This window comes from Trachinotus anak, unplaced genomic scaffold, assembly GCF_046630095.1.
Source record: "Trachinotus anak isolate AG129_WGS33_773 ecotype Australia unplaced genomic scaffold, CSIRO_AGI_Tana_v1 ptg000015l, whole genome shotgun sequence".
In the NCBI taxonomy this organism is placed as follows: domain Eukaryota; kingdom Metazoa; phylum Chordata; class Actinopteri; order Carangiformes; family Carangidae; genus Trachinotus; species Trachinotus anak.
The window spans coordinates 5784337-5855715 of record NW_027273866.1 but is presented as its reverse complement, the minus strand read 5'-3'; the positions used below and the strand labels follow the sequence as shown (position 1 = coordinate 5855715).

The window sequence follows — 71379 nt, the reverse complement described above, 5'->3', positions numbered from 1 at the left end:
TCAGACTTAGGTTAACACTGTTGGGAGAGGACCTTCTGCTAAATGGTAAAAATGCAATTCAGATAAACACAATATAATGTCGATTAAACCTGATCCAGAGCCTCTGCTGGAAGTGCCATTTTTGTTTGAAAGTCCATTACACAACTTCAAAAAACACAAGACTCAAATTGATCTCAAAGAACTCCTGTCAACAGATGATAAATGGTGATAAATGACCAGAAAGAGAGGCAAAATGACCACAGAGACACAAAATGACTACAAAGAGACTCAAAATTACCACAAGAAGAGACAAAATAACCATTAAGAGGACCAGAACCACCAGAAGGTGCACAACTCAAACAGACTCCTTTCAGTCTGGCTCATGCTGTTTTGTAGGAGGGGTGGAGGTCATTTTACATGTCTGTGCGTGGAGGCCCTTTGTTTCATAATTCATCCGTGCAGTAACAGAATATCAAAGAACTGACTGTAGGGAGCATTTCAACTCTGACAAATTGCTTGTTTGGAGACTTTTTAAAACGGTTGCTCTAAACTTTCTTTTACTATGTCAACACTTCATCTGGCAAATTTGGGCTCGACAGGTGCAGAGCTGGAGCTAGTTGATTATTCTTACTTTCACACAGAGTCAGAATTATAACGTCTCTACAGGGCTGATCCCCGTTTGTTGGTGGGTCTGTCCCACTAATGGAGTGCTACTTCTGGACCTGCCCTGGGACCCTGCTTTTGTTCTGACTCGGGCTCCTTCCTGTGACTCCCCACAAAGCACCTGCACATCACACGGAGGAGAGTGAAAGAGATGGAGAAGAGATGGAGGAGAAGAGGTGATGGTGGTGGTAGAAGGGGTTGTGTTTCTGAATGACTTGTTGATAAAACAGAAAACACTTCTGCTGCCAGGTGCATTGGGTAAAAAACAGAGTGGCTTTTATTGGCAGTGTCAGACTGCCTTTAATTCATAGACAGGAGCGGAGCAGCAAAGAGAGAAAATCACTGACGGGAACAAAGCAGCATCCCCAAAGTAATGGATGCAGAGGTAGATCGAGTCAGGATGATGAATGCACTGAAAAGATGCTGCTCCTCTCTTTCTTTCACACACAAAAACACACACACACAAACACTCTCCACACACTCCTCACATTTTGGTTTTTAGTCTCCAGTCATACTATAAGATGACAAGTATAGTAAACATACTGTAAGATTCAGTGTCTTTCTTTGACAGCTGGTGATATTGGATGTGAATTTTAATCTTGCAGGAATATGTTTTCTGCTCTATAAATAGACACATGTATTTGATTCAGACAGTCTACCTATGCAGGACGTCTGTCTGTCCATGTGTCTGTTTGTCGCCATCCTTTGCCTGTTTGTCTGTGTGCTTTGTCTTTGTGTGCTCATGTGCTTGTGAGCCTATGTATGTGTGTCATTTGATTCAGCTAAATGCTAACAGGCGCTTGCAGATTAAGAAAACTGTATTGGAACGATACTCCATGACAGACTTTAGCGGTATGCTACCAATGGGGTGACACCCCTATTATGCAGGCAAGTGGAGCAAGGCGGAGGGCGGTGTCAGCATGATGAAACCGCTTAGAGGTATACACTTGCCACCCAAAACAGAAATAGAGGTGCCATGTGGGAGATATGCTATGCAAATGTGTTTTCTCAGGCACTGTGGGAGACCAGAAGGTGTAGAAGAGCAAGAATGTTTGACGTTTAAATGGAAACGCCTTTTCTTAAGAGTCCAATGACATCCATCAATATTTTATTTTCAGTATGCCAAAGCAATTAGAAACCATCATCATTTCTGTTGCACTGAATGTTAATATTCAGTGTAATAAATTAAAGTGATACCTGAGGGGGTGGAGCACATATCTTGCTATTTTTTATATTGTCACTCAGTTGTAGCTTTAATTACTTTGTTGCAGATATAATTACACCAGTATTCTCTTAGATTACATCCCTGTCTTCATAAGTAGGCTCTACTCCCGTGTGACCTTGAACTTGATAAATGATTCAGAAAACGGATGGATGGATGGATATTCTCACCAAACATCTATCAAAATCCATCTCCTTTACTGAACATGAAGACAAAAACGGCTGCAATCCTTCTGGTGGGTGTTACAAATTGTTACTGTTAAGTATCAGTGAAATTAGTAATGCCATACTGCTGTTACTATTCTACTTCTTCTCAATTTGTGTTACTGTAGCTCTATTTTTAATATTTTACTTTTCCACTGTCTATTTTTACGTTATTATTAATTTATTGTTTTTACAGCATTAAGGATAGAAGTTGCAAACTTAATCTTGTTGTACTTGTACAGTGACAGTTCTGCAATGACAATAAAGAAAAAGCCCAACAACTATCTTTCAGGAATATACTCTGACTATAGGTTGATAATATAGATAATAGCAATGACAGCAGTAGGGCAGCCTGTCATAAAGAGATTCTTATATCATGAAGGACTTTGAACTGGTATAAGAAGGGCATTATTTATCCATGAGAAATCTGCACCTTAATCGTTCTTCACTAAACAGAATCAATACTTTATCTTGACTGATCAACAGTTAGAGACTATTGTCTGTTAAGATGGAGATATATTTGCTTTTCAACTATGCATTAGTGTAGACAGTCAGCTGCATTGTGAACGTAATCATTCACATACTTGACGAACATGACGACACTCAAAGAGGTCACTGTTTTGTTCATTTTGGTATCACGGCAGAAAACACGACCCCAGCGCTACCGTAGATGGTATGTAAGGCCCCTAAAGCAAGCGCGTTGTGACAATGGCGAGTATATTTCTCTCGTTTTGCCAATGCAAGAAATCAACGATGAGAAACACCACCAATATTTTCAAATGTCTCCCAAGATGTTAATTATGCTTTTTTTCCGTTGGATTATCCTGTTACACACCACAACACACACACTGAGCCTATCAGGCCACATCCCCATACTGCCCTTGCACTTCCCCTATAGCACTGATGTGCATATTGCACCTTACATAGGCATAGCATTAATTTCGGAGGAGGTGCACAACCAACGCTCCAAACAGGAGCAGGATATGCAAGACAGCCATCCTACACTCCTAGTTAAAACAAAACATATCAACGCCTAAATTCCTGAATCCCTCAACTTTCAGGTGACACTGATAAAAAAAACTTTCAGTCTCTAGTGTAAAGTCAAACCAGTTCCAGTAATCATGTTGATGTTGGATGTTCCTCTCAGACAAAGGAGGACTTAACCAGGCCTCCTCATGAAAGATGTAGGAAGAGAAGCCTTACTGTGAAGGCAAATGCCCACCACTTTCAATGCTGCTAAGCCAAGCAGGAAAAGTGGAGGAGATTTAAGCCGATCCCTATAAGAGAAAGCTTTTATATCCCTCAGTTCCAGTAGGTATGTGTGAAACGTTTTCCAAGAGCAGTGGAGTCCAAATCAAATTGTAGGAGGAAAATATTTGCATTAACGGCAGGTCTGAAATAGATTAGTGCACGAACCCTGCCAGGACAAATGATGAGAGGAGAAACAATGGCTACAAGCTTTAGATTTATCACATAACAAAACCATGTTAGTGTATTGTATTATATGGGCTGTAATAAGCAGTGTGTGCCTGAGCATGCATGCGTTCATGCAGTGTAAGTGTATGTGTGTGAATGCATGCGCTCAGGCGTTTGTTTTTTGCGCCGTCCCTCGCAGGCTTCTTGGCACCACTTCACCTCAAATGCTATTAACTCCCTCTGAGCAGAGCTATTCATCATTTGTAAGATTTCCACCGGGTGTTTTCTTTTTATTTTTTAATCAAGGGTTGGATCCCATGCTGAGAGGCTTATTCAGCTGTGAAACAAGGCCCTGTCATCCCCAGCTAACGATAGGCATCCTTAACAGAGTGAACTGCTCGCTGACAAATGAGCTCTGCTTGCACACCAGCAGGACAGGCCACTGACAAATGAACAAAGGGACAGAAATGAGGGAGAAAAACAACGCTTGATAGACAAACACCACCACAGTCCAAAAAGACTAGCTTTACCATTTACCATACACCCGTCTGTTTATGTACAACGTGGTTGCGTAAGAATTTTAGCGGGCCTGAAAATTACTCCTTTGTTGAGTCTCTGCTGCCCTGATTGAGGACAGTAATTAAGCCTGCAACTAATGATTATTTTCATTATTGATTAATTTGTCTCTTATTTTTCTTTTAGTTCATCATGTAGTCCATGTAAATCAGGAATGGTGAATTTCTCATAGCCTAAGGTCTTAAAAATTGCCTTATGAATGATAAACAGTCCGAAACTCAAAAATATGCATTTATATAAATAAAAACATGCAACATTCTCAACCTTCTATCCATCTGCCTAACAACTGTTTAGAAAGTATTAGCAGTGTTTCATGCAGCACCACCAGTAAATGGAAGTTCAGTGGTTTAATTCTCCTATTGTGTCTGGCTCAGACTATAGGAGTTTCATTTGGTTTAACCTCAGTTCATCCCTCCTGACAAACGGAGGAGAAATCTGGCCCTGGATGTTCAGCCCAGATTGTCTGGTAATGTGACGCTTTATGGATCTGTAATCTACAACAGTGTTGCCAAGCAATAGTAAGTCTAGCGCTTGAAGCTAACATCAGATAGCATACTAGTTTCGGTGGATACTAAAAATAAAAAAGTTGTAATGTCACCTTGAGTTCTCACTGAAGAATATACAACCCCTGTTTCCATTTTCTCATGCAGACTCTTTGTCTTATTAATTTTACTAACATTACAACTACAATAAGTAACAGTCTCCATTTTGTTTACATCTGCTTCCCCATGAAATCACGTGAGATGCGATCACATGATCACACCTTCATAATATCCTGTAGTGTGTGTGCCATTATTTTCATATCTTGTAGTGTGTTCATGTTTGAGATTAGAAAGAAGATAATCTGTACAATTTCTCTTTAGTTGTGTGATGCAACCCAATTTCAAAACTGTTAGGATTTTAAAACTCCTGTATCTGAGCTTTAACCAGTTCAATCTCTTTTGAATTTTTTCCAATCTTTTTTGAAGTGTTAATAATCATGTGATTGCTCTGGTGCCCCTTAATCCAGTGTCTCCCTGGTGACATTAGAAGACGTTCGACTGGCCACTGTAAGATACCATAAATCCTTTAATCTATAGCCTCAAACAATATTACACCAACTTCAAGTAATTATGAGAAAATCCAAGATAGTCAGGGGAGTTGTCTGATGTTGAGTCTGAGGAATGAAGAAAAGGTCCAGGCCTCCAGTGAGCAGTGGGAATTAGTTATGTTCTGTGGCATGTTTGTCATGCAAGACTGAAGATCTTAACTACCAGTAAGACAGTGTGAATGATTCACTGAATGAGCGTGTCTCAGTGTGTCACCAGGTTTTGTGGGCTATGAGCTGAGCCATCAGCAGTGGCTTGAAATGTATGACACTTGAGAGAAGAAGGAGTGAAGGTCTCCACCATTCCTCACTGACTAACTGGCTGCTCAAGAATAAATTATCCCAAATCTTTCACATTGTTTAGTGACTCAAAGCATGACAGAATTACGTGAATAAACTACAATTTAACTAAAAATAAGTCTTCTATTCTTTCATATTGGCAGCATAACAAAGAATCCAACTAGGATGTCCCACCAGAAGACAATTAAGATGTGAATTAGCTATCGATGTGCAAGCTGAAGACACAAGCAGATGAAGTATCAAACACTTTTAGATTTAGAAATAGACATTTAGTTTCATAGAAACCTGCGACTTCATGATAGATAATGCTAAATTTGTATCTTTACTCAGAAGAGCGCTGTCCATTACTTCCTGATCGTTGATTGATGGCCAATTCTGCCATTTGGTTATTATTCTCAGACGAGTATTAGCATTGCACTGCCATTATCTTTCCTGAAACAAGACTAGGTATAACCCTAATATATGGCATATGTTTACTGTAGTATGTCAGCAACGCAATAAAAACCCTGTAAAGGGTCTCTGTCCAGTGAAACACAAGTGGGTTTTTGATTTGAAACGTTTGCAGGAAGTCTTGAGTTTGTATTAACGCATAGTGCAGTAACTTTAACATGACAAACAGGAGCAGCTGAAAATGAGCCATTGTACTAAAATACCAGGATGCCCAATTTTACATACTAAATAGAGGGATTTAGAAAGCGTAAAAGGCCCTGGTCACAATTCAAGGAAATACAGCAGTTTAAAACTGCACCAAATCATTAGGGAAGTGCAAGGGCCAATGAAAAAAATCCAACACTTGGCTGGCTGACCAATGGGGTAACTTTATCACTCACTCAGTCACTTACTTAGTCAGGGACAGTGACTGATGTAGCACTGTCCCATTAAGATTTGGAAAGTCTAAAAGAGTCCATTCATGTGTGCAGGGCGCCAGATGACTGTATCAGCTTTTTTTCCCAGAAGTTTTCTTATGTGGATTATGGCTGCTGGCCAGCCAGAGACTGTGTAAACTGATCTTAATGAGTAAATCAAACCACCTTAAAAATATCCATTTGAAAAACATCTCTGTAGTCTGGAATAGTAAAATTAAACATGGTGTAATGGTTAGATTGCAGCTGCTGTAGAAACAGTGCTCCAAAGATATTCGCTGTCTTTTTCATATTTTCAGCATTTAATGCTTTTTTTTTCTACCTCACTTCATGAAATGTTTATTACCTTTGAAACAACAAAGACATTTTATACTTGATATAAGCACGTTTCAAATGGCAAAGTTAAGGAATAAGAAATGCTGTGTACTGTATATACTGTTCTACTGCACTGGATGTCTGTATGCAACATTTAGGGCTGTTTGAAAAGCTGCAAAGTCATTAAAAGTAGCTGAAGTTGTGGTTGGAAGTGCACAGTGTCTACACTACACCTCATAGCTGTGGTCATGTAAAAACTCATATCTACAGATGTAAGCCATAATCCAGTCAGATCTCTGCTGTATACAGTAATGGGCTGTCAGCACCAGTGTAGAATACAGTCAATAACATCTTTATTACTTCAAGCCAAGAATAAAACCTCACTGGTCCATTTCCTGTGTGTCTATATTTTATTTAACAACCAAAAGCATAAAGTAAAGCCTCCTTCTGTGCACATGAAAACATCTACGCCCTCAGGCAACTGAAAACTACCATTTGAATTAGGGTCAAGCTAAAAACAATAAGATTTTATTAGTTTTAAAATCCAGCCACTTTCATTTTGCTGAGGCATTCCTGATCTACAGTATGTGTGTATTTTTATCCATGTGGGCAAAACTATACTATATTACATACATATAGTATATAGCAGTGGTCCCCCAACCACTGTTCTCATTGGCCACACAGCCAACATTGTTATTAACAGCTGCTAACTTACCAGTCTAGAATCATTACTATGTAGTATAGTATGTACAGGTTATACCAATTTTATGTTGAAATATGTAAACTACAGTATTAGAACTACAATTCCCCAAATTCTTGCAAAAACTTGATTACAAAAACAGGGCTTTACTGATAATGTTATACTGATTGCATTGCCTTTCAGGACATCCAGCTTGCCAAAGCAGCCTTATCAGGTTTGTCTGAGTTATGTGCTCAGTTCTCAAGGGAACACGATTTGAAAACTCATTAAGGTTCTCCATTTGGACCTTATCATTGTTTTCACACCACTGGCTCAGACGACAAACTAAGTTCCATCAACAGCCATTTGTCCTGAACACTGAAGTTCCACCCACACACTGATTGTTGTTAGCTATGGATGAGATTCAGCTAGATGCCTAAATATTTATGAGGTACTGGGCTTTTGAGTTTCAACAGTATTGCAGTTTGTAGGCTTTCTTAACTTTTTCCTCGTTGATTTACAAATAAAAGCTTGTTGCCACCTATAATCCCCCGTACTGTCTCCTGTAGTGTCATTTTGACACTTCAAGTCAAGCTGAAATTTGTATTCTCCTCAATCTGTGCATAAGAAAATGACAACTATAATGATACTTTTGTAAGCTTTTGTATTTATGAAATGTGACCCCGACTGCAGACTACTTTTTGTTGAAGTAAAAACCCTACATTCAGAACCCAAGTAAAAGTGTGTAATTATTGGCAGCAAAATGTACTTAAAATATCAAGAGCAAAACTACTTGTGCAGAAAAATGGTCCCTGTCAGTGTTTTACTGTTATATAGTGCAGCTGTGGCTCAAGTAGTAGAGCATGTTGTTCTGACATGTTCGGGATTTAGGAGAGGAGATGCTCTCAGAAGAGATGAATTTTCCAGAGACTCTCGAAGATAGAGAGGGATGTCCCTGCTCTGATAGAATTTGGTAGCTTGTTCCACCATCAGGGAACCACAGATGAGAGCAGTCTGGACTTTGATTGCCTTGTTTGCAGGGATGGTAGTGTTGGGCGACATTCCTTGGAGGAATACAATGACCGAGAATGAGCATAAGCCTTATGATTGAGTTCAAGTAGATGGTGCAGACTCAGAAGTTACCCTGAAGGCAAACATTAGTCACTTGAATTTGATCTGGGCAGTCATGAGTGTTGTATAGAGAAAAGTGGCACAACCATGAGACATATGCAACATGGTCAGAGAAGGGTAACTGGTCATCAAATATGGCACCCAGGTTTCTTATTACCTTGGTTGGGGTAAGGGATGAAGAAACAATTTTGATATTGATATTGTGATGAGGAAACTGATTGGCTAGGATGACTGGGAGTTCAGAGAGGTGTAGTTGAAGATGGCGTTACTTTATCAATACAGATTTGTCAGAGAGACAAGCCACACAGAGACAGTTGGATCGTCTGGTGACAACGGGTAAAGTTGAGTGTTGTCAGCATAGCAGTGATATGAGAAGTCATACAAGTGGATAATTGGACCCAAGGAGGTGGTGTACATTGCAAAGAGGAGGGGTCCCAGTACAGATCCTTGAGGCACTCCAGTGGGGAGAGGATGGGCTAAGGACATTTGCCCTTGCCATGACACAATGAAGGAGCGCCCTGGCTGCCCTTAGGGCTTTTGTCACCAATAACAGGGCTGTTTCTGTGGACTGGCCACTCTTAAAGCCGAACTGATTTGGATCGAGGACTGATTCAGATTGAGGAGATTGTACCAAAGTGTCTTTGGGCAAGGCACTGACCCCCAAGTTGCTCCTGATGGTAGGCGAGTGCCACCACTGGTGTTTGTGTGTGTGCAAAACATTTATAGGCCCCTTGATGTTTTTCATAATTTGAACTATTATATATACCATCAGGTAGTTTAATCTTCAGACGTGCATCATATCCTATAAACTCATCATATGTTTGTGGTGCCACTGTCCTGTGAGAGCAACATATCTCTTAAAAGTCAACTTTTCATGAGCTCAGAAAAATAGCCTCTTTTCAGATTTGTGACAATGCATTTTCCAGCTAATCCAAGAGGGTTTTTAAATTGTTTGTTTATCTGAAGAAGAAGGAGAATTTCCTCAACCCCTAAATCAACACTGATCCTTCAGTTTATCACAAACATTCATTTGGAGATACATAGTTTTCACTAGACAGGAAGGGTATGAAAAACTGTAATCTGAAGTTGCACAAAATGGAATTACTCAAGTATAAGTACCTCAATATTTGTGCTTAAGTGCATACCTGAGGGAGGCAACAAATCCTAATCTAATACACTGCATGGTGTTTCGTCTTTATGCATTTTGTAGATATGCAATAGAATTCAATGCTGCACATGAAAATGAAATAACTTTTCCCCGAAATCATCTGCACTTTGTAGTCACAGTGGTTTGATTTTATCTCTGATAGCCTTTTGCAGGACTCATTTCCAGTGCGTTTTTATATTTTGCTCTACGTGTGTGTATGTAAAGGTGTGTACATGGATGTGTGTGCTGTAGTGTGTGTGCTGTTTACCCTACACTCAACAGGAAATTAACTGACTGCTGATCAGTGGACATTCAGGAAAGGAAAAGATGACTGTCTTATTAAAAATGTGTCAGATGCTGCAGGTAGGGGATTCAGAAACATGTCAGACTGAAATGAACCGACAGCACGGTTTATGCATTTGCCATCATGGCTTTTCGGTTTCAACATTTGGAATAATAGACACATTTTCTCCTTTGTGTATGTGAACATGTTTCTGTATAAAACTGATGTGATCTCCTGTGATCTGATTACCTCGCTGAGCAGGGATGATGTCAACCACCAAGGGGAAAATGAGCTCTGCAGACTCACCTCACTGCTCCTCTCTGTCAAAAATGAGAGTTGGCTTCTGCTGTCAAATGGATAAAATGCTTTCTCGTTAATGTATAGCAACACTGAGCAAAAGCAATCTCTGTTGCTTGATATGGTCAGTGAAAGCAGCTTTCCAGCACCTACAGCTCTACAACATCTATAGTAACTATCTTCTATATTTTCTCCTACAATTCTTTTTTTATCTAACTCTATTACAGAGAATGAATTCTTTGTACAAAACACACTGTGTATTTTAGCCCCATGGGAGGCAATCCTGATAATCTCCTTAAAGCCATTTCACTTGCAAAACTAAAAACATATTTGAAAACACCTCCAATAAAAGCATAAATCTAACTGCTAAACCTAAGATGGGTTCATTACTGCCCCCCGAGGCCTGAACCAACAGCTGGTTAGATCTGTGGTTGTAGTGGGTGTTTTTCTCCCAAAAGCCACAAGGGGCAACAGTGACCACATTTGGCACACAAAAGCAAACTTCGACAAGCGACACAAAGATGAGATTTAAGATTAAACAGTTTTCTACAGAATATCTCAGTTTTACAAGAGAAAAGACTCCAAGGAGGAGCCCGACCATTAAAGAGTGGTACATAGCCGCTTCCCCGACCTTTTCTATAGGATTATCTAGGACTGTCTGTGGGACAGAGTCCCCAATGGAGGTAATTGTAGATGTTTCTGAAATTCAAATAATCTGCTTGGCTTTACTAGACACTGTTATTTAATACCTTCACTGTTATTATCTGAACTATGTACATTACCCTATTTCACATTTTCATAGTTTACTGGCTTCCACCTTCCATAAAGAGGAAAAGAGGTTTGATTTTTCCATTTCTCCATTTCTGTATTCCAAACTTAAAATATAAAATAAATAAATAAATAAAAAGCTACTTAAAAAAATATTTGAATGCAATGAAAATTACTTACTGACTCCAGCTCTGAGAATTTATTCTTCAAGATCCCACACAGTTCAATTAAACCCTGTATTTAATTATGCTCTGTTGTTGAAATAGATATTCTTATCTCAATTCAGTAAAGGATTCTAATAATGACCCCTACAAGAACCTATGAGAATGTCTTTCATGTTTTACATTGTATATATTGAAATTCTCAATTTATTTCAGTCTGTTAATAATTACACAAACAACTTTGTATAAAAGATTAAAAATGTAATACATGACAAAAAAATAAGGAATATTCCCAACAAAACAGTACAGCAGTGAACAATGCAACATAGCAGAAACCAAAATCATCTAGATCATCCTGTGTCGTCAGGTAGGGGCCTCTAAGCCATGTGAAAAAGTGTCTCATGGTCTTGCTTAAGAGTGAGGATTGAGCTGGAGACTGCTCAACAAAGAAGTTTGTGATGTGCTGGACTGTCGCGGTGAAGGTGGGTTAAGCTCTCAATTTACCGTCTGCGGTTCCCACGCTCACCTTCAATCAAGGGCAATGTAGTAACCAAAAGAATTCGATTGTGGATTCAAGAGGCTGAAATGAGTTTCACTATCATGGAGGCTTATTGGCAAACCCATTGGGAAAGAATGACGAGCTGAGATATCTGGAAGGAGCTCAGAGAACAAACGCAGCCCCTTCAGGTTAAAAGAAGCCAGTTGGGGTGGTTTCTCCCTGTTGAGGTATTCCAGTGCTACTAGGAGGAGACCTTGAGGCAGACCCAGCACACACTCAAGGGAATACATATCCCACTTGGTTAGGATCCTGCCAAAGAGGCGAAAGGAGGACATGACTGGGGGTGAAGGACATTAGATCCACCTCGCTTAGTATGCTGCTGCTGCATCCTGCATGTGTGCAGAGACAGGATAGATCTGGTAGTGACAGAAACAAGCTGAAACAAGCATAAACGTACTAAGCACGTGTTCATTCTCAACCAGTGATGGCTGTTATCTTTATTTAATTGTTCATTTGTGCAGAAGGAATGTTTTACTCCATTGGTCCAATTATGTATTTAGTTTTGCCTTTAAAGAAATAACAAAACTAAATATTATGACCAAATAACTTTTCAAATATCAGAATTTTCTTTAAAACCAGAATTTGACCCTTTTTTTTTTACATATGAAAATTTTATGCCATGAGAATGAATAGATTTTGAAAAAAAAAATTAGCAGGAAATGCAAAGCAGAGGAAAGAACAGTCACTTATAGCCTTGAGCTGGAGAGCAGTGACAGTTAGACACTGCTGTGCACAGACTTTCTCTGACCTGTAGCTTTAAAATCAGTTTTGACACTCCAACAGCTTTGCAGTCATGTTTGTTATACTACACCACAAACGTGGTTATACCAGATAAACTAGACCTGCTTGAAGTTATCTAACTAAGCTTAGATGCCCTTTGGAGCCACAGTACAAAGTTTGATTTCATCTGATGATTACATTTTTCCTAAATATTACACACTAGAATTGTGAAATTTTTGGGGGAACAACTTTTGCAGGAGTCAGTGAAACACAAAGCAAACCACAGAGATAAAGCTACAGCTACAGCAATTATAGCAATAGATCATTTATATTGTGTGTCCGCACGTTTCCTCTTTCCCCTTCCCACAATCTCAAATGTGCCCCTGACCCGAGCCTTTGATTGTGTGTCTTTGATAGTCCGATCATATTCATTGTGGTTAACCTTGTGCACTACAAAAAGAATGCACACAGAGGAGACAGAAATGTTAGAGAATTTTAATCTATCATTTTAAAAATACTGGATGAAGAATGACTCGGCACGATGTTGCACCAAGTGCTTTTCTTTTATCACTTTCTTCTGGCCTTTTCACAGCAGATGATTCGCTGTGGTATATCATTTATTACGTTCTGTGAGGATGAGCTGCCTCAAACATGAAAAACAATGACAACCCTATTCACCACTTTCTGCAGTGCTCTAGTTAATTACTCAATAAACAAGCCAGAGGAGTAGCCTCTGAATAAATAAATGCCCACAAGAGATTTGGTGCAATGACTCAAACTGTGTGACAGAAACTGCACTTCCTACATGATTGTTCCAAACTTAAATCAAAGATAAACACGCTGTTTGATAAGATTTAATGGACAACTGCCCACTTCATCCACCTGGTTACTGGTATCTAAGTCCTGTCAATCATTTCCCACTCTGGAAAACCACAAGACGTTGCAGTGGGTGAACAAGACAGTTATGTAACAGCTGGTTATGGTCACCACAAAGGTGAATGTAGGTTGTTTCTGTTTCCCACACTTCATAGCCACCTGATTATTCGCCATCATGATGACTCAGAGCGTGTTGTATGGCGACTTGGCACACTGTGACACCCACGCCGCTGTCAGATAAAAGCTTTGTCTCATGTTATCAAACTGGAAACTTCTGGGAAATTTAGAAAAATTAAAAGTCAACCTTATTTCAGTCAGATTGCCTACAACAGTGTTAAGCATTTCAGAGCCAGAACCCGACGCTTTGAAGGCCGGGAGAATGATGCAATCTGTGAAAGCACAACTGCTCTGCTTCCTTCACACGTACAATAAAGATGCCTTATTAAATTCACCTTAATAAAAACGTTTGAAAAAGCAGCTTCCACAATTAATGGCTGCTGCTATGTTTTTTTTTTTTGTTTTTTTTTTTAAACCAACACAGTGGTGAACTTATCCCTTAAGTCTCAGGGCTTTAGCAAAATAATTTGCACTTTAAACCTTTTATATTGATCAATGTGATTAATCAGGCAGAGGATCGCCAAGAGATCAAATGGCACTTTCCTGTCATTGTCAATGAATATCAGGAGGCATTCACCTTCTACATTTCTCAGCGGGTACCTGCTTAAAGATACTGGCAGAGATGCAGGTGCCAATTTGTGGTGCTTTGACACAACCAACAGAAGCATCTGTAGCATAAAACAGCAAGAAACTGCAGAGCCAGTGCTACAGGTTGTTTACATTCATTAAATCCACCCACCACCAGTGTCAAAGCCCATATAGGGTTGAATAGTGGTGAGATCAAAATGGCTGCCATTTATAGTGTTTTATCACTATAGATTCTCTCCACGTCATGCTCCCCTCCTTTGTTATTTATGATGGATGCATATTTGCAGTTGAGACTAATGCTCTTGTCCCGGTGTTTCTCCTTTGCTGTTCTTTGCTGGTCAGAACACTGGAGACAGTAAATAAATATTTCCAGCACAGAAGGACACAGATACAGTAAGTGGATTATGAGTTGCTGTCAGTCAAACGTTGTTTTGATTATTCCCAGTGGGTTTGTGTAGCGCGGAATGACAGGTCACCAAGCTCTCCAATTAATGCGTTATCTCTCAGTCCACATAGCGCTGTGTTTACGGCTCTGGGTTTGTTTGTAGATAGTCTGAACGCAGAACAGACTGAAACTAAAAGAAAACAACAAATCCCTTCTGCTTTGGTGTGAACCCAGATAACAGAAGTACAGGTGTGAAAACAGCCAAATTCATGCATGTTTGTGTGCGTGAACTTCCAGTTTACGAGGAAACTATTATTTTCAAAACAAACAGCTACTTTGCAAGGGACAGATTAAACTGCCCCATGCATTGGTAATATACATCAAAACACAAAATTAGCAATTCAGTGATAGATGCCTGCATGGATGCCACTCAGAATTTAGTTTACACCCAAATAAAGACACAGTTTATGTTTCAGAGGACTGGCAAAGGCATAGCCTGTAAAAGCTCGTGTTTGCTCACAAAAAAAGAAAATTGTAGATTGATTTGTCTCACAGAGACAAAAATGGGAATTACAACCCAAAAAAAAAATATACCATGGCAAATTGATGAATCTGCTGCCATAATTACTTAAAGGGTCATACACAAAAAATGTTCTGAAAATGGTTCAATATGGGTTTAAACAAACATAATAAAAAAGCTGCTGGAGCCTGTGTGCTGGAATTTGCTCTCTTATGGTACCGTATGTCATTACCCTTACCCTGTAAAGTGCCTTGAGATAATGTATATTATGATTTGGCGCTATACAAATAAAATTGAATTGAATTGAATTGAATTACAGCCACTGGAAAATGTCCTTAGGCTGTTAGAAAGCAAAGTTTAACATTCTCAAGAGTGTGAGACATTTTGCACATTTTCTTTGTTCTTTCCTCTTTTTTAGCCACTTTTTGGATTGGAAACGCCAAATATTGGTGTAAAAAAAAATAGGATATACTGATGTGGAATTCATTTTTTAAAAAGACCTTCCTCCTCCAGTAGCCTATACATAGAACATGCAAGTTCTGTGCTACCAGGCCGTGTTAACCTTTCATCAAACACTCAGTTTTTAGGATAGCTAAGATTATTGGTGACTCCGCAAACTGGATCATAATTCAAAGATGAAAATAGTTAATTAAGGATATCAGATCTCACTCTTACTCAGTTGGTCAAAAAATGTCTTGACACCAAATTCAAGCATGGAAAAGTGATTAAATGTTCTATTCTAAGGGACTGAAAGGATGTTATATATCAAATTAAAAATCAATTTATTTCCCTTGCTCTCTTCCTCTCTTCTCTTCCTTTTCTTTTTCCCCTTTCAAAAGGTACAAGTGTGAATGTGTTAAGTGTAAGTGCGATTATGCTGACTGTGCTCATTGAAATTAATTTAACTTTTCATTTTTTATTCTTTTGATTTGTAAGAAAAGTGTAAAAAAAAAGAAAAAAAGGAAAAAAGAATTAAACGTGTATCATAAAAATGTGTCTTAAAACAAGGTAAAAAAAAGTCAATTTTGACCACAACCACAACACTGACACATGCGCAAAGGGGATATGATGCAAGCGACGCGTGACCGAATTAAACGGACCATGACCTTGATTAAAAGGATGTATCTCACTAGGTTTGAAAAACAAAATTTGACATTTTAATGCAGAAAATTATATATTATACCTTTAATTTGGGAACACAAATTTGGATATCAAGCTAAAAAAATAGGGCTGTTTTCCCTGTCTAGGTTTTGTCCCATCAGCAACAATATTTATGTCAGACACTGTATGCAAACAAGCCATTAGACTGTACAAATCTATGGATTGTACCATCCTCAGTTTCTCTGTGCTGATTATGTCGTGACTTCTTCTTCTGCTTCACTAAACCATGTACCGTCCTGTAGAGGTAATAAAAATGCTCAGCCACTTTCACACTGCAGGTCTGATTGGCAGACTCGCTCTTAATTGCTCTCACAATTACACAGCTCAGGCAAGATCAGCACCGCTGGTTTGAAAATACCTGAAGGCTCAGACAATTTGAATAACTGATATCCTGTTGATTGAGCTTATCACACATGACACAGCCAAGGTTATTAAGGTTTTCATTCATTCATTTTCCATACAGGCTGATTATAAAATGAAATCATGCACTCACAGTGGGAAGCTTGGAAAGTACTGTGGCACATGCTAAAATAGATCTTCAGCCCCAACCTCCCACTATATTTCAGTGTCAGTCTGCTGCCTGTTTCCAGTTGTGTCTCCGCTTTCAGCCTGCGGAAACACATCTCTCTCTTCCTTTCATACGCAGGGAACATGATTTGCATTTTAAGACACGCTCATTTCATGATATTTCACGAGCCTTCAGGCTGTCAGCGAGCCTAGCAAAGAGGAAGAATCGCAGCCATGCAAGATAATTGGGCAGAGAGGCAGTCATTTTTGAAAATTCACATCAAGCTCATACATTTTCTTTCTTTGTTTTTGAGGTTCCCATAAAGTTTAAAAAGGATGAACTGGTCTCCATGCTAACGTGCCGGATAGATCGTAAGCCAACTTTTCAGCTGAATGTTTCATCTCTTTTTCTGTGAATTGCTGATACAGGAATAGTATGAGCGTTATTGTCTTAACAAGTTAACTGTTTTCATATTCTTACATATTTACAGAGGTGGACAAATGACTCTATTACTTGTGTCAAAGTATAGATACTTCTGATCAAATATTACTCCAATACAAGTGAAAGTTGTTCAGTTAAATTACTGGACTAGTACTGGAGTACTGGAGTACTTTCTTTTGAAAATACTTAAGTATTCAAAAGTACTTTTTTAATGTCAACACATTGCACACAGTATTGTTCGGCAGTGCATTTACAGAGCCTAAGGACTCTGAATCAACCTACTGGTCATGGTAAACACAACAAATATTTGAATGAAAGGAATCTTTCTTTATTTCTAAAATTTCAAACATGGGTTTAAAATGCAGCCATGGTGCTTTGGTGAGGACTCTTCTGCCTCATCTTTATGTAATGTCGCCATCGTTACCACACTGCCAAATTCAAACTGAGCTGTTCAAAAATGCAGGAAGCACATCATGACTGACAGCACAGGAGCTGGCTGTGATTGGTGTTATAGGGTCTATCGCATTTTCACAAATAAAAGAAAATTCATTCCGTTGGCTAAAAGCTTTGCTTCAAAGTAATGAGTACTTGATGAAATGTAGTGGAGTCAAAAGTACAATATTTGTCTTTTAAGTGTGGTTGAATAAAGTCATATTTTCCCAGAAAATAATACTGAAGTAAAATACAGATACTCAAAAACAATATTAAAGTATAATACATGAGTAAATGTACTTCATTACTGTCCACCACTGCATATTTATCTTTTTCACTTAGATTTCTGAGTTCTGGATTGTTCCATTTCTAGCGGAGATCATATAAAACCTCCTGGAAACCTTTTCCTCTGGCAATTGAAATATAGAAAGCTGAATTACTTTTTTTTTTTGTATTCTTTTCTTTCATTCCTCTGTCACTGCCTCCATCATTTGAATTGTCGGATAAGATATGAGAACGCATTTCCCAGACATATGTTTTCTGTAGGACAAGTGATTCACAGTGGGTGTCCATGCATTTCATGTAGGCTCCAATATACAGTACAAGCCATCCTGTATATCATTTGTCAAATGCGGGTACAAAGTAATCTGTGAAAAAATGATGGTATGGTCACAGCTCATGTATTTGCTGGTTTCTCGGTTACAGGCACATTGAAGCATAGCGCTCCTAAACTTCGGGCCTCTCTGCTTCAGTAGCAATGCAAAACACATTTCCTGTCATTATGTGACTTCTACAGGGAGTTCTCCATCGTGCTACTCGCTCAGACTTTTTTAAATAATAGTTTCAGCGGGTTGTGAGTGCAGGCTTTTAAACATAGCCAAACTTGTGACAAACTGAATGTAAACTTTAAAAAAAAAAAAATCTAAAATCATAAGCTGTTGCCTACAGTATAGCCTACAGTAACAGCACAGATATTATTATCTTCTAAATAACATCCCATCATGACACATAGAGGAATTATAGCAACTCCTGAAATATACATTCAGCTGTAAAAGGGACATTATTCCAGTGATGACTCACTGTAATCAGTGCAACACAGAATTGGTCAATGTGATAAAAGGGAGGGACTGAAAGCGAGAAATGTGAACTTTACACAAATAATAGAAACTGATGCAATGATGTGTCATTAGCTTTAGTGTATACCAGTTTTTTGGGAGCCCTCTTTTTTGTGTCTCTTTCCTTCAAGATTACTGATGCAAACAAAAAGTCTGCTGGGAAGCTGATAATCTTACAGCTTCCAGACGAACAGGTTACACACTAACTTATCAGTAAGGACATCCACCAAGAGGTAGCAGAGGCAGTGTCACACAATTTGTTTGCTTCCAGTGGGTCTTCACCTTTCATCTTTAAAAGCATATGTGCATATGAGGTCATTTTCACTCCTGTTAGTTTCTCGTTCATTTCAACAGGCTTCGCTAGTTATAACAAATGTTATACTTTGCACTGTGAGCGCTGTGGGACTCACAAATTTATGGGGCTTTGAATTTGCAGAGGACAATCATACGGAAAGCGTGTTGCTGCCACCATTTGCGATTAGTGCGCAAGCAAAGCTGTTAGGCAGGCCCCAGGAATCTCATCCTGGCAGTTTAAACTGTCAGAGTCTTTTAGATGTGATGAGAGGGGCTGATGTGATTTGAGCTTATTCAAGGTCACCTGAGTCTTGATACTCTTCTCCTCCAGCTAATAATGGGTTTTTCTTTTAGCACTTGTCACGTCATAATCGTACCGTGCCTCTGGTTACCTCTTGCAAAACTTTATTGGTCATGTACACATGCACACGCTCACACTTAAGGTTCGAGTTCCAGAAAATATGCCCTCAGAGTAAACCCTCTTTTTCCCCCCAGCATTTATGGGATCTTGTTACTTTAGTTTCTGTGAAAGTGAATCAATTCACATGTTTTGGGTATTTGTTCCATGTGCTCAAGCCTTGATTTTACTCTGCCTTGTACAGTTTATTGCTTGCCTTGTCTTGCTCTGGGCTATACTGTGTGTTGTTCGAACCTATCAAAGCTTTTTCTTGTTAACACCAGCTGTACTTCCAGTCTTCGTGTCTCTATCATTTACGTCAGTGTAGATGATACCCAAAGTCCTGCCAAGAGAGTGCAATTACTTTTTAACTAGTGTGTTACTGACAATGATTTATTGTATTTTGGGATAAGTGGTTTTTCCACTGGAATAAAGTGATAATCTTGCTCGCTGTCACTGCCGCTCTCCAAATCAAGTCACACAGTGAAGAAGTGAGAGGGACAGAGGGAGACGGTGAGAGACAGACAGACAAGGGAGAGTGGTGCTAATGAGAATGTCAGAGGCAAAGAGGCAATTTGTGATGTTTGCATTGCAGCACAATCAGCTGTCGTGATTAATGACTGAATTTGTTTTCCTCTCACCTCATCACGCTTCTCTCTTGACTACTCACAAATAAATAAGTTTCATCACAAAGAACACTACAACACATTAGCTCGTCCACCCATCCAATACAGGCACTGCAGCAGCAAACAGGAAAAAGTAACAGTGATGTTGTTCTTTGGATGTGCAGTAGAGGTTTCTTAAATACATTCTGTTCCTGACCTTGATTGCAAATGCAAACTGCAAATTAGCTTCAAATCAGTAGTTATCTGAGTGTCCTCTCGTTTCCATCCAGGTTTGAACTACACACGGTATAGCCCAGAGCAAGACAAGGCTGGGCAAGGGATTAAACACAATGATTTACAGTACAAGGCAGAGTAAAATCAAGGCTTGAGCACATGTAACAAAAACCCAAAACGTGTGAATGAAAAGCTCTTTAAATTGGAGGATTGGTTTTGGAATCTCTTTGGTACTGCATTTGCCTTGACCCTTTAGCAAACCTCACACTCTATCACACCAGCATGCTGCCTCCCACCTACTCCACTCACCCCTCAGCATACACATAACACAAATGCATGCAGTATGTTAATTTAAGCACAATTTGATGCCTTTGAGAACCGAGGTTTCAAAAACCCAGTTTCAAAAAGTGGTTAGAGATGAACATGGACATCCACAGTAATCTTACTTCTGGGTATTTCAGGACATTTTTATTTTTATCTTTCAAAGACACTTTCCATTACTTTGGAAAAAACACAGTTCCATTAAAATCAATTTCCATGCAAGTTTAGTGCAACAAGGGAATTAAAATGCATTTCAACCACAACTGTCATGCAAATATTAAGTGTTGGGCACATCGAGATAAAGTGTCAACATCAAAACCATTGCAGAATAATAGGCAGGACAAGATGATGTGATTACAATAGCTCCCGTCAAGTTTCAGACAAACTAAACCAATGTGGAAAATGTGATGGAAATGTGGCATTTAGGTTTGTTTCATGTATCAGTTTGAGGAATGTTACAGTTTCCTCACAGACCCATTTGAAACAGATCTGATGTTTGCGTCTGTCACAATTTTTGTCTTTTTACTGGAGCTGAGGCTACAGTGCAATTAGCTCTCACGTACATCATGATATAAGTTTTATTTCCATTGCAGTTTTAACGATACCTCCTACAAATAGTGTCAAGCAACAGAGCGGAGTGAGTAGAACTACACTACTACACAAGTATCAAACTAAATTTTTTATTATACTTCAGCTAATGTTACAGATGTCACAGAAAATTCCTCTAACAAGTCAACTGAAGGTTAAACTTTTCAAAATGTGATTTTTTTTTCTGCAGCAACAGTTCACTTAAAATAAAATAAAAAATATAATATATATATAATATATAATAATAATAATAAATAAAAAAGAAATATAAAAAGAAAAAACAAATAGATAAAAAATTCTGGTATCTGTGCAGTCCAAACAGATGAGCTTCTTTCGGACCTCACTCCCAGAGGAAACCATTCATTACAGTTACTGCCTGTCAAGTTTTCTGTTCTCATACAGGGTATGCAGTTTACATTAATAAGAGATTTAACAGCAATGTGTCTGATTTGAAACCATCAGTCATCAGTGTTCCTGTGCAGGTACAGTCAGTGGTTTTCAGAGGGCTAGAGAAGGGAGAGAGAAACAGCAGAGTGTGAAATAAAACCATGAACCACCTCTTGTCATCTTCTTGTTTGTTTATGCCCAGACCCACCGGAGACGAACAATGGATCTATTCAAGGCCCTCCTGCATTCCTGACCTCACAGCTGATGATTAAAGTCTCCTCTGATGCCCAGCACGCCCTGCTTTCTCCCTTTACCTCTCCCTTCTTCGCACACACACACACACACACACACACACACACACACACACCTACACACACACACACAATATCACCTCAGATTCATCTCCCACTCCTTCTTCTTCTGCTGCTTCTTTCACCCGAGAATTTGATGTCTTCAGGAGCCTTTGACACAGAACTGAAGAAAAGGGAAAGATAAACATCAATAGTTCCCGTGGATGAAGCGAGAAGGGGAGCAACCTGAAGTTCGCTTTGAAGATACATTAAAAGCACAGGAGGTGATTCTGTGTCATGCCTCCAAAATTCCCTCTGACTTCCAGAGAGAGAAGTGTCACGATGATTTTTATTCATGCTGCTGCTGCTGCTGCTGCTGCTGCTGCTGCTGCTGCTGCTGCTGATGGGCTATTCGTGGAGTTGAGTTGTTGACATGAAAGTAACTCCCATCACTGAACTCCCAACGGTTGTGTCTATTTCTCAGTGTGTGCTGGCTGCACTTGGTGCTAGTCAGCGTTTTCCACCATGCAGAGCAATGAATGCTTGAGAAATGGTTGCAAATAGCACAAATAAAAATTCTAATATCTGTACAGCCCAAACAGTCCTCCCATACCTGAATGAACCATTCGTTTTCTGGTTTTCTATTCTTGTACAGCGCATGCAGTTTACATTAATAACAGTGGACATATTTTTGCAACAATCAGCCCTTGATATCAGACAGTGGCAGACAGCAAGAGATTTCTCATTTCAAACCGTTAACCATTCACAGGTGAAAACACTGTCTATGGCTGACTAGTTTTGATAACTATGTAAAGGGTCTTAAATTTGCACTTGATGGCTATATACAGGATATCATGATAAAAAAAAAAAGTGAAGTTAAATGTCGGCTAAAAAGTTATTATTTCATTTTAGCATAACCCTGTTTGGGTGTTGAGTTTACATACTTCAACAAAGGTTAGAATTATGCTTTATTGTTCATATATTTTTTATGTTTACAAGAAAAAAAGGCCTTTAAGGATGGCACTTTGGCAAACACAACACTATTTCAAGTCACAAATTTGGCTTGGGTTGCTTGAGTGTAAATTTTCCCAAACCCAATAAAGATCAGGACAAAGCTGCTAACGTTAGCCTAAACTCTGACACAGTGGCCAATCCTGAATAGGGCTAATGTAACCTGTAACCCCACAAAATAGTTGTTTGTGACTTAATGATGTTCTATTTGGCTTTGGAAATAACTCTACATTAGCATTACAACTCTAGATAGGTACAGACCTGCCAACAATTGGGTCAGTGGGGAAGCACAGCAGTTTAAAACGTTTTCTTTTTTTCAGGGTGGGGGTTCAAAGTAAGTAAATAAATAATATACATAACATATATAATTAAATACACTTTAAGTTTTAAATTTAAATTACCTTGAAATACAGGAGACGGAAGTGTTGGCAGGTATCGGTATGACGTGTTAAAGTTTGTTTGTTTCCATGATCATCCTGTCTCAGATATATTATTCAGTGACTCAGTCAGCTGGCGTACTTGTATTGTGCTCCTGCTCTCCCTTTTTTCACGGCTGCACAAACCATGATGTTTTCTTTGTTTTCTGACCCCAGGCGCCGTTGGCCTACAGGGAGCTTCAGGCTGGCGTACTGTTCCTGTCTTTGTGCTTGTTAGAGTTGAGTATCAGTCTCAGAGGAAATCCACCCAGAAAAGACTGGCAGCACAGAAAGAGAACACACTAAAAGGAACAGATTGATATAATGACATAATGCATGAGAAAAGAGAATGGACAACGTACGCAAATCTGAATTGTGAGACTTGGAAAAAAATTAATAATTGTGCTTTTTAATTGTGTATTCGCACCCTAGGTAGAAAACATGCATTCTTCACTTTCCCATGGGTGTTTCTACATTTTAAAGATCTACAGTCCATGTCAATAGACTTTCAGAGATTCTACTCAGATTCCACTCACACAGCGACTGATTTTTCAAAGGGACTAGGAATAGAGAAGAGAGCAGAATTGAGACAGAGAGGAAATGGGAGAGACATTGGGAATTTTAAGTATCGTACACGTAACAAGTCACACACTGACACACATCTGATTATCTGCTGCTCTCACCTCCTTGAAAACCAGCACTGTCTCTTCATTTCTGTCTGTCTGTCACCCAGAATCTGTGTTTAAATACCCACCCAACTCCCTGTCCCTTTGTGGTAATTGGATCCAACACAGACCAGGACAGAAGAGGTGGTCAAACCGACGGCTTCTCACAGACTTAATGATGCGTTCCTGATTCCTCCTAATTGGCTACTGGAGGTGTGTGGTGAAGGACACAAATGGGTCAAAAAGACAGGGTTCAGCCCAAGTCAACCAGACACCCAGTGAACCCTGCACACCCCCAGATGGAGCAACATAAAGATTTAAAAGGTTCCCAAATCCCCTTTGGCTTTACATACCTGAACAGTAGTGGGACACTCTGATCAGGCATCAGTGTTGCAGTGTAAGGAGATTTATTCACCAAAGTTTAAATCTGAGGGACATTTACTTTACTTTAATAAAGTATTCCCACAATACAAAGGGAAATATTGTGTTCCTCTACATTTACTTAGTCCCTAATGACTTTGCAAGATTTGATGTATCAGATAAATAGAAGAACAGAATCCCAGTCAACTGCAACAGTAAAATGATCCATATTACAGGAATAATGTGTCTGTAATACTTGAATTATATGATGTATGATTGTCAGGGCCATAGCCACTTTCTTGCTGAGAAGATCAATACCAATCTCATAGTATATAGCAGTAAATATGTAGCTGGAGCCAGCAGCTGGTTAGCTTAGCTTTAGCATAAAGACGGGAAACAATGGGAGACATCTAGTCTGACGCTTAACTTGTTAAAAAAAAAGTGTAAAAACTAAATTTTTTGTTGTTTTTTACATCTTAGTTTTTGTTTGGGTTAAACAAACTAAATGTATGGTGTTAATTAGCTGCCAGGCAAAAAAAAACTGAATAAGTGTATTTCCCTAAATTTAATAATTTCAGTGCAAGAAATGTATTCATATTTTTACACTGTGGTAATACTTTTACTTCAGTGAAGGATATGAATACTCCGTCAGGAATGACTGTTCTCTGTTTGATTATGTTTCTCATATGCCAAGCTACTAATTGTTCCCTTTTTGTCTGAGCAGAATGTACCACATCGAAATTAATTTATGTCCATAACTCAAAGGAAAGTTATCCAGCATCCACCTGCTAAACGCCACTGAGCAAATACACTGTACTTTGAGTTTGATAATTAATTCCACCTCCAAGGGCAATGAGTTCTCTCATTTTCTCTCTCCTGCCCTTTTTCTCTGTGAGCTCCTCCTGCTTTCAGTTAAAACTCCAGAGAAATGAAGAGGAACAGAGGTGAAAGGAGAAAGGTTTCTGGGAAAGAAGTGATTTATTCTCAGGCATTTCCAGGGGAACATCATGAATAAATTCAGAGTTAGGTAAGCATTCATACATGGCTCTCTGATTGTTTCGCCTTGTCCCCATGGAGAAAAGAGAGGAGTGGTGGTGCTACTGTTCACAGTCAGTGCATTTTTTATTCTTGCAGCTTTGCAGGGAGATAGTGCCTTACAGAGGCATAGCATTACATTGAAATTAAGATATTAGAAGACAATGAAAAAGGGATTGAAACTGCATTTAAAAGATAAAAGTAAAACAAGTAAATAAATGGTTAAGGAGTTTGGGAGATGCATGCAGATCACCTATCCTAAGTTAAGAAAGGAAAAGTGTTTAACACAAGCCTCCTAACTTCCCAAAATCTGAAATAAACTCTCCTAACTTAAGGATCATTGTTAATGTGTCTTAACCTTATCATTTCCACCACTTATTTGTTTGATTCATATGTCAAATCTTATTTCATTAGTAGATACAGGTTACCCTGGGCCTGCAGTTAGCTGAGCAACTATGACCAGCTTTGGAGAGGCTGACTATGTGACATGGGGCTCTCCTGGTTGACGTGCAACTGTCCAGTGAGCTTCATTACTCTCCTAATGGAGATTTTCAGGGTGAAGTGGCAATTTTTTGTACATTTTACTGAGAAATGTAATGGGATTTGCTTCTGTTACATGAATTTTGGAAAATCCTATCTTATACTCTTACAATTGTAGCTTAAGACTTAAGATAGGAAGTTTCTGTTATACAGCCCCAGACCCTCTCCAGGAGATTGGTTCCAGAGCCTGTGCTTTGCAAATGCCACAGCAGCTCAGGTTCCTTACCCACCAGGGAGGTGACAGTTCACGTCCCGAGGAACAGTCTGACAGGCGCCAGGTATCAGCAAGCCCATGTCCCTGTCTGCAAAGTACCTGACCCCAAGATTGTATATTGTTTGTGCAAATATACAGTATAATGTTATTTTTTGTATTACACTTAAAATTTTCATGTTTCTTAAATTACTGTTCAAAATGTGTCACACTATCACACATTTGAAGATGAGGATGCATTATAGATGTGAAAACCAACAGCATATATTTGTTCACTAAAGGGTTTGGCTCATAAAAGGACATATGGTCAAGCATTTGGTATTGTAATAATGATACGGGATAATTTTAAATCAAGTAAATCACAGACAAATACTAGATGTCAATTTTAATTGTATTCTAAAATAAAGACATTTCAAGCAAAAAAAAAATTGTCAGCAGATGGCAACAGTGGGTGGACTTTTAATCCATGACCATTGCTATTACAATCTGCAAACTGGACAGAGAAGAGATACACACTTGTTTTTTAATCAGATTGAACTCAACTCCACTAACCCCAACTCAACTCCAATTCAATTGAATTCTTTATTGATCCACTTGGCAAACATTTTTTGCCAAACAACAACAGAGAAAACAATGTGCCCTCACTAATCACAGTAAAGAGGGGTTACCTGAGGTCATGGGACTAATGGAGACAGGTTTCTTTAAAACTTTTGATTCAACATTGGTAGAATAACTGTCAAGCTTCAATATTCCGTGTGAGAGACAAAAGATCAGACTTTTCTGAAGGTGATTTTTCTTTTCATTTTATTGGTATAGAAGTTAAGTAACAATCAGTGCTGTCAGCATTAATGCGTATTCTAGAGCGCAACGCTCTAGAATCTTTGGCTGCTACTATTTTGACCCTTTGGTGCACCCTTACTTGTTGTCAAGCTGCCACAGACACTTCCTAAAAAGATTTTACATGGCGGAGCAAGATACTTCATGGCAAGTCATGGGTATGGGAGCCAAAGGGGGACAGTTCCGGTCTGTAAAAAGTGTTTAAATCCATTGCCTGAATCGTTGTTGGTGAATTTGGAAAATAAAAAAATTAAAATATAACTTACCCAGAGCTCGTCTACGGATAAATAGATTATCAGACATCTTCATAATTACAGGTCAGACATGCTAACGTTAGCTTCTAGTTCAGACAGACTGACAGTTATGTGTTGTCAAGCAAGAAAAAATAATAATTCTGAAATGCAAAATAATATAATTTTAATCATGTGATGAAACATGCAATTAATTGCGATTAACTACTGAAATTCAGCGATTAATCACGATTAAGAAAAAATTAATCATCCTAGTTACAATAAATTGAATCTATGATGGTAATGTGGCTGTTTTTAGCTGACCTAGCAGCCTTGAACCTCCTTTGACCATTCTGAGGATCATGGCATCATGGTACGGTGGCCCTGAGAGCTCCATACCATGCCGTTTCAGAATGCACATGCAAATCGACATAACACAAGTAAATTAACAAATCTTCACATCACCAATATGATGACACATCTGCAGCATTTAGGAAAAAAACAAAAAAAACAAAAACAAAAACAGAAATAAAACACAGGCAAATTGAGAAACAGCCAATACAGAAATATGCTGTACTCACAGAAAACACATGTAAAGAGGCTGACTACTTATTGATAGAGTTGTAAAATTAGCTTAAATTATTTCAGTTGATTTTATTTTTACAGATATGTGCTACATTTCCCTAATTAGCCGTACATTATGCTATGTTTCTCCTATTTGCACCACATTTCTGTGTTTGCATGATGGGTCATTATGCTGCATTCAGTATGTGTTGTCAGATTGGTGAAGAAGTCTTTGCTATTGGCCAAGGTTTTGTCCATTTGCATGTTTTATTTGGTTGCAGATTAGACTGCATATCATGAATATGCTCCGATTATTTAGAGCAGACTGAAATATGATGAAATACAATATAAAATATACAACTATTAGAAGAAAAAAAAATGCAGTGAACTGGCAGAACATTTTGATATGTACACAAGTTGTAACATATTGTATGTGGCTCAGCTCAGACATGAGACACCTCTTTTCTTACTTCTTTCTTTCTAATTTTAATTCTAAATTGCATTTCCTCATGATGGTATAATCTGTATTTCTGCCCAGGGAAAAGTCAAATAGTGTGAAACAATTTCATGCAGTGAGGTAATTGGCTTCCTCACTAATTCATTTATTTTTCTCACTCAAGGAGTCCCACATACTTTGGAATAAACACCTCAAATCTCTTTGCTCTCACTCTCGAGGAGAAAATGGAGGACAAAGCTACAGGAATGAAACTGCTCTGAAAATAATCTGGTGGGTTTCTAATGAGGCCTGAAGAAACTCGCAGAACAGTCAAGTTGGCGTCATCAAAGGGTGAAGGAGAAAGAAAATGTGGCAAAGAAACAATGTTAGGTTTCTTTGTTTGCTTTGTGTAAATCAATATCTCATTTTGAGTCAGCTTAACTTTTCATTGTGTGTATGCTGTCGGAGGTCATGAGGGGTCAAAGCAGCCCCTGCTGCTCCACTAAACCAGACCATGGCATAATATAAAAGCTGTCAGAAAGTTTCAACATAACTTTATAAAGTTTAAGTTTTAGAAATAGTTTTTCCTCAAATATTCCTCATAGCTGCACTGACTGCACTCCACTCATACAGTGCAGATTGGTTTAGAGAGGTCTGGATGGCCTGCAGTGTTGCATCACTAGGGAGTTTAGGGTTCAGCAGTTTCTTCAGAGCATTTTAGCCGTGATGGTGTTCGCTGCAGTTTTAACACCAGCCACGAAGTTGACCTTCCTGTCAGCTACAGAATTCAGAGATTTTTAGTACTTTTGCAAAATCATGTAAAATAAGAGCATCATTAAAAACAGAGGTTTTGATAAAGAAAAGACTTCTGGCTCCATAAAGGCTAAAACATAACATCAGCAAAAGCCATGGTTTTGGCACAGGCTTTTAGTGTAGGATTAGCATGACCACTGTCCTTAGAGGCACACCAGCAGCTCTGTGAGACTGGACTCTATGAGCAGTGCAATACTTTGAGCTAAATGCTACAATTAGCATGGTCACAATGACATGCACATGTTTAGCAGGTACAAAGCCATCTTTGGTTTGTGTGTTAGCGTGCTAACATTTGCTAATTAGAAAAAAGTACAGCTGAGGTTGCTGGGAATGTCATTGAGTTTTGCAGTTATCTGGTCATAAAACAAAGTATGGGACAAATTATAATTTTGACCCCATGATGGCTCTATATGAAAAGTCAGTGATTACCAAAGTGATTACAGTTTATCGTGAGGCAGGCATGAATGTCTGCACCAAAATTCATGCCAATTCTTCAAAATAGTAATTGAGATATTTCAGTTTGGACCTAAGTGGTAAACTGCCTGACTGGCACACGTCAATATGCAATTCTGCCTATTAGATTTATAGCAGCCTGCCACTTTTGAAAAAGGCCGTGTTTTTAAGTTGGAACAAATGGTTTTATTAATGGTTATTTAACTATTTACTAACATTTTATAGATTATTAATGAAACATTAATAAGAACAACTTTTGCCAGGGTGATCAAAGCCCTTCACCTTGTTTTAAATCTCTTTAGCTCATCACAAAGATGACACGAGTGGAAAGTTTTGCCATCGACCTGGAAAATTACTAACAGTTCATTAACATTTATAACTGCATTATTACAAAATGGGGAGGGTGAACATCATTAAATAAGGATTTTTCACACCCTGACAACCTAGATGTTGTTCCTTTTAATAACTTTCAACTGATCTCAAAATAATTAGTTAATTATTTATCAAACATTATTAAAGCCATTACTTACAACATAAAAACCTATTACAAAGGGTGCCTTATTTGAAGGTCTTAACAAATGTATTCCTATTTTAGATTATGTTTATGTTTTCTTTATGTTTTCAGAAAACAGGCACTTAGCAGCATGATTTGTATTCATGAATGCTATAGGTACAAGCCAGAGGATCATTAAAGGACAGCCTGTGGTGCTCACTCTGTTAACCCACGAGCACTATGAAGACAAGGACAACATTTCAATCCATTGTGAATCATCCCCAGATCAGTATAAAGGCCCTCACTGTCCTTGCTTTAACAGTAAATGATCAAAAGAGCAGTTCTGCTATGTGGGTTCTGGCCTTGGTTTTACAAAGTTGTACAGCAAACACAGAGATTACACCCAGTGTCAAAGAGAAGTTTAATCATTGCAAAGTAAAAGCAGGGAAAAGGACACAAATAATAATATATTAAAAAAATAAAAAAAAACACTTAATAAGAAGGAAAAAGGTAGCATTCAAATACAACTGAACAGAGGGGAAAAATAGTAGACCTTGAATGCTGTTGCAAGACAAGCCCTGTGCTTATTGGAGTATTGACTAATGGAGCTACAGTGAGAACATGGAAAAAGCAGGGGGTCCCCTGTGACTGCACTGCAGTACACACTGACAGTAGAGACACTTCTTATTTGCTGGTAAAACCATCAATGATTGTCAAGGAGAGGCTTGAATATGACTGGAGACGACTCCGCACACCGTGTTACAGGAGAGAAAATCAATACTGAATGTACAACTCACTGAGTTTCATTACTGCTTATCATGATCAATTTACAATTTTAGGAGCACTCTTCCTTATCTGTTCTTGTGGATATCATCTTCCTTCTTCTTATGAGGAAAAACATACTCTCATATAATTTTTCTTCAGCTGGGTATATGTGGGAGTATAGAGTCTTGCTCCGGGTATGAGGGGACACTGCTGTTCTTGAACGCACCCTCATTAGAGATGTTCATCATTGTCTGGGCTTTTCTGTATGCAAACATGAATCCCCTCTGCTCTGCCTCTGTGTGCATCGTCTAAGATTCCCTGACAAGCTTTATCTGGTGAACAGAAGTAAAACCCAGTTTGTCTGTCGCTTGAAGTCAGTAAAACTCTTCTCATTAAACTGCAAAAATCCCACGAAAGCTTGCTACTTTCTTTTTTTCTTAATAAAATGTGCCTCTTCTCCTCTGGTGCCTCCGTATCTGATCTAATTAAAATCCGACACAGGTTTTGAATACACATACATTTCACTGATTTTCACTGAGTGGGATTCTTCTGAAAAAGACTTTAAATAGTTAGATCTTTTTAGAAAATCAACCCTCCTGTCACCGATGTTTAGCCTTCAGGGCCCCAATATATGCTATTCAAAATGTGTAGTATATAAGCTACAGTATATTCAACATCAATGACTGCAAACAGAGCTGCAAATAATTTCTCAACATTCTGCTGCCAGGATACATCACACACTTGGGATGTTATGCAAATGACATGCTTCAGATGGTGTAGATCTTTTTTAGGGATTGAGCCTCTTTCAGTTCCAGCTCTCAAAAGACGTCTCACTCTTAATCAGCATAAGGACGGTAAAGACTGATGTCAACACTGAAACATCTGAAGCCCCCGGCCCAGCCAGTGGACACAGATATGAGCTGCTCGAGAAGAAAACAGATGGTGGGAACTTATGAAAAAAATGCGTTAAAATATTTTCGGTGGCTTATAATGACCTCAGTGAGCAAGGAGTGTATAATACGAGCAGGCGCAGGGTTCGTCTTTGCTCCAGCGTGCTCTCACAGCAGTGGATAACCAGCACACTCAGGGGGATTCCCGCATTGACGATTTCTTTAGAGCAGTTCCATATCTTGCTTATAGCCTTTTTATTCCCAGGTGTGTGAATGTATGTTGAGGAGTTGGGGAGTAGGAAAAGATGAATGCATATTTGTGTTTGCTTATCCCAGAAATTTCAAGAATGTTTATATGAAGCCCACAAACAAAATGTACCAGCTGAAAATACAGCACGAGCAGGAATTTTGCTCCTGCGTTTATGTATGGATCTTCACCCGTGGTTGTTTCTCAGTTAGTTTAAATTTGTCCCTGAAATCATCAGCCGCACACAATATCGGTGTCATTACAGGTAATTTCACACAGCAAACACAACGCAGCCTCCTCAAAACTGCCACAACAGAAAAATAATTTGTAATTTTGCAATTTTAACATTGTAGGGTTGAGACTGATTCTCTGGAGATGGAATTTGTTCTGGATGAACTTCATCACTTGGGGTGGTTCGTGCGTGTATGTATGTGTCTGTGCTCGGAGGTGGATGGCTGCATCTGAGGCCTTAATGGTTTACGTGCTGTGCTGCTGAGTGGTCCATAGTGCAGTAAGACGGACACAAACCGAAGCACTTGTTCAAATGCCAGCTTTAAAGCCCCGGCCATGCTGATAGAGGCTGAGAAAGGCAGAGGAAAAGCCTTCGAGATGTCTCTGACAAAAGCATTAACTCCACATGAAATGCATTTGTTTCTCATAGCTCCGGGCTAAATGCCTTCTCATTTGCAGATCAACCATTCAAGGTGCTATACCAGGATATTATTTGAGGAAACACATTGAAAATGTCATTTCTTTTAGATGTAATATCACATACATTACGTGCTGTGTGTTTGCAGTTAGATACAATACACTGTAAATGCACAACCAAGAATCAATAAGCAGCAATTGTTTTATGTTCCTCAGAGAACGAAATTGAAAATAGCTTCTGTCCATCAGCTTTGCTGCTCTATACCCTCCTGTGCAAAGTCAGGTTGCATAATCAATAGAGCTGCAGAGCATTGGGTATATGCAGAAAAATCAATGATGTCAAATAATGAAGGAAGAATGCAGAAACAATTTAGACCTCGTTCTCCTTTTTCACCTGTAACGATATTACTAAAGTGACAAAATTAATTCTTTGTACCCACTCTCCTCATTTATTCTCCTCTCATTAATGATGTTCTATAATCTTGTTTGTCCTCTCCGTATATTCTCCTCACTTTCACAATCCAGAACTCAACTTCAAACAGTTTTGCCTCTGTCTGTGACGGTCAGTTAGTGTGTGGGAGTGAAATGGATGTTGACCTTTTTGTAGTCAGGTCAGTATGATCCCATACTGGCTGAAACCTTGGGTCACTACAAAGTGACCTTGAGAAGCCATTTTAGTGTTTCTCCTGCAAAAGAAGCAGATTTATCACTTGGCATTTTTTTCTGTTGCAGCTCTTTTAATTATTGATAAAGAAGGTTAAAGCTGCCCTCGTGGCTTCTTGTGATCTATATTCTTTCCTGGGGTATAACCCCCATTGACTATGAATAAGGTTAAGCAATAGATCTATTCAAGACAATAATGTGTGCATTAATAATCATGTCCCTCAAAGGTCAAATCTTTGGTTCAAATTGCCATGTAAACAATTCATGGCTCTCATGAATTTCATGTTTAACCTCAATTAAATTATTTAATGTTCATTTATGCTTGTATCAGATCTGTTAAGATGTTTACAAAAAATGCAAGGTAGCTGAAAATAAAATTTTCATTCCTAGAATACTGGCATTTGGAAAATACAAGTGTTCTGTGGTTGTTAAAATCAGATTAAATTCCACTCTTTAGCCAAGTGGTCACCAGAGATATTCAATTTGTCCTTAGAGATTGTGTCTGGTTATTGATTTGTTGTTATAAATACCCACAAGTGCTATAACATAGCCGCAAGACTGTATAATCGCTGTGTATTAGAAAAAGAAAAACTGGTTGCACCTACTTACACACTGTGTAATTAGGAATTCGTTTTCTTCATGCTCTCCCATGAGAAACTTGTGCATATCTGTTTTATCAAGGAGAAGTGTGGGGTCGACAATCTGTAGCCACTGTAGGACCCATTGGTGTGTGCGCACGTTGGCCGCATCACAGTGGATATAACCTTTGCATCTATGTTTGCATCAGGCGTGCTTCATTACAACGAAATTAACAAAGCTTTCTGTGATTGGTCGTTCTCTCTTCCCAGATCCAATTTGTGACTCTGTAAGCCCAATGGCACTCTCTCCCTGCTGCCGTGTCTCTTGTCTGAGTTGTACAGCTGCTGTCTGTAAATGTATATAATGACTACTGTCATTCTCAATCATTTCAATTACACTCAGAGGTCAGTGAATATAAACAAGGCATGGTCATGCCCTCCTCCAGCTCATGCTTACAAAAATGTCTCACAAGGCTGCACACGTAGCGCATATATTATGTAAAAAGCTTTTTTGAAAGATATTCATGAGTTTAATCAACAGCTTAGTGTGGGTTGAAAAATGTATGTGCTTGTGTATATCACCGTGATTAGCAAGCTCCATCTTCACATGCATTTTATCTCTGCACATGTTTATGTGAAGGGTGCTTCCCAAACACGAGTACTTCCCCAGGTATTTTTGCAGCTGCAATACATTTTAAAAACTTGAAATTACAATTTGATTTGAATAACCAGCTAAGGGTAATAAAAGAACAGTTAAATGGTTAGCAAACAGTAATGCATAATTGATTAAAACAGCTACAAGTAATAATAAATGGTTCAAGTAATTAGCTAGCAGCAATGTTTAAACAGTTAAAACAAATAGTTAAAAGTCATGGTTAAAGCATACTATATGCTTCTGCCACTTATCAGTACTAATAAAACTGATTGAAACCAATCTAAACCTTGTTTTGATCGTGTCAGTGTAACTTGTAAAAATCAGGTTGAACCACATCTAATGTGTTGTGTTACTTGTGAAAATCTAAGTCGTGGAACATCACAATAAGGAAATATAATGGACACTTTAGACATCTGCCAGCATTTTTATTTTATTTTATTTTATTTTACTTTGTCTTTCTTATTTATTTATTTATTTATTCATTTATTTTAAGTTGGTCAGATCATCAAGGCTAAAAATGAGAGAAAATTACAAAAAGCTACACCTCGACCCATGGGGGCAATTTTTAGGTCTCTTTCTGTGTGGGAAAGCAGAACAGGGCATTCACTATATATCAATAGCGTGAGTAAGTCGTATAGATTTTCACAATACAATTCTGAGAGGAAGAATGAAAACTATTAATCTGAGTATTGCAGGCCAGTCAATCTGTGGACAAGCAATATGACTTAGATTCAATTCTTGTGTTATGTTGTATAAAAGCTATTGATTTATGGATGCTCATGATTTGCTTCTCAGTCCGGGCCACGTGTCTCTGATTTTTCTTCTAGGTATTATATGGCTGACCAAACTCAAATTCTTTCTTTTTCTCTTGCTGTTTATCTTTTTCTTACTTTCTCAAAGCCAGCCTTTGAGACTTAGAATAAATTAGTTCCCATTCAAGGGCAGTGGTGGACAGTAACGGAGTAAATTTACTTGAGTACTGTACTTAAGTACATATCCAGAGGATTTGTACTTTACTTGAGTATTAGATTTCTTTGGTACTTATTACTCTTACTTGAATACATTTCCAAGACAAATATTTTTACTTTTACTCAAGTAAATTTCTAGGAAGGCTGAAAAGTACTCGTTACTTTCAGGTCTGCTCTTTTTTTTTTCTTTTTTTTTATTCTAAAATACTATTGGACAGAAGCTGTGTTTGTCAAAGAATGAAACCTATCACAGTGCATGCTCTCCACTGGGATCTACGTAAAAGCGGATAATAGAGACAAGACAAGACAGACATGGGGAGACAGACATTGGGAGACAGGCACGGAGACAGACAAGACAGACATGGGGAGACAGAGTTTGTTGTGCTCCTATATTGTACTGGTACATGTCCTTCCTGGAAAGTCAAGTGACTTCAACATTGAGTTATTGAAAGCAGAGATGTAGTTTTTTGTAAAGCAGTGGTTCTCAACCAGTGGTCTGGGGACAACATTGGTCTTTGAGGGGGTTCCAGTTCCCAACTTAGCTAAATGATAGAGAGTTAGTTGGACGGTGCAGGTTCATTTGGTTACAGTTTTAATGATTGTTAATAAACACTGCATCTGCAACATCTGCTGTCCTCTTATGATCCCATTCATTTTATTTGTTTTTATAGGTGTTTCTGCAGGCTTTATATAACATTGTGGTTCTAAAAGCAAGCACATCAGTGCAGGTGGTTTCAAAGAGTTAATTCTCTGAAACAAGAGTTAAAAGGTCCTTAAATTCATTTAGAAAAAATTATAGTAATTCATTGATGTGAAAAATAAGAAGTTTACTCTTACTCTTACTCTTACTTAAAGTAAATTTAAAAACATGTACTTTTGGATACTTAAGTACCTTTAAAAGCAAGTACTTTTTTACTCTTACTCGAGTAACATTTAGACTGAGCTACTTTTACTTGTAACGGAGTAAATTTTGACCGGTAGTATTTGTACTCTTACTCAAGTACTGGGGTCGAGTACTCTGTCCATCTCTGTTCAAGGGTGACATTGGTAGAGACTGGAAAAAACTCCACACTAACTGTTCAACTGCTCTGCACATCTGTGGCACTCCTGTATAGACCCACACACAAAATTTAGCAAGTTTTCATCAGGAGTAAATTAGAAATGTTCTTCACACTGTGGCCCCTGACATGCTCCTCTTTGCTAATCTGATTTTAAAGTTATCTTTGGTTCAGTAATGACTCAGCAGCATAAGCTTGAAACAGTCTCAGAAGAAATCAGACATTACTGAAACATCAAATGAAATGCTTAAGAAACTAATCAGCTCATGCTGGCATGGAGGAAAGCCTTTTTATGGCTCCCATTACAAACAACAGCTGTAGAGGAAGTTGGTATAATTTTTCAGGTGCGTCACCACAGCAAGACCATGCAGCTAGATAAAGTTTAAGGTGGTTACAAATAAATACAAGCAAGATTTTAAAGCCAAATTGAATTCTTGCTAGGACATGAGCATATTTGGAGTTTGTTTTACATGTTGTGATCATCAAAAAGAACAAATTTTAATTTTATTTGCTTTTCTGCCATGATAGCACCTGCACATTATTGTTCCAAGGGGCTGTGAGTTTTTGGTTCTGAATACCTTTTTGATCAGAGCAATATCTACACAGGCAAGAACCCATGGGTCATAATATAACTTCAGTTTCAACAGACAGACCGGGAATTAAAATCTTGTGGTTTGTATTTGGAATGTTATTTTTTTTATGAAAAACTATGCCTTAGTACAAGTATACTAAATTATTCAATATGGCATGCCAGTAACAGTAACATATACCCTTTTTATACCAAAATTTGCAGGTACACGCAGGTTTTTTAAAACCAGGTAAACCCGCTAATAACTGATAAGCTGATAACCCTTTCTGCACTTCCAGTTAGGTTTGCCTTTCTGTTTGAACTGAGGACATACACAACTGCAAGAAGCAATGTCATCACATGCAGTTTCAGAGCACACACTGGTAAAACATTGGGGATTGTGTGATTTTGAAACTTATTTCGGGGCTGTACTCTACTCTTTCATCTTTGAGCACAGTGTAGCTGCTGTGTTTCTGGTTTAACGGCACTGTGCTGGGCAGGTGGCAGGTCTGTTTACAGTGTCTGTCCTCTGAGAGACGTAACAGCAGGAAAAGGGGTGAAAGTCAGCAGGTTCACCTGGATGTTGCGTTAACATCACTGCCAATAGGAGTGGAGCCAATAAATATCAATGTTTACTGCAGAGTAATTTGACCCAGGTGTGAATGGCAATTGTCCCCTTTTCCATTGCTGACAAAAGCCCAGTTTTTGTGGGTCTCAGCAGGTTTTTTGACCAGAGGAAAAGGGACTCTACAGAGCAATGCAGGAATGGAATTCATTACCAAATCATATCATACAACAAAATAATATACAAATACAAAAAAAAAAAGACTTCTTTTTTTAAAGTATAGTTTTATGGTGTAGTTTCATGGGCATACAATTTTATAGGATGATATTTATCTGTTAGATAATGATTCAGTCAGAGCTGGTTTATTTTCCTTGTGTTTGCGTTATCTAAATTGAGTCAGTTGTTATTATTATGTGTGTTCTGTGAGTACTGTGAATGTGTATGATTGTATTGTCAACATCTAAACTGTATAGACCCCAGGAAGAATAGCTGCTGCAATGCAAAAGCTAATGGGTATCTAAATAAACAAACAATGTGTTTACAGAAACAACCCAGTATTTTTTGAGTGTACAGGGGAATCATCTCTATGGTCCATTACACACTACAGAAGTTGACCTCTGTAGTTGACCTAATTTGACCTAATTTGAAAAATATTTCATTCTCTTTTTTTAAAAATGGAAGCGTGTGCACAATAGTTGCACTGTCATCATAGTTCATATTTCCTGACACCAAAAGTGTGGAGAATTGAAATTTCCACTCAACTTTAAGTCTTATCCACCGCATTATGGCTCCCACACAGATGAGTACTCTTATTCTGAGACTAAACTCAAAACTCCAGCCAGCTGGAGGAGGAAGAGGATGTCTATAATTGCTGGAGCCCATAATAGGCTGGGCCTGCAGTTTCAGACAGTCATGGTCTTTTCAGTCTACCTCAGATGGTGTGATTAGAGAGCAATCTACTGCAGGTGTCATCCAAAAATCTCATTTTTTAAAGCCATCACAGATGCCTCCTTAACACAGGTAGACAGACATCAGATTGGCCTCCCACCTGATCTTAGGTGGGCCTTGATCCAAAGCAGGGCATATGTTTTTAAAGCATATGAGACAGAGAGCAGGAAGAGACAAACATGGAAGGTATGGGATGTCTTGGCAGCTTTTGGCAATACAAGAAATTCTCCTAATCAGAAAGATAACCGTTTCACCTCAGTTTGAATGACTTAAAAGGAGAAATGCCATATGACGTATATGCAATGCCCACACACGCACAACTAATCACTTAAATACATTAAAGACTTTAAGACAGACAAGATGCTTGGAGGATGTGCCGAGGCAGGTGCGTGAAGAAGTTTTTGTTGTAGGATATCCTTCCGCATTTGTGTCACTATCAGAATCCAATTACAGCAAATAGACAGGAGCGACATGGTGGTTCTGAAGCTATCATGTTCTAGTATATTTAAAAAGAACCCCCCCCCCACACACACACACACACACGGCCTATTATGCTAAAATGAGATTAAGAGGAAAGAGCAAAAAGGGAAAGAGAGTAGGCAACCTCAGAATAGAGATTATCAATTTAAGAAGAGTATAATTGGCACAACAAAGATGTGAGAGGGGTTTATAAAACTCTGTAGATATGCAGATAAATTATCTCAACAATTATTTTTATGCGCAAAAAAACTGATTAAGATTCAGTTACATTTTTGAAATAATTCAGCAACACAAAGAGACAAAAACAATGCTGTATACTCAAGAAGTTGTTACATCCACTGTAGTATACATGCTTATTAGTCTGTGGTTCCCAACCTTTTGGGTTGTGACTCCTTAAAATGAAGCAGTGGCTACCGTACTTGCAACCCCCGCCAGAGGTTGCATGTCTACAAAAAGAGTGCTCCTCTGTAAACTTCTCAGTTTGTGTAATTTGCAGCCATTTCATTTTTATGTCTTCAAGTGAAAAAATTGAGACAATGTGAGAAAAAGAAGGAAATCACTCTTGGATTACAAGTCTGAAAGGCTGGGAAACAGCGCCCCTCACAACTCATATCGACCTCCAGTCACATCCTACCGCAGGGCAGGTGTGTGCTCTACAAAGTCAACATAGTGTGCTTTGGGGAACACTGTCATGGTAACACACATGCCAATGCAGATAAGTGGATCCATGTAACAGATGCTCTGAAGCGTTCCTCAAAGGCTTTGACAGAGCAGTGTGTGACAGTCCAGTTTACCACGTCAGTCGTCTCTCTCCTCAGGTACTTTGAGCCTGTCAAAAGCAAAAGTTCCACTCTCTTTCTTGGGTTGGGTCACTCATTATTAATAGAAGAAGGACAGTGTTTTTTAACGTGCTGGTGAAAAGATCAAATGGTTTGATTGGTAACAACCTCAGAGTCTGTCCTACTTTATATAGATGCGGTCCAGAAAACTCAACCAAAGGGTATTGAATGATGCCCATTCCTGGGCAGGAGATTAATTTGTTTCAAAATGGGCCGTGATTATTCTTGAGCTGTTCAAGATAAATTGCACTGCACTAAAATAAACCTAAAAACAAAGTTCTGTATGGTAGGATTACTTTCTGAACAGAATCAGCTGGAAATCCTTTGAACCAGATTATTGTACAGGTAGTTACACACTGATAGCAATTTATAAAGTTCACAAAGCAGGGTTTTATTTTAAATCATTGAACTCATATTTGATCAACTTAGATATGAATCCTTAAGGACTTTAACATTAATCTTTGTCAGACCAGGCAGATTATCATGATCTTAAGGTTCTTGAAGGATTACACCACATTTTAGATATTTAAAAGGTATTTACTGCAAATTTACATTTGGACAATGTTAAGTCTGAGGGAAAGAAACAATTTACTTTTTTGTTTGGACCGGAAAGAAAAAGAAATTTAATTTCCATATTTAATTCTATTCTTTGATCAACAGGTTCCAAGACATCCAATCTATTTTACAGTTAATTTAAAATTTTCACAAAAATCTTTGGTTATTGATCTTTACCTTAATCCTGAGTTTTTACCTTCAATAATGAGACCTAAATGATGGGCTGTCAATCTCTTGATTTATTCAGTACGACACTGCTCTCTGCTGGTAGAAAGCTTGAACTGCAGTAGGAAAAGTGAAGCTGAACACTGCACCAGATAATGCTAAAAACTCTCCACTTGTCCTTGAGACAATTTGGTATTAGTGAACACCACAATGATACTATTATAATGTTCTAAATTGTCTTGCATATGTCTTCCCATGTCTTGTCATCTGTGATATGTGAAATTAAATGCGTAAGCAAATGCTGCAGATACTTACTAAAAAAATAGTTCAAATGATCCTGAAACCTCCTCTTATTGTCATGTTTCAGAAAACTGAATAGCACAGATGATCGAACACTGAGAGCAAAAAGATGAAAAGGAGGACAATTATGACAACAATTATGTTCTTAATGCTTATTTTCATGCTTCTGATCCGGAAATGCCTCTGGCTTACATAAAACTATTCTTTAGTTTGTCAGGAGAGCAGAAATCAAGATTCTGTTCAGCAGTTTTTTGAAAACCCACATTTGTCCTACTATAAATTAAGTAGTTTGTAGTGTTTTTCCAATTGTATACTTAAACACTATAAAGATATATCAGTTGAAGCAAAACCAGTGATGTGGCAGTGATGTACATATTAGCTGCATCAAAACTCAGAAAACGGCTGCAAATTTGATTAACTGTTTACAACTACATATTAAAAACTAGGCCCACACCTGCATGTGAATGGCACCTTCTTACATGTGTCCATACAGCAAGATCTGATTTAAAGAATACTCATTAACTTCATCACATCATTGCAACTACTAGCTTATATGTCATTACAGATAGCTGTTTTGCATCCATTTTCAGTGATGAGGAATAAAAAAAGTCCAAACACTTTTTATAAACATTTATTTATGTTTATTGGCCAGTGGAAGTCAGCTCAGACGAGGATTCCATATTGTTTCAGAACATCTGTGTATTTTGCAATCTTTCCCTCAACGTTCTTTTCTGCCTGCTTGGTCAGCTTGGCCACTGTCTTTTTCTTGGAGTACCGGAGCTTGGCCTTCTCCTTTCTCTTCTCCTCCAGGGTGGCTGTGATAGCCTGGTACTTCCAGCCAACCTCATGAGCCAGACGCCCAAGAAGGGCGAACTAAGGGGCAAAGAAAAAAAAGTATGTTTTACAATGAATCATTGGCAAAGTAGCAAACTCAACCATGTTTAAGCCACCATCAGCTTAAATAAAAATTAAAATCTAATTGCAACAGCAGATATTTTCTTTAAAAAGTTTAAATGATTTCACATTTAAAATGATTTAATTTAACATGTTAACAAGTTTATGTTTAAAGCTTCAACTCAAGCACAACTTGTCCCTGACTCAACTCAGCAATCAGATCCGTGAAGTTTGTCTCATCAATAGATGATCAGTTTCGGGATAAAGAGCTCATCACTGTCAAGTAAGAACTGGTGTGGCAGATGAATTGAAGCCTTTTGATTTGATTTTATCCATGTTTGCCAATTTTACAGTCAAATAAGCTCTACTGTTGAAGTAAGAAGTGTGACGCTCTAATTTCATTTAGTCTGCCCTTCAAAACATTCAAGGCTCACCTTGCGAGAGGGCTTCAGACGCACAATCTTAAGAGCAGCTGGGACAACCATGCGCTTCCTCTGTGGAACAAAATTCAAAATCAGATAAAAGAGGAAAAAAAAACACATCTAAACACTGATGTGTCAGCATGTCTCAGATATTATTTCTTTTCATGGTCAGTTTTCAAACAAGGTAGGTAAGGTATTAAGAATTACATCACAGACAGCAAAGTGTAAGCCATATGTATGGGCCATACAATATACAGATATGATGATTGGTTGTTAAGCAAGATTGTCACCTTGTCATAGGGTGGGGGGATACCGTCAAACACCTTCAGCCTCTCCAGGGCAGCCTGGCCTCTCTTGGTTTTGTGGGGCAGCATGCCTGGTTAAGCAGAGAGAAATCTTTTAGATAAATATATCGTCAAATAGCAACCATTGCAATGATTTCAAATGTTTGTCCAGGCACAAATATACAGCCTTGCTCAACTCAGCAATCAGATCCGTAAAGGTTTGTCTCATCAATAGATGATCAGCTTCGGGATAAAGAGTTCATCACTGTTAAGTAAGGAGCAACTTGTGCTGGGACAAATGAAGGCAAACTTAATAGTAAATCAACTCTTAACTAAAACATGTACGTGACTCAGTACTTAGACTGATATTTCAAATTTAAGACAAGGTCCTTGTTAGGTTGTCATGGTTCATGGTTTAAGGACCCACAACTAGACTGACAGGGCTTTTTGCCAACATCTAAGCAAACCACTTCGTATTAGTGAAAAATATTTAAGGTGAAACTAATGTATGTCCTACATACAGCCCACACTTAAGAGCATATTTACTACACTTATACCAAGCTCAGCAAATTGTTGAGTGCAATCTAATAATTTCACTGATGTCAGTCTTCAGTGTATATGCTTTTCATTCACAGTAAGTGTCATTTTTTCTGTTACTCTTGCTACATTCTCAGTGTAAGAATCTTTCATCAGTATTGAAATAATTTTTGTTCTAGTGAGAAGTTTCCATATCCACAGTTGTGCCACATTTTCACCTCTGACAGTCCTCCAGAAGATCCTGCTAGGAGCTCTGAAATGGTACGGTCCACGAGAGGGGTTGGTGTTCATCCTCTTGCGCAGAAAAGCCAGGTACTTCACTGTAGGGAGGCACATGACACAAAAATGCTTTTCACCAAGTTACAAATAGTTCAAGACACTAAGCAATGGTTACCATTACTTCAGTATGTAACGCTGATGTCTCAGATGGTAGTGCATGTAAGGTATTCTCATGGTCATTGAAACTCGAATTATAGTGGTAAAACATCATTGACATCAAGCATCTTTAAAAAAGAAAAAAAAAAGAGGCACAATGAAAACAGCTTCATGTGAACAGACATGAATCCGTACTTACGCTTGTTGCGGTAGAAGTTGCCTGAGATGTTGATGCCTTCACATCTCACCACCACCACTTTGTGTCCTACAAAAAAGCAAAACAACAGATTAGTATTTGATTTTCAAAAATTCACGTTGACAGTCATCCACATCCCGTCTCAGATGGTAGTGCATGTGAGTTTTCTCATGGTCGTTAAACTCAAGCTTGTTAAGTGAAATCATCATTGACAGATTGAGGAGACACAGCAGCTTCACACTATGTGCTGATCAATATTTAAATCCTGCGATCATGTGGCGAGACACAGGTTTGACAGAAGCAAAGATATCAACCAACAGTTATTATCAATTTCACTCACCCAATAGAACCTGTTTGGCCACAAGGGCAGCAAGCCGGCCGAGTAGATGGCCCCTGCCATCTAGCAGCAGAACCTGCATGTTGGAAAGACAAAGGGTACTGCTGTTTACCTCCAACCTAAAATCAGCTTGCAGGGTGACATTACCAAATAAGTGGAGAACTTCACACTTTGTCGGCACCTACTCTGACAGATCAGTTTTATGAGATTACTAACTTTAAGTAGAAACTGCAAAAGCTGCACATTGAAGATAATCAGTGTTAATTTGAAACGTTTGAGCAATTTAAGAGGAGCATGGCAGCCCCATGAGCCTTACAGTTACTGGCACATGGACATTAATAACTTACCGGTTAAGCTACAACGTTAGCCTAGCATCAACGTCAAAGCATGCTGACACGTTCACTGTAATTTGGACCTAGTTACGGGGGATGAGCATTACAGCACATCGCCCTTATATTAACAAACTACAAGCGCCTTAAATTATTGTAAATTCGCCCATGCCTGGGTCACATTTAGTCACAGCCAACCAGCAAGTTAAAGCGAGCAGGCTAACAGCATTGACTCTTAAGGGAGGCTGCCATGATGAAGGCATGTACACTTAGCTTAGGCTAGCTGCCTTAAACGTTTTAAAATCCAGTCTTAAAACAAACACCGAGCAAATCGACGATTACACCTCATGCTCAAGTAGTTATCGCCCGCAGTTTAGAGGTAAAAAACAAGCTTTAACTCGGACTAAAAAGCAAAAAGAAGACATTATGATTCCGCAGCAGCTTCCCACCTTATTGAACCGGTCCGCCATGATGTGCGAAAAGAAAGACACACGGGGTTGCTCGTGGTAAAAGGCAGGGGCACAGCGGAAGTGACGACATTTATAATGCTTTCTCGCGAGATCTGCGTATGTATTTTTTTTATTTTTATTTTTTTTACTTTATGTATTTTGTTATAATATATCTCACATGTGAACTCACATGTGAATATTTAATTAAATTGTCACAAATTATATTTTTCTAAGAGATTACCAACATTTTCTCTTGTATGACCTCTCTGAAATGTCTTAAAAACGAAAAGTATATGCATAATTAATTATTCTAACTACATCTAGAATTCAATCTGCATTTATCTCATCTATTGTATGTATTAATTTTGGTGGGGGTTTTTTTAAATTATATTTAAGGTGTCATTTTCCTTTCTATTTTGTTTTTTCCTTTCACCAAACGTGACCGTAATTTCCATTTACAATTTTTGCTACTTGGACTATTATGAAATGGAAATTTATATTGATTAATTTATACAGTTACGAATTTATACTTTCGACTTTCCTCCTTCAAAGTTTCTGCTGTCAGATTTAAATCTGTAACTTAAGCATATTATGTAGCAATGCACAATATATTGCATACAACAAAGCATATTGCATATAATAAAGTATAGTTTCCTGCTTGCCAATTTTGGGATGTAATCATTAATCATAGTAACATATGTCATACTTAATGCACTATCCTGCAGTATGCTGCTTCTAATCGCATTTTAAAGTGATTTTAACTTACAGTAGATTGGCCTTACTTTAAAAAAGTAATGTTGACTGTGTACCAGCTGTACATTGGAAATGTGATGTTGTTGAAATTAATTGCATGTGGCCTCAGTGCTTCAAGGCTGGATTATCAACCAGGGAAAATTAGCAACTTCATCAGGTCACAAGACCCTTGTTGGCCAAAAGGATCTATATTTTCATTATGTCAGTTTGTTCATGGTCCTGTGGTGTATTTCATGAGATTTAAAGAGAAACTTGATGCACAGTCATATACTCAGAAAATGCATTTAAACCCAGTGCCACATTACCACAAACATACAGTCAACAGGAGCCCATTATTATTCTTATGATTAATTAAATGTTTGTAAAATGTCAGAAAATTTCACACTGGTTGTTTTGTCAAACAGTCCAAAATCTAAAGATATTAAGTGTGCATTGACATAAAACAGTAAAAATCAGGAGATCCTCACATTTTAGGAGTTGAAATTAAGCAATGTTCAGTAATTTTCCTTTAAAATGTCATAATTATTTGATAATCAAAATTATCGACTAATTGTAACAACACTTGAAAGATATAGCTACCACTGCCATTTACATTTCAGACTTTATTTATACAGTACACAGGAAGATACGTTGATGTTGCCATGAAGAGTTAAAGCATTTAGGTTTTTCCACTTTCCCTTTTTATGTGCAACACACAGCACACTGACCTACTACAAACTAAGACATAAGGTTGAAAAAGGTGTACAACTTAGGTCACAGCACTCATTTTATTAACTGCTTTAATAACTTTCAAGCATTTACAGAAAAGTCACCCATACATTCATGGCTGGCCCAATGACACAGCACACATAGCAATCCAAGTAATTTTGCTAAAATTGGAACTTCTTTTTTTTTTTTTTTTTTTTTAGAAGGCTTCACTTAGTCGTCATGCTTCAGCTTTCTGATCTTTCCCTTGTGGCGGTCAATTTCACGCTGCAGACGTTCAATCTCCTTTTTGTGGTGGTCAATTTCCTCCTGGTGGTGCTGCTTCAACGCAGCTAGCTGCTCCTGCTCCTTACGCCTTGTGTTTACGTATATGGATAGATATGGCAGCAGGCGATGACCGAGCAGAGAAAGGATAAACAATGAAAAAAAACAGAGGAAGGGAACACAGAGAATGAATAAAAATGCATAAACAGAGAGATTAGGACAGTAAGAGAAGATCATAATAGAAAAGAAATATGGTGACTTGAAAGCTCAGTAAGTAGTAGAGTTATACTTAGAGCCAACACTCTCTGTCCACATTTCTTTTCTGAAAAATACAGAAAAACATACTTGAAGTACATCTCCTCCTCAGCAGCCTGCTTCTTCCCCATGGCTCCACCTGCCTCTCTGATGGACCCTCCACCTCCACCACCTTTCCCTGCACCTTTACCCAGTTCACCCAACTGAGCAATTCAAAGAGAACACGTTTAGTATAAACATTCAACAACACATTACAGCCTTGGCATGGCTTTTCACTGTAGACATTTCTGTAAGGGACAGGGGCTTCACATTACACAGTTTTGAAGTTCATTTCCCTTTCTTGTGTCTAGGTGATATTACGGCAGTTGGATCCTGTGAAAACCGTCTAGCTCTGAAGGTCAAGATTCAGTTTATTGAATCAGGTGAAAGAGGTGCTTTGTTTGCCAGGTAATAATAGAGACAAGAGAATTTGGAACAGACTAGAAACTGCTTTTGCAACCAATCCTTGGACAAACCAGCGCATACTGTTAATATGACAAATGGTTTGACAGACAACACCTGGTATTTTACTTAGACAAAACTTGATAAGATTATAGTGAATCCCTGCTAATTTATGCAGGACATTGTTGTCCAGCCTACTGAGCAATGCCCTAAAGCTGCATTACTACAAAATTCCTGTGACCTCTTTGTATGTCACCAACAGTTGTCTACTTGTCATAAAGGTAAATTTCAGACTGGCAAAACTATTAGGCTAATTCATTTTTAAATGGCTCACATACAGCGATATAAGGTTTAACAAAGGCAGTGTATAAATCAAGTGGTGCGTTCACAGGACGTATTTTACCTGGTCGGATGACATTCGCAGCTGTGAGCTGATAAAACTCCTGATGTTAGGCCTCAGAAACCTCGCCATGTTTGACTCTCACGTGAAAAAAACAGCACTGATAGTGTCAGTGTGGCTTGTCCTTGTCCATAAACATAGACCACTGGACGGCGCCATTTTAAGCACGACAGGGGTGACGACACGAACATCACGTTGGTACTGTGGGAGACGGAGATAAATTATAATTCATTTATCATATATTGTTTTTACAGGACGGTGTCAAATATGTCTTTATATGTGTAACGAGTAAAGTATTACAGTGCGAAGAAAAACTGTCCTTTTTTCAAGTAATGGTACGGTCTCAAAATGAACAGCGTGATACCGCACGTATTCTGTAGAGCTGTTAACCTACATTGATATTAGGCGTTTATTTTTTTTATTTATTATTAAAACCAAGGAGATTTTACCCTGTTAAGTGATACAGATTGTTAGGCGAATATCATATACATGCATGTTAATCTTCTGGTATAAAATATTATTTTATGTTTTCTTTAAAGAATTGGAACATCATGTTAAAACTAACAAACTGGCTAAGATGTTATCAGTGTGTAAAACTTATTGCTTGAATTTATCTATGTCAACAACCCACTTTTTTTTTTTCGTCGTGCATTGCATAAATAGTTGTCATGGACTACTTACTTTTATTTTTCATGTTCAAGTTCATATTTTTTATGCATTTTTGTACTGATTTAAGTTAAAGTCTTAAAAGAAAAAAACCATTAGATTAAAAAAAAAAAATTCACTATATGTTACAATTAAAATATTAAAAAGGAGTAATTCATTACAAAAAAAAAAATGACCATAATACCAAATTACTGCTGGCATTGAACCACAACTTCTCGTGGTGTGTTATTGGAAGTGGTCGCAGTAAGATAGTAGTGTGTCATAAACTAGATGCTTGCAAATGCCATTCCATTTAATTTTCTAAAACTATCTAAAAAAATAAAACAAGTACGCAGAATAAGAGAAGTGCTTTGAAGGATTTTAATCAATGCTGCAGAGAAAGTGTAGAGTTCCCTCTTTGAACAAACCAAGCACTGGCTTATGTGGTGGAAGGAAACTCACAGACCCCTTCCTCCAAGTCCCCTGTAAACACTTTGCTTTCTAGGCAACTCTGCGCTCACTCCGGCCCAAAATCCAAAAGAAGAAACTAAAAAACACCATATCAACTTAAAATTTCAAACCACATTCAACATTTTTCACAATTCACTTCATACGTCGATACTCTACTCGTCAAAGTTACATATGTACAGGTATGGTTGCACCCTTGTCGGCAAGTGCTTTAGAAAAAGTAAAACAAGATCTCCCCCCCAACGCATGTAAAAAATTCAAATGAAATTTTCCGCACTGTTGTGTTCATAATACTTCCATTATTTGAACAAAAACAGCAATAATTAGAGGCACTCACATTGTTTCACTGTGATAAAGCATCTACATAGTTCTTCTTGCTAAACTGGGAATTTGATTTGATGACTAGATTAACATTATTCTCTTGAGCTTGCCCGGAGATATTGCGTTAAAAAAAAGCAACAGTTGCACTTGTGAGACAAATCAAGTTCTAGCCTGTGTGTCTGCAAAAAGTATTGTCATGAGTTTGTAAGAAGTTATCCGTCTGCCCAGTTTCCATGTCTGTATTTATTTTTCTTTCTTTAAATTTACAACAAATAAAACTCTTTACTCCTATGCTCTTAACTGTTGGACCCATATCTGCATAACAACAGGAACACAGTTGTACAAGTAAAATTCCAGTATTATAAATGCCAAATTGTATTTGTTACTCTTCTTTTTCTTTTTAGATAAAAGAACAAAGTTATAGTTATTTAAAAAACTGAAGTACCTGTAAATTATGACCTGTGCTCTGACAATAGCTTTTTTTAAAAACACACATTGCCCAGAAGTATTGCTCTCAGCAAGTGCATATTAGGTGTCTCTAGAGAAAGAGCAGAGACTTCAGTACAGGCTTAACATTTTTTTTTAGGCTGCCTTGTGCTGATATGTTTTGGTTTTGTTTCAAAAGGAACGTTTCAAAAGGAAAAAAATGGAAAGAATGGCAAGTGAAGAAAAGACTAAAACAAGATAAAACAAGATGGGGGGGGGGGGTGCAGATGGGTAAAGAAAGGCCGGGGTGCATCAGAGGGCCAGGAGAGGTCTGCGGAGGCCCTTGGGAAGAGGCAGCGGTCGCCGCTCCCCCTTCCAGGCCCGTCAGTCCTGCTTGACGTTGCCCAGCGCTCTGAGGCGCTCCAGGAGGGGAGGGTGGGAATAGTGCCACATGGAGAACAACCAGTCAGCCACAGGGAAACCCAGGTTGTCCTTATTGAGCTTGATTAGGGCAGAGTAGAGCTCAGAGGCTTTGCCCATGCTGCGTGCAAAGGCATCTGCCTGGAACTCAAACCTGCGACTCAGAACCGTCAGACAGAAGGACAGGAGCTGGAAAGACAAAATATAGAAGTATAAATTTGTGTGATGTGATGATCTTTAAATGAAATAAATAAACAACTCAAAATCACTGGAATTTTACTGATACAGTGTTTATGGACTCTCATAGTCACCTCGTTGTACGGGGAGAAGATGAACTGGAAGATAATCATCAAGCCTATTAGTGTGGGTTGGCTGTCATTGAAGCCAAAAGCTACAAACAGCTCCTTTCGTCCAATCAGAACAGCAAACAGGGAGAAGCACAGGAAGGAATTCATCTGCAGAAACAAAGAGAATAGTCAGCAGATGTTATGTGAATATTGACCCAAATCAGGATGTACTGTATAAAGTAAATGCATTTGGTCACATTAAGTATTTCATCACATATATTTTACTTTATGTCTGCTCTCGGTCTATCTGTACAGAGGTCAATTTCATGCTGTTGGTGCAGGCATTAAAATTTAAAAACAGATTAAATAACTTTAAAGAAAACAATACTAAAAAGATAAATTTGTGAAATCCCAACCTGACTGATGACAATATTCTTTACAGTGTGGCCAAGCTTCCAGTGGCCAAGCTCATGACCCAAGACTGCGAGGATCTCTGGGTTGTTGCATCCTTGTTTCTTGTTCTGTGGGAATATTTACAAGAGGAAAACACAACTGAATTACCCTGAAAGAAAATTCATTACTATCATTATCATTACTAATTCTGACACTCAAGACTAGAAATCCAAGGCTTTATTTGGTCAAATTCTTGAAGTAAAACTGTGTGAAATTTAGGGAGAGGTATGGTTGACAAAATTGGATGTTACAAGGACAACTTTTACTCAAAATGAAAGATTATCAACATTATCAGTTACTGCCAAGGTAACCCTTTAGTTGCTATAATCACAATTTTGTAACCATTTCAAGACCATTAAGGAACCCAGGTTAATATCAGTGTAATAAGAAATTTTCTGAATTAAGTTTATGGCTATGTAACCTTGGGCTTGGCTTTCGCTTCGCCAGATGTCTCATCACTCTCTGGCTGCTCGGGCTGTGGCTCTCCAGTCTTGTTCAGAGGTGAGTAGTCTTCCAGCAGAGTGTCAAACAGCACAATACGTTTGTTCTTGAAGAACCCATAGAAGTATGCATTGCTGTGCGATGAACGCTTGGAACCTGAAATAATGGAAGACATTCAAAACAGTTAAAAGAGAAATGTCCGACGTAGCTTATAAATTTTTACGACAATAAATAGTTGTCAGGCATGTGCAGGCATGCTGGGTTTAGTTATTACTTTACCTTCTACAACATAAACCTTTGTGAGTGGGAAGCTGATACTTCTGGCCATAGCCTCAATGTCTGTCTTTAACTCTCCCTCTGGCAATGGAGTGAACTTGTCAAACAGGGGAGCAATGTAATCAGCATAGATGGTAACAAGTACCTAAGAACACAGGAGAAGAGGGGATGCATTAGGATGAATTCATGGCACCTGACAACAGCACAACCATGGAGTGACCTTCCTTTGAGTTACTCCCTAATTACCAAGCTACATGTAACCTTTATTCACAAAGACACCTTTTCCACAAGTTCATCAGTTGTATAACAAGGTGAGCACATCACTAACCAGAGAGACAGCCAGGGTAAAGAGCCAGGCATAGATGAAAAAGTAGTCTCCACCAATCTTGATGATGTACAGGAGCAGTGAGGTCACCGGCAGCAGGATACACTGGGTCACAACAAACTTCTTTACTGCATCCTTGAGGAAGAACCCCAGCGTCTGAGAGGAAGACAAGACATTAATGTGAACAAAGACAATGGTGGATGACAGAGAAAGAGAGAGATCTGTGGGAATTTGTGTGCATTTGTTGGTGTGACTAATGGTAACCTGGGTTTTAATGTGGCTGTGAAAAAATGTGGTAGTTTTATGCTGCTGTGGTCTGCTTGAATTCATATCGTTACAATAGATTCCAATAGTGACAAGCTTTCACAGTGGATAATATCAACATTTAAAAAGAAACCTCTGAAATATGTCCTGCATCATTATTTATTATTTGCTGTCCATCCACATTTTTATTAAGTTTCATACAGTGAACTACTTCAACTGCAGCTTTGGAGCCCGTAAGATGGCGACAGTGTGACATATCCCTCGGTCCACGTTGCATCCATAATTGGCTCCAATCTATTGTACCCGTCATGAACTCAAACTGATCACAGCTGACGTTCTTCCTGAGAAAGTAAACTACAAACAGCCACATTTCAGGTCTACAGTGGGTGAGTGCTGCACTGTCAGCGTACCTGCTGATTAAAGCCATGCTTCTCCTCAATGACAAATGTATTGTACAAACTCCAGGGAAGTCCAGTAAAGGCACTGAACAGGGTGGCCAGTGTCAGAAACACGAGAGACTGGGTGATCTCGTACTCTGAACTGAATCCAAAGCGAGTCGTCACAGAACCAGCGACACCCCACAGAAACGGGATTCCGCCAAGGAGCAGGATCAACTAAAAAGTCAATGAAACCTTTATGAAGAACATTTTAAATATCTGGCACAAACATGGAAAAAACAGAACATTCACAGTAAGATGATCTCTCTGTCCCATTCTATGACTTCTATGACTTAATGTGACAAATAAAGACAACTCTCACCCCTTGACACTCACGGTCACTTATATCATCACATATCCTTGACGTTAAATGACAGAACACTTATTGATAAATGATCTATGTATTTCAAACTATTGGCCATTCGTACCGTCCCCTCAGTCTCAGAGTAGAGTCCCGACCAAAAGCTGAAGTTGCTTTTATCCAGCTGATAAAGACGTGACTTCTCAAATGTTTCAGAATCCATGATCTTCCCTAACTCCTGTGGCACATGTGTTGTGGATCTGTATATCCTCCTCTGTAAAAAAGAAAGATCAGCAGCAATGTTTAACCTCAGTACATGTATAACAGGTGAACACAAACAAGGGGAACCACCTGTCTTGTTAAGTCAACCTACATATTTCAAACATGTTGCAGGTTCTTTGTTGAATTCAGTCTGTTCAGAACTGTTGTCTGCAGTGTCTCAGTAAATCAAAAGATACTGAAAACTAGACTGATTCTTTTTATGTCAACATGCTTTACAATAAAAGTTGATACTGACTTAGGATTGCCTTCTCTGCTATACGTTCTGTCTCAGTTCCTGTTCTTCAAGAAAACCAAACCCTTTGCAAACATCTTTACAAATGTCATTTCACTGTGACTTAAACAAGCTTATTAACAAAAAATAAGTCAGTTGTGCAATTCAGAAAGGAGCTGCACATCTGTTTCTACATTTTATTATTTATTATAAAGAGTAAGATAAATGACTGCCGAGTTCTGCTGGCTGTGTTCAACACTGATTTAATATAAACTGAAGTAAATAACCAAACATATTCCTCATAATTCTGTAGTAAGAAAATGTTTCTTTATTATATTTTCGCACAACTGGAAGGCCTCTAAATATAAATTCATAACATCTTAAAATATATACATTTATCTTATACAGCACAGTAGATTTTTGACAAGGTCCTCAGTTAATGTAACAATTGATATATAAATGTTTTCATACCAGATGTGTAAAAATCATTGGTTTTCATGTTATGTACACCACTAACTTCATTTCTAATTCTCGTTTGCAAGAACTACCCATCACATAAAAGTCACGTTTAAATTACGCAACGTTAGCTTATTTCAATTCATGTAATTTAGGGTCTAACTGAAAAATACACATTTACAAGGCGAAAACTCGGTGTCTGGTTAACACTCATGACTGACTTACCTGTCTGTAAGAAAGGTATGCCTCCCATAGATACACTGTCCACGAAAATCCCAAAACAGCATAAAATATCTGCTTTTCGACCGGGAGGTCAAATATAGTTTCAACCATGTTTGCTCTGTTGTTGGTCTATGTTATTTGAGCAGGGCTGACTAGCTCGACAGGCTAACGGGAATGTTAACGTTACCTAGCCTGATTAGTGTCTTCAGGCTAGCAGCTACTTAGCTCCCGCTCTGTACACAAACAAACAGAAACACTTTGAAGTTGAATAAAGGGAAAAGTGTCCCCACTTTAAATCGACCGATACGGACTAACGTTAACTCGGAAATCTCTGCATCCAGTTTCCATTCCTAAGTCAAGGCTTTCACAGCTAATATCTTTCCATTCATGCGAGATACGAGCCTGTCGGTAAGGTGCGGCAACGAATTTCGTCCCCACTGAAACATCTACTATAACTTCATTTCCGCAGCTGAGGAACTCACTGGAAAAAAGTGTTAACTCTTGTGAGTAAATACCCTCTCACAAAATGTGGTTAAAATGTAGTTACTTGAAACTTTTTTTTTTTTTTTTTTAACTTAAGTCTTTGCCCAAACGTTTTAAGATTGTACCCCACGCATAATGGTCGCAAATCAAAGAGCTGTATCAAATAGATTCACCAAGAGCAGCATCGCTAAATTTTTCTAATAATTGAGACAGCAAACATATAGCTCCTGTTTTGGCGAGATCAAATGTAAAACTGTTAACAGGGTATGGGGAGGAAGTCCCTCGTCTTACTTTGAAAATGTGACATTCATTTTCAAGAGCCTGTGAGTGCTATGAACGCCATAGGATCCCCTAACCTCTGGAGAAACTGCGCCACACACAGTTCATGCACATCACCAGTCAAAGTTATATGTAGTGGCCTTATGTGCCAGGGTTTCTCCGTGAATGGTTTCACGGAAAAGCAGTTTAATCTCTATAAATCTGTCCAACCTCTGTCTGTCAGCATTTAATCATGAGAAATACTGTTGATGTTGTGAAAAATGAAATTATTTCAGCAGTTGTTGACACATTAAACAAATATGCAGCTGGTCTCCTATTTACACCTTTTTCTTCCCCTCTGTGTAGTGTGTACAGTAAACCCCTCTTTAGCTTTCAGTCTGATTAAACACCAATTTATTTAAGAATATATACATCTTTGTTGTCACTTGTTATAAAGAAGATTTTTAAACTAGACTTTGAAGGAACCCTCTTCAAGAGTGATTTTGTGCTTTTGTAGAGCATAGTCCCATTCTACTGAACAAACTTAGTCAAATTTCCACAAACTGCAATGCAAAACAGTGAACCCAGGGCTTTCATGTCCTGGAGAAGTTAGCTGCTTATTTACTTGAAACAGAAAATTCAAGTTACACCTTCCAGCCAGTAAAAATACATACTCCACAACAGATTGTAAGCATTTTTCTGTCTGTTCATTCCATTAATATTACATGTTTATTATTTGTCCTCCTTGCAGTACGTTCTGTCTAAATGTCCTCTTTTAAGAGGAAATGATTCCAACGTTGCAAATTTCTCTAAAGATGCCATTTCACTGACTTTAAAAAGTTGTGAAAACACAAGTCAGTTACACAAATCAGAAAGCAAATGGCTTTATTTCATTTCCACATTTATTTTATTAGAAAGTGTTACATACATGTCTGCCAACAACTGTCCACTGCATCCCAACACTGATTTAATATAAACTGAGGTGAAAAATAACCAAACATATTCCTCAAGAACTTTGTAATAAGGAAATGTTTTTAGTCACATTTTCACACAAGTGAAAAGGCCTTGCAATACGCTACTGACCATCTCTAACAATCTGAAAATCTGTACATTTATCTTGCAGAACTACATTATCTACACTTGTGATGATTGTGTTAACATAATTGGTGTTATCTGAATGCCTCCATAACATGTCTAAAGAAACAATAATCTCGGATCTGAAGTGCAGTTTAAGCTTGTATTTCTCTTATGCTAAATTCTATAATGCTTCAGTTTGGCAACTTAAAAAAAACAAACAAACAAAAAAAAAAAAAATCCATATTACTATCATTTTGGGACAAAGAAAAATACTGTTACACAGTTTGTGAAAATACAAAGTAATTTGCAATAGCCATGTTAAAAAGGTGCTCAGTTAAACTAACTTCCAAGAAGCAGTTTGCTGTTGTTGGTATCTGATGGAAAGAGGTCAGGCAGGGTGGTGGTGCACACAGGTCTCCCCAGGACCACCACTGGTCTGAGGTACTGAAGCTGCTTAATGGCCAGGTCCCCACACCCAGCCAGAGCTTTGTCCAGGATGGACTTCAAGTTTTGGACTGATGTGAAGTCCCCAGTCATACTGTGGGGCTTCAGCAGAGGGGAATGAGTGCGTCTGCTGCGGGTGTGAGAGATCCCCAGCTGGTTGTTCTCCTTAACGGAACAACTGCGTCTGAAAGTGTCTCGCCGTTTCACTGGCGCTGTGTTTTTGTCTTTCGGGGTAGTTTCTTGTATGAACTTGAGGAATGAGGACTCAAAGCCCATAGGCTTATAAGCGCCGATGTCAAAGGGGCGTGGAGAAGAGCTACGAGCCTGAGGGTCTTTCATGTTTGACGGCTGTTCTGACAGTTCGTTTTTCCGTTTTAGTGGCTGGCGAACAGGAGGAGCAGGAAAAGCTGCTGACCCGTTCGACATTTTACCACCATCCTTGTTGCCTGATGCGTCTTGGAAGCCCTCTTCAGTACTAAAGCGCAGTGAGCATGGTGGTGAGAGGTCAACAGTGACGGGACGAAGCAGAGGTTTGATTTGATCCAAGCTTAATCTCTCCTCCTGTTTCTGAATGATCTGTGGTGCTGCAGCTGAGTCATCAGTGTGCCCACCGGTGCTCGGTTCACCATATAGCACCTCATCCGCACCAACAAGGACGCCATTTCTCTCAACTGGTGGCGGTTCCTCCTCTTCCTCCTCTGGAAATCCCAGTGGATCATGATTATCCTCATCCTGTATGTCTGCCTTGATGGAGTGCAGGCTCATGGCCGCAGCCTGCCCCCCTGTGTTTTCTGGCTCTGCTTGATACTCCATTTTACGAACCCCATTAGGGCCACATGCTCCTGCAACAGTTGGCCTGGCTGATTTCCTCTGAATCAGTTCCTCCAGCTGCTCAGCATTAAAAACGAGCTTATCTTCATTCTTAATGAGTTCCTCTCGACGCATGCGGTGAACCCTCAAGTAGTGACGGTGCAAGCTCTGCATGTATGTGACGACAGAATCACAGTCCTGAACCATGCATGGGTAGGCCACACGCAGACAGCGGTCTTGGCACATCTGTAGTGCTTCTTCGTGAGATCTGAAGACAAAGCGGTTGAAAGAATTTCTTTTCGATTTCTTTTTTTCTCCCGACTCTTTCTTCTCCTCAGGACACTCATTGCCCATTTCTTCTGACTGGGCGGTCACTTCGGGCTTTGGACTCGATCTCTCAGCCTGTGCAGCAGGTGATCCAGGTTCTTCTTTCTGAGGACTCTGTGGTGCGACGATAAGCTTCTTTTGACATCCAGTAATTGACTTTTTGTGAGTGCTCTGTAGACGTACCACCAGTGAATCGTAGTACTCACAGTGACTATAAAGTGTATGTTTTTTAAGTGCATCATCATGGCTGAATACTCTTGTGCAGCCTTCATACTTGCACCTTATTAGCTCTGGTGGTTGAGAGTGGTAGTCTCGAGTGTGACGCACTAGGCTGCTTTTAAGGTGGTAGGAGGCGTGACAATTGGCAAAGTGACATTTGTATTGGGGCTGAGGTTCATCAGAGTGTGAGAGAGGCCTTTTCTTGGCAGGCTCTTTTCTGACCTCTGGACTGTGGTGCACATCAAAATCTTTTTCCAACAAGAGCTGAGAGCGGTTGTAGTGATGTACCAACTGTAGGTGGCGCACAAGGCCCCCCTGGGTGGAGAAAGCTGCATCACAGTTTTTTGCTACACAATGAAAGGGCTTACTGAATTTGTCCAAAATATAGCAAAGATTACTTTTGGCTACCAAACGTCTTGTAGTTCTGACCTGTTGTGTGGTCCCATCCTCACTTTGTTCCTTCTGTGCACCGGCTTCCTCTCTACTCTCTGCTTCATCCTCCCCCTCCTCTTCAGATGGACAATTAATGTCAAAGCCTTGTCCATTTTCACCTATCGCGGTTGTGTTTTTTTTCTCAGGTTGCCGTTGCAACTTAGGGATCTCTTTCTTCCTCACTTTTAGACCTTGGTTCGTCAAGTGCTGAGATGTATGCTTTGCAGAGTCTTTGTTTCCTTCATACCGTACAGACCCACAGCTTATTTTGTCCACCATAGACTGACTCAGGTTATGTGTCTGAATATAGTGGGCCCTCAGCACATGTTTTTGTCTGTGACTCTTGGAGCAAAGCTGGCAGACATAAGGCTTAAAAGATGTGGTTTTCAAAGACGTCAACCTTTTGGCCTGTTCGACGGTACGGCCATGTTTGGTGTTATAGTGTCGCAGTAAGCTGTAACTCTGAGCAGTCCTGAAGCCACAACCTTTTATCTCACAGATATATGGCTTAGCAGTGGCTAATGATTCAACCGGGCCTTCTTCATCAGCTGGCAATGCTTGTTCAGTTTTGACTTTTACCTTTTCCTCAAGCAGCGGTGGAGGTCTCTTCTGAAGCAATACAACAGGAGGCTTTGCCATAATCGCCTGATGAAGAGATATTTGTGATGCATTTGACTCTGGGTTGGACTGAGAGGGCTCACTTGGCACACTGTGAGGGGATGAGGAATTCAGGTCCAGTTTACTGAGCCCAATAAGAATCTCTTTCAGAGCATCATTTTTTGTTTGAAGACTTGAAGAGTTCGATTCATTGTTTTTTGGATGGGTGGATGCTTTTCTTTCTTTGCCAGAATCCACAGGTTGAAATGGAGTTGAAAGCTCATTTGTCCCCTTTTCCTCAATGTCTGGCTCAGTTTCAGTCTTTACCCCTTTGGACTTTGAGCCCCGCTCTTTGTCATGTTTGTGTTCTTTGCTCTCCAGTTTAAGATGCTCTGGGTGGGCACATTTCAGATGTCTCTGGACATCTCTGGCTCTGGAGAAAGTCATGCCACACTTCTCAAAACCACAGGTGAACTTACTTCCATCAAAACACACAGCCACCAAGGTCATTGTTGCTTTGGGCTCTTTGCTGTCAGATTCTTGCAAAGAGGAGGCACAGCTCACTGAGGAAGAGTTGAGGACATCTCCATTTACAATCTCTTCTGAATCAACTGGCTTATTGTGAGCTGTTGCTTCAGCAGCAGTCTTGAGAAGTTTCCGCTTTGCTTTCCTCTGAGCCTCAAAGTCCTCTTCAGAAAAGGTGATGTTGTGTGTGGATAAATGCTTTATAAAATCCTTTTTGGATAAATAGTATTTTCTACATTCAGCGCTAGAGCAGGTAAATGCTGCTTCTCTGAAATGCTGTGCTTCATGGTGATAGATTTGTCCCAGGTCAGAGTAAGTGACGTAACAGCCTTTGAGCTCACACTGGTAGTTGAGATGATAGCCGTGGGTCTGTTTGTGTGTGACGAGTTCGTTGGAAGTCCTAAACTGAGCACCACAACCTATAACCACACACATGTAAGGCCTATCACCATAGTGAACCCTTCGATGTTTGCGGTGATGGTAAGCTGAGACAAAATGGCGTCTGCAAAAAACACACTTCTCCCGCTTGTCTCTCATCTGGTGAAAATATTTCACATTCTCATCCCCTTTGTGCTCTGACTTTAAGTGGACATATAAGTACTTGGAATGTTTAAAAATCCGAGTACATCCGGTTCCTGGACACGGATACTCATCCCGGTTCTGCAGTTTGAAGTGGTGGTCAATGTAATCGAAGGTCACATGCTCATCATCGTCCACACGCTTCTCTTTGACAGTTTTGGCTTGCTGCACGATGTGGTGCAGCACGTCTGGATCATGTGTGGATTTGTAATACAGCATTAAAGAGGGGTCAATGGTGATCTCCCCTGGTTCAATGTCATCATCCTCATCTATCTGTTTCTGTACGTCGTCTTTCTTTACGTTGCTTTTGTAAAGATCTGTTTCACTCTGAATGTGTAGTTTAATGTGAGGAACAAGTTCCTTTCTGCTCTTAAACTTTTCCAAGCACACAGGGCATGGGTTGCTGTTGTCCTCTGCATGTCTTTTGGAGTGGTGAATAATTTGGGTGTCAGTGACTGACCTCTTACAAATCTGACAGCAGAACTTGTGTTTCTTTGCCTCTGATTCCCCTTGGATTTCTGCTGAGGTTGAAGACAGCTTTTTATCCTGCTGCTCGTGACCATCAAGACTGCCATTCATCCTCTTTTGCTGCTCAGAGTCTACTTTGATTGTGACTCCCTGTGGCTCATGTTGTTTAACCTTCTCTTGTTTGTCTACCACCTCCTCCTCCTCCCCCTCTGACTCTGGAATCAACCCAAGAAGGGAAATGCAGTGATACTTGAGAGTTTTCCAGTCCCAGAATTCGGGGTCAAAAGGCCAGTAAGCTTTCAGTGCTAGTAGCAACTCGCAACGTAGTGAGTTGGGAATAACTTCGCTTTCCTGGTCATACTTTTGGTCAGGGCGTAAATAGAGCTCTTCAAGACAGCCGAAGACATCCTGACTGGGGCCAAGCAGAAACTCTGTCAGTTGGCAGGCACGCAAAACTTCAAGGTCGTCTGGAAGAAGACAGGACACTGTCTTACAGACAGATATCCTTGTTTCTGAGTCTTCCTGCTTTGGAAGCTGAAGGGCTTTGACACAAAGTTCTACTGAGGCAGGTACCCCCACATCCTCTGCCTGAAAAGAGAGTGATATATTATTACCATTGAGCATGACCCTCCCCCCCAAAAAATAAATCACTTTTTCACATTTGAAGGTGATAAAACCACTTTTACATTTGTCATTTTAAATATCTAGTATCCAGATTAAACCCAAATGTGATTTAAAACACTTTCAACGTCATATCACAAATCTGATTAAATTCATATTTTGTTTTCCATATTCTCAAAGTCTGTGGGTAAAATATTATTGAAATAAAAATGAAACTAAATATTGTAAAACAGGGATGATTCATCTGTCTTAGCTTTACTCCAATATAGAGTAACTCAACACTTAATTATGGAAGGAGAAAGGAGGTCTCTTGAACCTCTGATCACATCCAACATCATATCCTGGTGTGGTCAGTGTGGAATGGGGGTCGTAGGGTACAGTCTACACCCTATAGAGAACCAGGGCCTGAGTTAGTCTGGTTCCTCTTTCTAGTAGCTGCCCTAAAATAGTGTGTCACATAATGGTGCAGTTTTTAAATCTGTTATCAGACAAATTTGCTTAATCATCACTGTTTCTCAGACACAATGGAAGCTTAACTGAATTTTACTACCAGAGTTTAGTTGCGGTTTCTCCTTAATACCTGTAACTACCAGACTATGAAAGTTCCATTATTCAGTCAATACATTGATCCAGAATCAAAAGTGGATAGTACTGTTGTTCATGCTCACCTCTGCCTGAATCACGCGGACCAGGTAAAGCAAATGGTGGACTGTTTTGGCAATGGCACCGAGCTGAAGGCATCGTTCCAGGAGAGACAGCAACGAGGGATCGATCCTCCTCTGAAGTTTGCTCCACAACAGAATCAAATCCCTTTGGAGAAAAAAAGTCAAGATTAAATAATGTCCTAATCCTCTTTCTCAAAAACAAATACAGTCGACTCTGATGACCACCACAATAACAACAAATCAACCTAATTATTTAACCATAATTACACATCTACACTAATTGCTGCTAGCAATTTCACAACATCAATAATTTACATGTGACTGCCGCCCAGCCAAGCTCTTGGCCCTTGACAGGGACTACTCACCAGGAGCAGTAAAGACTCTGTTGCTGAAGCTGCTGAGTCAGGAAAGTCGTGCACAATATGAAGGCTGTATTCTCCTCTCCCTCTGTCTCCAAATTACATGTGATCTCCAGGACATCCTTACAGTCAAGTCTGGATATCTGTACAGAGAGTAAATTTAACGTTAATATTTAGAAAACAATGTAACAGACAACATATCTACAGCCATTTGCAAATTCAGAAATGGGAAATCAAATGTGGAGTCCTATTTCTCTCAGTCAGTTCTATGTCACTTGAAACATGATGGACAATTGCTCCAAAAGAAAAGATGGGATTTAAATTCTATCATAAACATCAACCTAAAAACACACCTGCCTGCATTTACAACAAACGTTATCAAACTGTGATGCCCTTACTATCCATATTGAATGACCTTTTATGACTAACTTTGATGTATTTTTATGTGAATATATAAAACACAAATCAAAAGGCATGTTTTGCATGTCTGTAGTTTTTCATCAATCATACACCACTTCTTGGATAGTGTGGTAAAACAGGTAAAGCTGCTATATATGTTTTCCAAATGGCAATTGAGAGAATAAGAAGACCATTTTAGATGCATGTTATGCTAACTGAGCTCAGCTAAGTACATTCACACAAAGTATTAAAATCAATACACATCTATGACAAATTTATTGTTTAAGATATAATATTCAACTCTTTAAAAAATGTAACTCAGCACAGGTGTACTCCAGGACCCTGGGACATCACCATTGGGCGCGGTCCTCTCTAGTTGAAGGCTTGAAACCTTCAGCTAGAGAGGACATCATGTGCTGCGTTTCAGCCTGGTGTGACTTTATTCTCTAACATCAAATATGTTAGCCAACTGTATGCAACACATCAATTATTTATTTAATTAGTTGCACATACAGGAAAAGGGCTTTAAATGTTCAATTTCAACCTGCAGCAGGCATGAAGCCCCACCCTCATTTATCCTGCATTCCTCACTTTGATTCCTTTGTCTCTCCCTCCTCCACCCCCAGGAGGAAACAAGAAACATACACGATGTGTGAGCAAGGCAGAAGAGAGGGTGCAAAACAGAAAGGTCCTAGGGGGTTCTCTCAAGGCTGGGCTGCACAATCAGCACACACAATGATATCGATTTAGCTGCATGTTTGTATCAGTATAGAATGGAACTATAGAAGAAATAACAGCACAATAACTGCATGTGTAATAATATGAATTTGCTTCCCTTTTATGCTAAAGTCACATTTTACTGCATTATGAGAACATAAACTTCAGAGGAAGTAAGAAACCAGCCTTATTTTAGCTGGATGATGGTTTGTTTTTAGATATGTCCAGGTGACTTTGGAAAAGTTTAATGACCCAGCAAGGTTAGAGAATTGTCTAAATGATCATTCAAGACTAGACATACAAGATTTTCAACTGACAGTATACCATGAAAAGGTGGGTGAATGGAGACAGATGGTTCTACAGAGACAGGACGATAAGGACACGTGTCAGTGAGTATACAAAGTACTTGAGAATGTATGTAGCGCTGGTATAAAAAGAAAACCCCCCAAAAATGTCCACAACATTGTCCAAGTTACTGACATCTCATGACCAGAAAAGACATTAGAGACATCATAACTACTCTATTCTTCTATCTTAAGCATTTGCACAAGTTGAAGGATTACTGAGTCTTCAAACTGAGTGCCAGGAAACTGAAAGCTCACATTTGCATGTGAATTTGGGACTCTATTTTTGGAGACGCTGCAGATAAACATCATAAATAGGAACCTTTTTCATATTTCCATTTACTGTTTTATAAGGAAGGTTTCACTTGCAAACATGTCCCCCGTTTTATTTATCAACTAATATCAATTACATATTGCCTGGAGAAATGCTCTACTTATGTTGCTGAGAATGGAGGCAGGTTTTTCTGGACTCTGCATCTTGTCAGTACCACCTGTGCCCTACCATAGAAACAGGGTATTAAGTGTAGTTGCCCGTTTTTATTTTACTTTTAGAAAATCCCTCAGGTTGCTTTGTCACTTGTATACTTTGCCACAGTGCTGTTAACACTAAGTCCTAAACAGTACCAGCACAAATAAATATGTAGTCTGAATCAGTGGATGTAGACTGATGGTATAAGCCTGCCATTGGGCACCTATTTCAGGTGGCGTTCTCCTCCCTTTCAGTTTTAATTTTTTAATTTATTTTTTTTATTTTTATTTTTTTCTAGCAACCTACTTTGTTGTGCATCATGCCAAAAACGGATCTTCAAGTCAACATGTTGTAATACCTCCATGATGGCTTCCTCATTGGGCAGAAGGTGACAAAGCAGGGAGACATATGTTTGGCGAAAAGTAGCTTGGTTGGAGATGAAGCTGCATTCAGTGCAAGCTTTAGCCAGTACCACAGCCTTGGCAACTTCGCCCATCTTCTCCAGATGTTTCACCCGCATCTCCATGAAGCCCTCGCCCTCCAAGCTGATGTATGCATCAACTAGAGATAGAATTCAAAAAAAGTCTGATTAGTAAGTTACTACAAGACCAATGTGACAATAAGGACACAAATTAAAGCCTGCTGCTGACATCTTGGAATAACATAACCAAGGCAAGTAAACTGGACTCCCAACCTTCTTCTGGGTTGGTGACCTGGCCAGTGAGGAGGGAGGTAAGGACTGGGTTGCTCCATGCTCCTCCCTCTCCTGTGATCTGCAGTAAAGCTTGGAGGTCTGTGCTTCCATACTGTAATAAGGTATCATGGGCAATCTGGAATAAACACACAAATAATGTCACATTTAAATGCAATAAAAATAGATATTTGTTCACCACAATTACATTACAAGCAATCACAAGACTCAAATAAATTGTGCTATGTTTTTCCCTTATGTGTAAAGACCTACACAGAGCTAGCAGTGGTGTTCTCCATTGCTGTCATGTAATAATGTCATGTGAAAATGAATTTTACAAGTGAGCATTAGTTTATATAACTACATCACTGGCTTGAATTTATTGGCGCAATTTTACAATTTGTATAACCTACATAAAGGAAAGCATTTCTCTTTTGAACACCACTGATCATGTCTGAAAATAAAACAGCTGCCCAGTTTAGAGTCACAATTCTCCTTTGCTGTCAACTCCCTCTGACAAACACATTCACACTACAGCACACTGTGCTACATATCTTAGCAAGTCACAATCTGACAGCACAGAGATGACAGTACTTTTTCCACTTATAAATCTATATTAGACTGTAACTGCAGTGTGATAATGAGCTCCCATGACTTTTTACTATATCACAGTTTTGCTCAGCATTAGAAGTTATAAACACTGACAGTTTAGACTCAATAGGGGGCAAACAGGAACAAAAAACTGCCATCTACACCAACGTGGGGCATTTTTTTCTCAGGCATCACTAACCACCTATCAGAAGACCTGTTATAACACCAGTGTTTCTAATACACAGGCTCTACTTGGGCTGCCCGCGCACATAAAAAATCACATAGTTTCAACTTATGCTGAAACCATGGTAGTTTTAAACAAATTAGTTTTGGCCAACACACCTGGCTGAGGTGCATGTGCAACAGTAACTGAGAAGAGACTATAGGCTTCTCTGTGCACAGCCACCTAGCTAATGTCTACCAATAGCCTGCATCTGTAAACTGCAGTGTCTACCGATAGTCTACACGTGAGGCAGATAGGGGACGTCTGTAAATTGTTTAAATGTAAACTGCATGAGTCTCTGCATGAACATAGGTCACACACTGCACCACCCACCGCAAGTGAAATCTCAACCTGTGGGAAACATTGAAGACCTACTGAGCTCCAAATAATCGAGGTCCTAAATTCTTACTCTCACACAATCACACTCACACTCACACACACACAATTCCTTTTTTTTGTTTAAGTAATCTAAGTCATGACCACTTAATTCTTCTCTCTAGATTAAATTTGAAACCCTTCAGAAAACAATGTTTCAAAACAAGGACCTCTTACCTGAACCGAGTGGTGGAACTGAACCCAGGCTTCATATGGGATTTCATTCTCAGGCACTGACAGCAACAGTTCAAAACAGCTCCTGCAAGAATTAAAAACAGAGATAACACTGGGGGTTCAGTAAATAATGATAACTCTAGAGAACTCTATTTTTTTTTTTTTTTTTTACAAAAAACAAAAAACCTTCCAAACGAGAGGCTCTGCAAGTATCAACCGTGCATTATTTCCTCAAACTACACATGCACATTTTGAACAGACTGATATTACCTAAACTTCAATACATGTCGTCAGTGATTGTTCTGATGGTACAAGGAGGCTTTCTGCAAATCTGCATTAATGTGTTAGAAGAGTAAGCTTGATATATTAATACATTAAACATGTCATTGAAAATCGAGCAAACAGTGTTGAAATGTTTTTTAAATGAGCTCTACCACATCTGCCAGTAGTTAAATTGAACTATCACAATCAATCTATTAATAGATCCCTCATGTAAGACTACTAGGCTGAAAACAGTGAAACAACCCATATCCTTCATGAACATTTTCAGATGGGAGGTGTGTGTGTGTGTAGCTGTAGTGTGTGAGCTGTGCAATTAACTGAAAGAGACATTATGAGTCGCTAACTGACCTAATTTAAGTCACATCAGTATGTTCAGTAAATTTGTTCAGACAGGCTGTCATTTGCAGCTTGAACCCTTTAATGCACCTGAAAGTACAACAAGAATCACGTCTAATCCAAAGCAACAACCAATCACTGGTTGTCAGTTCTTGTGTCCTTTACGTAGGTGCATCCAAAGCAGAGTTCGTGAGTTGGAATTATTACTGTTGATTAAAATGTTAACATTATAGCTTTGAAAGGAAAAAAAGCAATTGGATCTATAACCTGTAACACACCCATATCATATGTGACGAGTGCATGGACAGAAAATTGCACACTTGACTGAGTTATATACACACTTGCTACACAGCCACAGCTGTGTCATTTACATCTATTTGTAATATTACTTACTTGCTTATGTAAAAGGCCATTAAAAAAACTCTATAGAAAAAATAAAACTTACTTGCTTATGTGAAAACAGACACTATTCTTACTTAAGATTTTCTATGTTATCAAGCAAACGCATTATTGACTATTTTGTTTATTAAATAAATGTTATTCAAAAGTTATAATCCAGGATTTTCTGTTTATATTCAAGTACAACAAATCTATATATGGTTCACTTCACTATCTAAGTGAGAATTTTGTACACAAGCATATTTTAAAAAATGTTACAGAGCTAAACATCACAGTTAAGCATGATACTGATTTCAGGTGATATCACCCAGCCCTACTTAACCTTAACCTTAATGGATGTATGCTTTTGATATGAAGCCAGGAAAACTTCAACTGAAGATATTTAGCAAGATCAGATACTTAAAAAACAAATCAAGAAACGAGAGGTAGTTCCGATTAATCATGATTTTAATTTAAATTATCCAATACCAGTTCTTGAGATCGATTTTTGCATTTATATCTTTTCTCAGTGCTAAGTGTTATTTGTATGCAGTGGTTAGTCAAGGCTGGATGATGTGCTGAATTTTTGCTTTGTGAAAATTTTGTTATAACGACATGCACAAAAAGGTTACTTTAAGTTAAAAGGTAACATGCATTATAGCTGGCTGTAAGAGCAGCCTTGAGTCACAACAGTGCTGCAAACTGTGATGTGAATAATAACACTCAATGAGGACCTATCACTTTTACAGGACTGTTATACCAGTGAACCTAGTGATGACATCTATGACAGGGACAGACTTAAAGAAGACTGTGATTTGATCTGAGGTCTGTCTGTTTGTTGAGGACATATTATCTCCAGATAAAACATTTATTCTGTCTGTCCCTGCCGGGTCTCAAGGTATATATATGCATAATTATGACACTCTTGTAATTGGTGCAGGTTTTCATGCATGTGTTGGCCTTAAAAAAATGCTCATGTCATGTTTTAGTTGTTGTGCAATTTTTTAAAGAAATTGCTATTTTTTTCCTAACTGGGAAATGTGCTTACAATTTTGCCAATAATGTGCATTTTACAACAGTTTCAGTTCAGGGAAACAAAAATGTTGCTAGCTCAATGAATGAATTGATTCAAGACTTTGTGAATGGAAATCTAATTGAATAAGAAATTTAGCTGCAATGTCCAGTTCTATATGGAAATTTATAAATCAGGAGAAAAGACAAATTTCAACCAAGCTTGTTCTGCTTTTGCTCTGTCAGGTATATTGCGAGAGCATATTGATGTCTGAGTGAAGAGCAGAACAGTCAATCACATATTGTGCAGCCTGTGAAAAGTCCAAAGCCAACACCTGAATTAAGACTAGACTACACAAACTAGAAATTAAAGGCTTGTACTACCAGGTTGTTAAGGACTTCATAATTAACTGAAGAAGCTGACCTTTTCACCTCAGTACAGTTACAGTGACCACAAAAAGTGGAACACAACACAAAGTGCTAAATATGTAGGCAAGATATACTTACTTGATTCCAAACTCAAACAAGTGTAAAGTAAATTGTATTTATTCTTCTACAGACTTGCACGCCTGCTTTAATGGGTGGCGAGAATTTATAAAAGATAAGATAATAATAATAAATCTATATCTTGACTAATGTTTATTTTCAGTGGAAATTGTTCAGTACTCACAAAGCTAGTCTCTTCAAAACAAGGGCCACTTTGTCAGACTCTGCAGTGAGGTGGGATCGGGCTGCAGCAAAGCAGTTTATGGACAGACAGTAGACCTCCAGAAGAGGCAGACCATGCTCCATAGAGTTCCTGCTCCCAGCATAGTGAATCAGTGCCTAAAACGATACATACAAATATCAAATGTAAAGACTGAAGAAAAAAACTGTTATGAAAACAGACTGTTAATACTTTCAAAAACTGTGATCAAAAGGAGATTCGATGGGAGGACGCATTTGTCTGGAAGAACAGGGGTTTTCCACCTGGGGGAGATATCGGTCTATACATGACTGATCCCAACAGACACCGTCTGGTGTGAGATACTCCTGATTGGGCCTGAAGGGACTTGACTCTACGACATATAACAACCCTGAACCTTTAATCATGAGCCAACCGCAGGGAAACACAAAGTCTACTATGACATCTTTTAACTTTTATTCTAGAGGATGGTTTCACCCAAACATGTTTTTGTGCTGAATGCAAGCTTAAGTCCTATCCTTCATTTACCAAAATTTAAAACATAAAAATGTATTTCTCTAAACTACACTCTCATGAAAGAAATAATGTTTCTTATACAAGAAATGATAGAGAACAGAAAATGTTTGGTTCTCACAATGTTGTTTGTATGAAATATTGTCTTTGCTGTCAACTGTCCCCAGGCATAGAGGAGTAAACATCACTGTGTCAAAACCAGTGTCACCTGTATGGAACTGGCAGGCACACACATTAAATGATGGTACTATCAGCATCCCAGGGGCCCCATTTGTCAGACTGTTGGAACCTTGCCCGTTTGTGCTTGTGTCTACCGGGGCACTAAATTAATTCCCCTCAGTCCAAAAATAAGGTACGCTCTCCGAGGAAGCCAAGAATTAAGTCTCAACCCTGGAGACCCCTATCAGTGTACTAATTACACCTGGACCACTTCCGATTGGAACAGAAAGTCAACACCACCACAAAATTGTCACTTTTTGTTTAATATGAACCCAAAAGACATTAAATTTTCCAAGAGTGGAAATTAAAGGGTAGGTACACATTTTTCAGCAGTAGTAGTTACATGCTTGTATGTACATTGAAGGAGTTACTGGTTCCTGTAATCATTCGACTTCTCCAAACCGGCTGTAGAAAAGATGGGGGACAAAAGCCACAGTTCTTGTTATGGGTAAAATATGCTTTTTAAAAAAGGTGAAATCGACTGTACATCTTAGTTATTGAAGTTACAGACCTTTTCGACAAAATTCTCTCATTCTGGTTACTAACCCTTTACTACAGTTCAGCAAGAAAATTCTGTTCACAAAAACACAAAGTAAGACACCTACTAATGAGGAGAGGACGATCTGTCACAGAGATCAATGTACAGTGGGATATGTGGGTATTGCCTTAAAACAAACTTTAAAAAAAAACAACTGAATGTATGCTTTAACAGGAGCCACAAAACTACCATGGGGAAGAGTTGGCTAATGAATTACTCTCCTCTACAGTTAACTTTGGCTGGTGACCAAGTATCACTGGAAGCTCCTCTCTGAGTGAAAAACATGTGCATTGGCTTGAGTGGTAAAAACGAAAGTAATAGCTGGTTTGGGGTCTTGAAATCAGGGACTCTTAAAAGTGGAAACCAATGTAATTCCCATAATTTAAACACCATATCTCTCTTTATACAGTACTAAAATCAATGACGTTTAGAATTAAAATAAGAGAGGATCTTCACTGATGATGAGAGAATAATTACAATATGGCAGATCCACAACACTACCAGCCCACTTGAACATGAAGACAACGAAAGTACTGGGCTGCACAATCTGTGACACGGTAATAAAGGCTAAACAATACAACATTTGATGGGCACAAGATGTGTGCAACTTACGTAGATGTCCAAATGCCAATTTGCAGTCGCCCCAGCTGGCTAGAAAATCTGGATAAACACACCGCGATGCCGCCCCGCCCCACACGCATGCAATTATGCACAATGTGCAAACTGTGACAATGTCATGTGAATGCAAACATCTGCAATAGATTTCCTCTTTTGCAAGGCTTTAGATAAGACTGAGGTAAACGTTTTACATCAATGAAAGCAAAGCAATCTCACCGCAAAACTTAAAGCAATAAACGGGGAACCTAACACTCACCCTACGTAACTATCCCAGTGATGGTAGATTAAATTGTTTTGACGTGAAATCATATGTATACGCGAAAACAGATGAAAATACACACTCCCCAGTTGCTCCCTGGTTATACACCCACCCTGAACTTGGTTAGGTAGCCTGCAGGCCACTAGCCGTCGCAGATTAGCTCGCAGGCAGCGAGAAAAACAATCCTGGGTGAGCTAACGCTGTGCTAACGTTAGCTTCGATGTTGCATGTACACATTACCTGACAGAAGTTGTCGCAGTACTCCGTAGAGGATGCTGTGGATATATCTTGTTGCCTGAGTACATCTTCGAAGGCCCTCAGTGTGGCTAATAGGGTTTCCATTGCAACCAGAGTGTCCTCGGCCGTGTCCAGGGCCCGGTCGCTCCATTCGTGCTCTGGTTCAACATTATTCTCCGCCATCTTCGCTCTCCGCCACGGCGCGTATGCAGTGCAGTCTGACGCCGCCTTCAAGTGCTGTCGGAATATTTAAACATGTCAGCTGAACTCATCGGCTGAACTTCACCCGAATGACCCGAATACATAGTGGGAAACTGGGTGACTTGTACTAGTGTGACGTTACGTTTGATAGCATTATTATTCATTGTGATTGTTGTTACCTGCTATTAAATTAACCCAATTTTACACCTGATGCAGCCCTTGCTTCGTAAAATGAGTGCGAATATGAATTCAGTTAACCTCCAGGATATTACTGCATTACATATCCTTGTATATTCATTTGTGGTATTTTATTGTATCGTTGTTTGTAAATTGTAAAAAAAAAAAAAAAAAAAAAAAAGCTCAGTAGATTCTGTTTTTTTGTGCTGTTCCATATGTTTTTTATTGTTAAGTTTTATGTATGTGAAAGGGCCATCTATGAGCGATAAGAGATATTAATTGTAACCTCCATGTAAGACAAAGAAAGTCAAATTATTTTCTGTCATTTGACTAATCGATCAACTGATCGATCATTGCAGCTCTAGTCTATTATTATTTATGACCAAAACCACCCCCATCAATGTGACAATGAAATTACAAAGAGGGAAGGAAGGTAGCGTAACTACCTGATCGCTCCACTCACCACACAACATAAAATATAATTTCACTGGGAAAACTGGTGCGATTCATTAGGAACAATCACCCTCACTCGGCAAATCGTGCTGAGCATTTTATCCCTCCAAATTATTTTTTATGATTTTGCGCTTCAGTTGCATAATAGATCAGCTCCTCTTCAAA

General features: G+C 38.9%; 4 protein-coding genes and 5 non-coding genes across 9 annotated transcripts; all 9 read right to left on the bottom strand.

Annotated features, from left to right (window-relative positions):
* Positions 1-41199: 41199 nt before the first annotated feature.
* Positions 41200-44491, bottom strand: rpl13a (ribosomal protein L13a). The gene is made up of 7 exons (XM_071499042.1): positions 44408-44491; positions 43633-43705; positions 43296-43361; positions 42940-43041; positions 42191-42276; positions 41913-41972; positions 41200-41457 (listed from the first exon to the last, which is right to left on the bottom strand). Exons 1-7 carry the CDS (start codon positions 44426-44428, stop codon positions 41248-41250), a joined length of 618 nt encoding a protein of 205 aa, XP_071355143.1. The 5' UTR covers positions 44429-44491; the 3' UTR covers positions 41200-41247.
* Positions 41685-41760, bottom strand: LOC139633480 (small nucleolar RNA SNORD50). The gene has a single exon (XR_011693762.1). It is a non-coding gene; the product is annotated as a small nucleolar RNA SNORD50 (small nucleolar RNA).
* LOC139633477 (small nucleolar RNA SNORD34) lies at positions 42039-42119 on the bottom strand. Its single transcript, XR_011693759.1, has one exon. It is a non-coding gene; the product is annotated as a small nucleolar RNA SNORD34 (small nucleolar RNA).
* On the bottom strand, positions 42379-42455 carry LOC139633478 (small nucleolar RNA SNORD50). The gene has a single exon (XR_011693760.1). It is a non-coding gene; the product is annotated as a small nucleolar RNA SNORD50 (small nucleolar RNA).
* On the bottom strand, positions 43138-43218 carry LOC139633474 (small nucleolar RNA Z195/SNORD33/SNORD32 family). Its single transcript, XR_011693756.1, has one exon. It is a non-coding gene; the product is annotated as a small nucleolar RNA Z195/SNORD33/SNORD32 family (small nucleolar RNA).
* On the bottom strand, positions 43429-43508 carry LOC139633475 (small nucleolar RNA Z195/SNORD33/SNORD32 family). Its single transcript, XR_011693757.1, has one exon. It is a non-coding gene; the product is annotated as a small nucleolar RNA Z195/SNORD33/SNORD32 family (small nucleolar RNA).
* A 1422-nt stretch (positions 44492-45913) lies between the features above and the next one.
* Positions 45914-47387, bottom strand: atp5if1b (ATP synthase inhibitory factor subunit 1b). Its single transcript, XM_071499044.1, has 3 exons — positions 47229-47387; positions 46475-46587; positions 45914-46220 (listed from the first exon to the last, which is right to left on the bottom strand). Exons 1-3 carry the CDS (start codon positions 47295-47297, stop codon positions 46079-46081), a joined length of 324 nt encoding a protein of 107 aa, XP_071355145.1. The 5' UTR covers positions 47298-47387; the 3' UTR covers positions 45914-46078.
* Positions 47388-48237: 850 nt separating this feature from the next.
* On the bottom strand, positions 48238-53899 carry zmpste24 (zinc metallopeptidase, STE24 homolog). Its single transcript, XM_071499041.1, has 9 exons — positions 53464-53899; positions 52417-52563; positions 51962-52165; positions 51291-51443; positions 50966-51107; positions 50667-50842; positions 50209-50313; positions 49817-49960; positions 48238-49694 (listed from the first exon to the last, which is right to left on the bottom strand). Exons 1-9 carry the CDS (start codon positions 53569-53571, stop codon positions 49470-49472), a joined length of 1404 nt encoding a protein of 467 aa, XP_071355142.1. The 5' UTR covers positions 53572-53899; the 3' UTR covers positions 48238-49469.
* A 1170-nt stretch (positions 53900-55069) lies between these two features.
* Positions 55070-70623, bottom strand: rlf (RLF zinc finger). Its single transcript, XM_071499040.1, has 8 exons — positions 70387-70623; positions 67985-68139; positions 65311-65392; positions 63948-64083; positions 63612-63814; positions 61331-61467; positions 60969-61110; positions 55070-60267 (listed from the first exon to the last, which is right to left on the bottom strand). Exons 1-8 carry the CDS (start codon positions 70564-70566, stop codon positions 55618-55620), a joined length of 5685 nt encoding a protein of 1894 aa, XP_071355141.1. The 5' UTR covers positions 70567-70623; the 3' UTR covers positions 55070-55617.
* Between the last annotated feature and the right edge of the window lie 756 nt (positions 70624-71379).

Bases quoted from the DNA above. Each gene is read 5' to 3' on its own strand.
- rpl13a (XM_071499042.1), bottom strand. From the start codon at position 44,428: ATGGCGGACCGGTTCAATAAG. The intron at 43,706-44,407 runs GTGGGAAGCTGC...TCCAACATGCAG, and splicing joins TGGCGGACCGGTTCAATAAG to GTTCTGCTGCTAGATGGCAG. The intron at 42,277-42,939 runs GTGAAAATGTGG...CTGCTTAACCAG, and splicing joins CTTCTGGAGGACTGTCAGAG to GCATGCTGCCCCACAAAACC.
- atp5if1b (XM_071499044.1), bottom strand. From the start codon at position 47,297: ATGGCGAGGTTTCTGAGGCCTAACATCAGGAGTTTTATCAGCTCACAG. The intron at 46,588-47,228 runs GTAAAATACGTC...TGAATTGCTCAG, and splicing joins TGCGAATGTCATCCGACCAG to TTGGGTGAACTGGGTAAAGG. The intron at 46,221-46,474 runs GTATGTTTTTCT...CGTAAACACAAG, and splicing joins GAGGAGGAGATGTACTTCAA to GCGTAAGGAGCAGGAGCAGC.
- zmpste24 (XM_071499041.1), bottom strand. From the start codon at position 53,571: ATGGTTGAAACTATATTTGACCTCCCGGTCGAAAAGCAGATATTTTAT. The intron at 52,166-52,416 runs GTACGAATGGCC...TTGACTTTTTAG, and splicing joins ACTCTGAGACTGAGGGGACG to TTGATCCTGCTCCTTGGCGG. The intron at 51,108-51,290 runs GTTAGTGATGTG...CTGTGTTCTTAG, and splicing joins TTACCCTGGCTGTCTCTCTG to GTACTTGTTACCATCTATGC.
- rlf (XM_071499040.1), bottom strand. From the start codon at position 70,566: ATGGCGGAGAATAATGTTGAACCAGAGCACGAATGGAGCGACCGGGCC. The intron at 63,815-63,947 runs GTTGGGAGTCCA...TTCTATCTCTAG, and splicing joins GGTCACCAACCCAGAAGAAG to TTGATGCATACATCAGCTTG. The intron at 61,468-63,611 runs GTATTACAACAT...CTCTCTGTACAG, and splicing joins ATGAGGAAGCCATCATGGAG to ATATCCAGACTTGACTGTAA.